The sequence below is a fragment of the Camellia sinensis genome, chromosome 5 (genome assembly GCF_055761805.1).
Source record: "Camellia sinensis isolate YWXY chromosome 5, ASM5576180v1, whole genome shotgun sequence".
Taxonomy (NCBI): Eukaryota; Viridiplantae; Streptophyta; class Magnoliopsida; order Ericales; family Theaceae; genus Camellia; species Camellia sinensis.
The window spans coordinates 31133795-31205883 of record NC_138965.1 but is presented as its reverse complement, the minus strand read 5'-3'; the positions used below and the strand labels follow the sequence as shown (position 1 = coordinate 31205883).

Genomic DNA, 72089 nt, shown 5'->3' with positions numbered 1-72089 from the left:
CCTCCTGGTTGCATCCTGGTATACGGTTGAACACCTCATAATACAGTTGAACACCTCATAATATCTTTTGGCATAGGCCCTAAGGCTTTCGTCCTCGCCAATTCTCAAAGCCATTAGGGCGTCCACCCTTAATGGCTGTAGTTTGTTTGTCACGAACATGGCCACAAACATCTCGGTCAGGCCTTCCCAACTTTTCACAGTTCCTTTCGGCAACTTGTGAAACCAGTCTGATGCAATCTCCCCAAAGGATGAGGGGAACACCTTGCAGAGCAACGGTTCATTCCTGGTGTATAATGCCATTAACTTCAGGTACAAACCGACGTGAAAGTTAGGGTCCGACTTACCGTCGTATATTTGTAACCTCAGCATATGGAACCTTTTTGGGGCCTCAAATTTTTCTAACTCAACCGAGAACGGCGTTCTAGGCTTGACCGGAGAGGTTACCTCGGTATCTTGTTGTTTCCTCTGGAGTAGGGGTGTGCATAATACCGCCGAAACCGCCGAAACCGCCAAAACCGCCAAAACCGCACCGAACCGCACCGCCAAGGCAAATTCGTTATTATTTGTCAATCGAACCGCCGGTTTTTGATAAGAAAAATGGCAAATTCTAGTGACACTTTTATCAATCCGCCGGTTTCTATTTTTCTTCCAAACCGCACCGACCCGCACCGCTATTAAATCATGTTTTATAAGATTCTAAAAATTCTTTTTTACTTAAGTTTGCTTATTGTTCTATACCTTAGAATATAGTATTACATTACTGCTCGAGGGAAATTTTATGTATTGTATTTGATCATTGTAGCTTCCACAGATGCTTGTAATGAACTGATGGCATAGTTGTTGATATTATCATGTTGTTGCTACACTTGCTGCATCAGAAGAAAGCTTCGCAAGATGCTTAACATCACGATATCTCTCGTCTTTTTTTTACTCTTTGATTTAAGTTTTGTAATTTGAATTATATTTTTTATAAACCGCCAATCCGCCCGAACCGCCAAGGCAAATCCACCATTATTTGCCAACCGAACCGCCGGTTTTTGATAAGAAAAATGGCAAATTCTAGTGACACTTTTATCAATCCGCCACCCGCCATACGGTTTCTATTTTTCTCTCAAACCGCACCGACCCGCACCGCGCACACCCCTACTCTGGAGGTAATCCCTCAAATCCTCCTCGGTCCGTCCAGGAGCTCGGCTATCAACGGATTTCAACCTTTTTGGTGTGCTACTCCCAATATCATTATGAATCTTCTTGGACCTTTCTCCATTAGTTACGTCGAAACACAGCTCCTTCCCCTGAACATGTCGATGTTCTTTGGGGTCAGCTTTCTTGGTGCGATGCGTCCTCCGTGAATCTCTCCTTCTTGATTCTCCTCCGGTGAGAGTGTTCCTTGGTCCTATCATGCTGAGGAGTCGTAGAAATTGTCCTCTGCCCCCCTGTCTGGGCATCTTTTTTGGCCGCTGGAATCGGCGTGTCTTGTAACGAAAACGGTGGTTGCATGATGTTGTTCTGTATCATGAAATTGACGATCGATTGAAGGTTCGCCAATTTGTTTGCCAGTTCCTTTATCTCGCCGTCCCTCCGTAGGCATCTATTTTTCCATACCTGGAGGTCGTCCTTGTTATAATACCCGCCTCAGTCTGATTTCTTTGTTGCGTCGCCTTCCTTGCCAACGTCTTTTTCTCCGTGATTCTTATCACGAGTCTCTTCATTACAGTTGTCTTCGTTGACGTCAAGGTCAATATGTTTCCCACTCCCAGTGGGAATGTCGTTTCCAACCTTCTCTTTCTGTCCGTCGTTAGCTATCTATTCTCCTGTCTTTCCCATAGATGGCACCAAATTGTGTTAGTCGATTTCTGACTACACTGCCAAACTAGTACTCAGCTGGAGAACACCAGCAGAATAGATTGAGCCCGAATGACCTGTCATAGGAAGAAGAGATTCCAGCGGTGGTTCGTCCACCCAGGGGCACTCCGACGATCAAGTCAGTTATCTCTCAAAGATAGCAAAAGTGCTTAGCTCACTATTCAGAATACAAAAAGCGTACCTTAAACCCATGGGGGTGCCTTTCTTTTATAACCAACACTGACCTAATCCCAATAGGAGTTTAAATCCAATGGATTATGTCTCATTGCCAATTATGGACTCCTAGTTAGATTGGGATAAACTCTCTAAGAGTCTTATCTTTATCCAAACTGAAGTCCTTTCTTATTCTAGGAATCTTGTCCCTTATCCACTTATCTCAGATTTCAGTATTCTCGCAGATAACCTCTGCCTAACCGTGATTACCTCGGCATCATGTCCAGGACACGTGGCACCTCGACTGACACTTCAGTGCTACCTCGGCCACGTGTTTGCCATTCAAAAATTATGTCCCCACAGTATCAAACATTACTTCACAACAAAATGGGATTGCAGAACGACAAAATTGTACTCTAATGGAAATGATAAGGTCTATGATGGCTCATGTTAACCTTCTCATTCATTTTTTGGGAGAAACTATGTCCACCGCTACGTACATATTAAATAAAGTTGAAACAAAAGTCAAACCTCTAACTCCTTATGGTACTAAACCTAATATTCTAAATCTAAAAGTTTGGGGATGCAAAGCACATGTACTTATTCCCAAACCTTTAAGGAATAAATTAAAAAGTAAAACTTGGGAATGCAAGTTTATTGGTTATGTCGACAATGGGAGTGATTATCGTTTTTACCATCCCGAACGTGGATAAATAGAAAGTAGAGGTGCTATTTTTCTTGAATCCACTGATCTTGTTACTTCAGTTGAGCAAATCGAACTGCTCTCTGAGATATCTTCGAATTCTTCTCTCTCTTATTTGTCATAAAACCCATCAGTTCTCACCGATTAACCTCATAGTGGAAGGAGGAAACGCAAAAAAAAAAAATGACGTTTTACCCGATTCGAATCCTAAGATAAGTGAGAGTAAGAGAGCAAGACACACATCTACGTTTTTGAAAGACCATTATGTTTTTCAAGTTGAAGAACTCAATAACTTGCTAGATAATCCTACTAGTTACAATGAAGCAATGAGTAGCAATGACGCTACACAATGGCTTAAGGCTATGAATGAAGAACTTGAATCAATCAAGAAAAATGATGTTTAGGAATTAACTGATCTCCCAAATGAAAAAAAAAGGCCATTAGTTGCAAGTGGGTTCTTCAGAAGAAATTCAAAGTAGATGAGAGTTTAGAGAAATACAAGGCTAGGTTAGTAGCCAAGGGATTCACTCAATAACCTAATAGACTTCGTAGATACGTATTCTCCTGTTGGAAAATTTGCCTCAATAAGGATTCTAATGGCAGTTGTAGCCAGGATGGATCTAAAATTGCATCAGTTAGATGTTAAAATAGCTTTTCTCAATGGAGAATTAAAAGAAGAAATTTATATGATGCAACCTGAAGGTTTTCAGATCCAAGGCACTGAGGATAAAGTCTATAAGATGAAGAAATCCCTGTATGGACTCAAACAATCTTCAAGACAATGGTACTTGAAATTCTACCAAGCCATTTTAAAAATAGGCTATGTTGCGAGTCCTTTAGATCATTGTGTTTATATCTGGAACAATGATGACAAGTTAGCAATATTGTCTTTATATGTGGATGACATATTGTTGGTAGGAAATTGTCCAGATATGATAATAAAAACTAAAACTTTCTTGGCATCTAGATTTGAAAGGAAAGACATGGGTCCTGCAACCTATGTTCTAGGAATTAGAATTTCAAGAGATAGAAGTTCAAAGTTATTATATCTAGATCAAGAAAAATATCTGGAAAATGTGCTCAAAAGATTTAATATGAATAATTACAATTCTTTAAGCACACCTATTTGTAAGGGACAAAGCCACAGTAAAGTATGAATCCTCAAAACAAGTCTGAAATTGAAGAAATGAAAGATGTCCTATATGCTTAGGTAGTAGGCAGCCTGATGCATGGTATGACAAGCACCATGCCTGATATTTGTCATGCAGTAGGATTGGTAAGTCGATTTCAATCCAATCCAGGCAAGGAACATTGTCAATTAGTGAAAAGAATATTCAGATATTTAAAAGGTACTAAGGGTTTAAAATTGTGTTTTGGTTTGTATGATCTAGAAATAAAAGGATACACCAATGCGGATTTTGTAAGAGATGTAGATGATAGAAAATTTACTAGTGGTCATGTGTTCCTGTTTGGTGGAACAACAATTTCTTGGTTAAGTAAGAAACATAGTTGTGTTGCAAAATCTACTATGGAAATTAAGTACATAGCTTGCAGCACAACAGTTAGTAATGCGGTCCGGATGAAGCGATTTGTTGACAGTTTACAATTAGGTACACTTGCCAGACCCGTCAATATGTTTTATGACAATCACTCCGTCATCTCATTAATAAAAAGTGGAGCAAATAGCTCTAAGGGAAAACATATTGATGTAAGTTATCACTGTATTCAGGATATAGTAGAGATAGGTGAAATTAAAGTCGACTATATACCCTCAAAAAAGATGGTGGCCGACTCTATGACCAAAGGGTTGTCTCTGGAAAAATTCAGAGAACATGTACCAAATATGTGATTGAAAAATGCCTAGCTAGGTGGTTTAGCTACTTATATAAAAGCATAGTCGAATGACTCTGGGGACGCCTGGATAACCGATGTTATGCGACTCTATCTTGCATAGAAACATGTGTTTGGTTAGGTAATAAGGTAGAGGAATTGACAAGGTACGGACATCATAGTTAGCATGAGATGTAAAGTCTATGATATGCAATATGCTAACTAGATGATGTTGTATGCTTGATCAGCAAAAAGTCGATGATAAGGAGTGTTAAGGAAAACCTTCAGGAATGGGCCTTAAAGGAAGCACTTAACAATAATTTTGGCACATGTCAACACATGAGAAATGTGTGCGACTGAAGTTGTCAATGGTGATTGGGTATGGACTATGAACCCAGCATTGAAAATTGATGTCGTTCACTTGAAATATAGTGAATTGAAGTCATTTGGAATGTGTTGTTAATGGAAGAACACATTCGTACGAATAGGGATAAATTGGTGGCAAAAACGTGTGCACACATGGCCAAGTCACAATTGAACGTCGGTCTATGAGGTAAAGTCATAGATAAAAGTTGGCATAAGGCAAACCATTGGTACCAAGGTAAACATACTCAACTTAGGTTTATCACCTAATAATGTTGTGATCAAGTGGGAGATGATGGAATAAAAGTGATTGCACTATAATTTGGTGTGACTCACTACACCTAAACATTTTTCATATATGGTGATATAACTTCCTGCAAGAAACACAGAGAATTTGGAAGTGGCTTTGAATTCAAAATCAAGAGACACAATGTTTTGTGAAGCATTGTGACTCTATACTCTTGTCTAATATGTCAAGGGTTATGACTTTCTGCAAAGTCCACATAATGCTTATAAATACTTGGCCAAAGCAATGCATTATTGATTGATTGGATTTCCTAACTAATATTGCATTCTTCGTTTTCGGATGCTCGCTTTTCTTGCGTGACAAATACCCTCATGGGAACTAAGATCTATTTACCATTGTTAAGTTTATCTTTCAGTTCTTACTCTTCATTAATTGACAAAAGATATGTAGAGCTATTGTCAGCAGGTGCAGTGAGAGCAAACAAAACTGGTTAACACTTTTTAGTCGTTGAGAGGGATATCTCCTTTCATCAAATGTACCATAATAGCTAGAACAACCTTGTTGGTAGCTGCTACCTTCTTGAATGCTAGTTGCATTGAGCAAATTTTGTGGCCCGTTACTAGAGCTTTTGAATGTCATGAATGGAAATGTTTAGGGTAAGTTTTGTAAAGTTATGTATGGAACATATTTAAAAATAAATAAAAAAGAATCACTCTGTTTGGTTATAATTTTAAAATATATTTTTAAAAAAATATAGAAACTAGTTTGATGAAAATAAACAACATATATATTTTTTAAATCCTAAAAAATTAATTTCATTCCAAAAAAAAGAGAAAATCATATGAAATTCATTACAATGTATACATGATTTTTTTTTTTTTATCAGCAAAAGTCAATTGTTAGCTATTAAATTAAGGAGTTAGCCACTCCATCCTTGCAAAACACCAATATACAAATTTGTTGTGTTTAAGAGATTTTTGGGTATGATTTTCTATCATTTTGATGTAGTTTGTGTCATTTGGAAAAAAAAAATGGAGTCGAAACTCTATTTGGCATTGTTTCACTAAACAAACTAAATTGCTTGGTCTTCAATAGCATAATGTCTTAAGATTGTTCAAACTTCAAAGGTTGAATATAGCTAATTTTATCAATTTTTGTTCGTTCAGCCTATTAGAGTCGGAAAAACTTGAACACAAAAAATAAGGGCAAATTTTACTTTACCTCCTTATGGCTTGGCCCATATGAACATCACTTCCTTATCATTTGGATATAATCACATAATCCTATGTGATTTTTAGACTACAGTTTACCATTACATTTTCCATTTAAAATAATTAGAAATGCAACTCACACACTATTGCTGGGGTGCTACTAAATGCACCATAATTTTTTAATTTTTGTTAATACCATTTTACTGACCAAAATGCCCAAAAACTTAACTCTGGCCAACCACTCAACTCCGGCGAGGCTACCAGCTCTGGCCATCTCCTTCTAGCTCCGGCAACTCCTTTTTAACCATTCCTGCTACACCTAACCCTTCTCTTGCCCTTTGACACCACCACCAGCCCTTCCCCATCCTCTGACGCCACCCATCAAGTCTTAACCCTTCCCATCGTTTGCCATCACTGTTACATCATCAGTAGCTCCTCCACCTCTGTAACTTGTGAAATACCCCTTCATATTTACCGTTGTTTGCTTGCCTAATCCAAATCTTCTTCCTCCATCGCAACCTTCCCCCTCGCTGTCACCACTTCTTTTATACACACATTTATCTAAATTCGTACGTGATGCTTTACAAAAATGTTCAATTGTTGTTTTGGAAATGAAATAAGTAATTAATTGAATTGTTAAAGTGTAAATGTTCTTTTTATTTCCATTTGCCTAATTTATCTTTCTGTTTTATATTTTTAATTGTAATTTGATTCTTGAGGTTTATTATGGGGAAGGAAAAGGTTCACATCGGCATTGTTGTCATTGGCCATGTTGACTCTGGCAAGTCGACCAGAACTAGACATCTTATTTGCAAGTTAGGAGGAATCAACAAGCGTGTGATTGAGAGATTTGAGAATGAGGATGTTGAAATGAACAAAAGACCATTCAAATATGCCTGGGTATTGGACAAACTCATTTTTGTTCGGAGGCGACGATGAACGAAATAGGTGATTTTGGTGACAAGTGGTTGAAGGGGTAAAAGTGGGATTAATGTGATGTTTTGGGATTCAAAATTATAATTGGGGTGATCAAAGTAATGAGGTGTTCAAATTTATTTTTGAGATGCATTTAGACCCACCCTCATTGCTGAGATTGGACATGAATAATATGACCTAACCATCCTCATCTTCTTTGTCTTTTACATTTTGCACTAAACCCATATATATAGTGAGATAGACAAATGCTATAATGCACTTCTAAAAGGTACACATTATAAAAAAAAGTAACGATTTTTGTGGTGAAAGTTATGAATAATGAAATTATGGTGTGCATCATAAAGTAAAAGTTTTTTGTGATGAACAAAAGATTACATATTTTGTAGTAAATATATATCACTCTGTTTGGTTTTCATTTTCAGAATTCACTTTTCAGAAGATTTTATTTTTTCGTTTTTCGTATTTTTTTTTGTTTTCACTGAATTTTTTTAATATTTTAAGTAATTTTTAAAATTTTTAGACACACATAACATAAGTACACTTAAAAAGTATAATATTTGTGCGAAAAAATCTTTAAAAAATTCACTAAATACCAAAAATACAAAAAAAAAGAGGGTAAATTATTGATAAATTCTATTTAGAAGTGTTTTAACCCAAGAAGTCCATGAAGGAATTTTTTAACCCATTTAGTTCCATGTATGTATAGTTTTATTCCATAAAGTCATTTTTCTTGATTTACACTATTTTCTTGGACACTTATGCCCTTATATTTAATTTTGATACCCTTATAAATATTTTTTGAACGATTAGCAATTTTATGATGTGAACATTCATATTTTAAAATTCACATTGGTAGGAATGTAAAATTGGCCCGTGGACGGCCTGAAACCCGCCCGCGAGCCGGGGCGGGACCGGCCCGTTGACAATGTGAATATTCACATTGACATGTTAACATTCACATTAATAGGAGTGTAAAATTGGCCCGCGTCCCGTGGCAGCGCGAAACCCGCCCGCGGCCCAGGACGGGCCCGGTCCGGCCCGTTGATAATGTGAATATTCACATTGACATGTTAACATTCACATCGATAAGAGTATAAAATTGGTCCGCGGCCCATGGACGACCAAAAGGCCGCCCGCAGCTCGGGGCGGGCCCGACCCGGCCCGTTAACAATGTGAATGTTCACATTGACATGTTAACATTCACATTGATAGGAGTGTAAAATTAGCCTGCGCCTCGTGGCTACTCGAAACCCGCCCACAGCCCATGGGCGGGCCGGGGTGGGCCCGGCCCGCCCTGTTGACAATGTGAATATTCACATTGATAAGAGTATAAAATTGGCCAACGGCCCAGGGCGGGCCCGACCCGGCCCGTTGACAATGTGAATATTCACATTGACATGTTAACATTCACATTGATAAGAGTATAAAATTGGCCAGCGGCCCAGGGCGGGTCTGACCCCGCCCGTTGACAATGTGAATATTCACATTGACATGTTAACATTCACATTGATAGGAGTATAAAATTGGCCAGCGGCCTAGAGCGAGCCTGACCTGGCCCGTTGACAATGTGAATATTCACATTGACATGTTAACATTTACATTGATAAGAGTATAAAATTGGCCAGCGGCCCAGGGCGGGCCTGACCCGGCCTGTTGACAATGTGAATATTCACATTGGCATGTTAACATTCACATTGATAAGAGTATAAAATTGGCTAGCGGCTGTAGACACCCTATTTTTGACCGTCCTCGGGACTTGGTTGTGCTTGCAGGTACACCCAACAACTAGTTCGATTGCTCACTGAGTACTCGACTGTCGCGGCGAAACGTCACCGGTTCGAGCTTCCCGGACCTTGTATCCTTTCTGCCCCTTTCTTGGACCTTGGCTAGGTCCTCTCTTAGTGACCTTCTTGGTGCACTGCCGGCCATGGCATGGAACTACCGGCCATTGCTTTGCTCCTGCCGGCCACTGGTGAAGCCCAGTCGACCATCAGTGAGCCACTGCCGGCCATTGATGATGGCCGGCACCCCCCTGTCTCAGCTGGTTTTCCTCCAGATCTTTTGAGCCAGCTGGTTTTTTGTTTGCTCCCCTCCATACACGTGTATGGAGGGATGAAGCCCTTGTAAAGCTTCTTGAAGAAGCTTTGGCTTTACATTCCTCTACATAAGTAAGAGGGCTCCCTCTTTGCCAGAGGTTCTGCAACTTTGAAGAGAAAAACTTCTCTTTCTCTCTATATTGTGTGTGTTTTCTGCTTTGAAGTTGGATTTCCTTACACTTTTACACTAAACACACATAGATATACACCACCACCATTGAACCAAGCTTCTTGGGAGGTCTTTTTGAGGTCTGAAAGCAAGTTTCCACCCCCTGAAGTTGCTGGTTTCGAAGAGGGTCTTCAAGGATGAGCATTTTTCCCATTTTTGCACTTTTTTGCACTTTGCTTTAGCCCTCTTTACATATTGATTTAGGCTTTGCTTATAACTGAAAAAATTCTTGTTTTTAAGTGCTTTTTAAGTTTGGTTAAGGTCATTTTGCTGTTTGGGGTGTGTAGCCCCCTTGCATGCTTTGTTTGGCTTTGTTTTAAGCCATATCTTGAGGCCTCCGAGCTAGCCTTGGTTTGGCCTTCCTACCACTGAAATCCAATGGGATTTTTGTGGTAGAGGTGTGGTTTTGAGGTCCTTAATCAGAGGGAGTAGTCCCCTCTCTTTATGTTCCTCTTTGCTTGCATTTTTGGCCTTCCAAAGGACCATCCCTCTATGCATTTTTGAGGCTTGGTTCAGGCCTATTTTTGTGACTTCTAGGACCTGCCTTGGCCCTGTCCATGGCTGGTTTGGTCATGTCTTGCTTGCATCTAGCATGTGTAATGTAACTCCATCCATAGCTCATCAAAGTAGCATGTGTGCTTAGCTTTTGTTGAGTCCATTTCAGTCCATTTTTGGTGATGTTTTACCATGCCATGAACCTGTTTTGGGTTGGTTTTGTTACCCCATGCTTGCATGATGCACTTGTAGTGTAAATCCCCTAAACTAGCTTCATATGCTCCATGCTTTGCCATGTCATTTTAGCTTGTTTGGTTTACATTTCAGCATGTATTTGGTCATCATTTGGCATGATATGACCCTATCCATAGTTGGTTTAATCATCCTTTACATGCTCCATATAGGTGTAGAACAAATCATGTTTACTAGCCCTTTGTGCATGATGTTTTGACTCATCATACTAGCATATTTTGGCTTTGCTCAAACTTGATTTTATGCTTATTTTGAAGTGTTCTAGGACTGTTTTAGGCTGCCATGTCCATACCACTCATGCTTTGTATAGCTATAGTGTAAATGCTTAGGCTAGTCTTGGGTTTTGAGGCCCCTACCATGCCATACATGTGATGTTTGCATGCTTTGCCCTCATTCCATATGCTATTTCAGTCCATGAAATGTTGTCATACACTTGCATTTGACATGCCTTGAATGCTTTGTATAGCTTGTGCTTTATGCCTCAAGAATAGACTTTTGGGCATGCCACTTAGCCTAAGTCTTTGGCTCATCATTTCAGTACATTTTGGGTCCTAATATACCATGATGTAACTCTATTTTTGGTTGTCCAAGTCATGCCATGATTGGTTCTCATAGGTGTAGTGCATTGCCTCTTTTGTAGCCTTGCATGTCCTATGTTTTAGCATTGTATGCTAGCTTGCTTTGGCTTACTTCCTTGCATATTTTAGTCTCATATTAACATGTACTAGGACTGTTTTAGGTTGCCCTTGCCATATCCTTCATGCTTTGTGTAGCTGTAGTGTAATTGGCCTTGCAAGCTTCGCATTTCGATGATTCACGCGCATGCTATCCTTGAGCTATTTAAATGATTTGGCATCATTTATCATCTCATTTTAGTGCATATAGTATTGTTACGCTTGCACATTTGTCACTTCTTAGGCACTTTTGAGAGTTGCCCTTTTAGGCCCCTTTGATGAACCTTTCGCATTTCGCATGCTTGAGTGTGTTGTATGGCTTAATTCATCGCTTTGGCTACTGATTTGGACCTATTTGAGAGCTGTCCATCTTTGGTGTAAGCCCATCTTACCATGTTGTCGCATGCTTGTTTCATTTTGTATGTTGTTGCATACTTGTTTAAGCTTTGCATACCTTGCATGCTCACATGTTCATGTTGCATTTTGTCATGTTGTCCAAGGTCATCACCTCACATCATGCTTATATGCTTGTTGCATGCTTGGTTTAGTTGCATGTTTGCACATTTAGGTCATGTTGCATGTTTGTCATGCATATGTGTTGCATTGCTTAGATTAAGTGTTAATCCGAGCACGAGGAACGAGTGGCGTTTTGTACTTCAAGTGATGGAATGTCTCTCAATTCTCGGTCGCCGAAGCTCTTGATGATTCATGATAGAGTTCTAGGCTTTACTTACTTTATTTGTGCATTCATTTTCATATTGATTTGCACAAGTTGGATCTTTGGCCACCATGCATCGGGATGCGTGATTGATGGTCGTGGATCCGACTAGGCCTCTCCCTTGATGTTTTGAGGTGATTTGGAGTGCCATGGTGCGTACATGTCCTTGGGAAACCCTCTATTTTCTCTATTTTGTGCTTCGTTGCAGTTTGGTGTCACAGCACACCAGTGGCCGGCAGCCTGCCGTTGATGGCCAGCAGTGTGCCACCCTTGGCCGGCAATGGACCATCTCTGGCCGGCAGATATCCTTTCCTGGTCGGCAGGCCACTGGTGACTTCCCCTGCAGTGTTTTGGTAAGGTCCAGCAACAAGCGCTGGAAGACACCCTGCAAATAGAGCCTCTAAAGAGCAGCCGGAAGGCATTTCGAGGCGAAGAACCGAAGCGAGCATGCATGCCTCCCTTCTTCAAACAAAGCTGGAATAGCACCGTTTACTGCTTTCCCTACCTGCTTGTTGCCATTCATTTGATAGTTAATTAATTTGTTAATTAATTAAGTTGTGTGATAATTAGTTGTAGCTAGTTATTCATTCGGTTCTGTAATAATTAATTAGCTTGTGAGTTAGTTAATTAGGTGGCTTGTATTATTTATTCGGTCCCTCCGAGCGAGGGTAAATTTGTAATAAGTGTGGGTGCGTGTGTGCATGTCTTCCAACCCCATTTCTTTCTCCCTTTTATTTAACCGCTTACAATGGTTAGATTTAAGGCATATTTCAATTAGCATACCTTATGCTTGCATGTTTGCATCATTCATCTGTATTGCATGCACCGGGCTCGGCGCATCATACTAACGGTATAGTATTTCAAATCTAACTTGAATACGTGTTATCTGTTGCATTTCACATGCCATCCATAGATTAGTCGAGCCTATTCTAGTTGCATTTTGCCTGCGATGCATTAGCCATTCTAACATGGACTTGGATCATACATTTGATTACTAACAAGTTCTTTGTTTTGGCTCGGAGTACACTGTAAGTATTTGTGCTTTAGCATCTCGCATGAATGTGAATGTTAACATGACAACATGCTTACCATGTGGCTATGTGCTTAGTTGATATAACTGCCTGAATGCCTGTGGGTGAAGGTTGGATTGTCTGAGTTGGAACAACTCGTTGAAATCCGTGTTTTAGCCTACTTGCGAGTAGTAAATTTCAAATTGTCTTTCAAATGAGCGGATATGCAATGCTTTGTTCCAAATTAGGCGATCTAGTCTATACTTGTATGCTGTGCGCATCACATAGTAATTCTAGCTAATTAATCGGAATAAGGACGCATAATGTTTTCAAAACTCGATATCATGGTTAATAGAGGCCGATCTTTGATCGGGCGAGCGGGGGTGCTCACGAAGTGACCTTCCCCAATCGTACCCAAGTTCCCGAGCCGAGGCAACTTTGGTGATGACGGACACGTGGCCTTAGGCAATGAGTCAAGGTTTCCTAAATTTCCCAAAATAAAATATTTAGGTGGCGACTCTGTATCTGGCAAAGCAGTCCATGTTTGGCACTTCTTTCTAAAAAAATCAGTTTTCCAAAACGATTTGCTGGATTTGGACTCTTTGATGATCCATCGGTCTTGCATTGCACTCTGCGAGATTAGATACAAGACCGTGACTTTGAATCCTGAATTGTAGTGAACCCCAATGAACAAAACAGGATGGGATTTCCCTCCCGAGACGTTCGGGGACGTTTACAGCGGCCCAGGGCGGGCCCGACTCGGCCCGTTGACAATGCGAATATTCACATTGATATGTTAACATTCACATTGATAGGAGTGTAAAATTAGCCCACACCTCATGGCTGCCCGAAACCCGCCCACGGCCCATGGGCAGCCCGGGGCGGGCCCGGTCTGGCCTATTGACAATGTGAATATTCATATTGACATGTTAACATTCACATTAATAAGAGTATAAAATTGGCCCGCGGCCTATGGGCTGCCAAAAGTTCGCCCGTCGCCCGGGGCGGGCTTAGCCAGGCCCATTGACAATGTCAATATTCACATTGACATGTTAACATTCACATTGATAGGAGTGCAAAATTAGCCCGCGCCTCGTGGTTGCCCGAAACTCGCCCACGGCCCATGGACGGTCCGGGGCGGGCCCAGCCTGGCCTGATGACAATGTGAATATTCACATTGACATGTTAACATTCACATTGATAAGAGTATAAAATTGGCCAGCGGCCCAAGGCGGGCCCGACCCGGCCCGTTGATAATGTGAATATTCACGTTGACATATTAACATTCACATTGATAAGAGTGTAAAATTGGCCCGCAGCCCGTGGGCGGCCTGAAGCCTGACCGCAGCCCGAGGCGGGCTTGGCTCGACCCGTGACAATGTGAATATTCGCATTGACATGTTAACATTAACATTGATAGGAGTGTAAAATTTACCCGCTGCCCGAAGCTTGCCCGCGGCCCGGGGTAGACCCGACCCGACCCGTTGACAATGTGAATATTCACATTGACATGTTAAAATGCACATTGATAGGAATGTAGAATTGGCCCGCGGCCCGTGGGCTGCCCGAAGCCCGCCCATGGCCCGGGGCAGGCTCGTTTCGGTCCGGGCCCGAGCATGTCCGAGACCCTAGGTTAGGGCCTAGGTCATCACTTTGAAGCCCGGCCCGGCCCATCGGCCCACTTAAGGCCCATTCAAGGCTCGGTCCGAGGTCCAACCCGCCTGAGGTGCAATGTATTTTTTTGTGAAAGATAATAAAATTTTGGTAGAAAAAATTAAAAAGAATTAAAAAAAAATAGCCAGGCCCGCCCAAGCCCGACCTAAGCTTGAGGCTAGGCCCAGGCCCACCGCCCCGACCCGAGGCTCGATCCATCAGCCCCTTCAAAGCCCAAATACCCTTGTGCTAGGGCTATGGCCTGAGCCTAATTTTTTGGCCCGTGGGCCGGCCCGACCTGGCTCGGGAAAGGCTCGTTTGGGCCCAAGCTCGAGCCTAGTCTGAGACCCTAGGCTAGGGCCTGGGCCATCACTTTGAAGCCCGGCCCAGCCCATCGGCCTCGTTAAGGTCCATTCAAGGCTCGGTTCGAGGTCCGGCCCGCGCCGAGACCTAGTGTCTTTTTTTGTGGAAAATAATAAAATTTTGGTAGAAAAAATTAAAAAGAATTAAAAAAAAATGGCCAGGCCCGCCCCGGGCCGCCCACGGGCCGTGAACGGGTTTCGAGCAGCCACGAGTAGGGGTGTGCATAATACCACCGAAATCGCACCGAACCGCACCGCCAAGGCAAATTCGTTATTATTTGCCAATCGAACCGCCGATTTTTGGTAAGAAAAATGGCAAATTCTAGTGACACTTTTATCAATCCCCCGGTTTCTATTTTTCTTCCAAACCGCACCGACCCGCACCACTATTAAATCATGTTTTATAAGATTCTAAAAATTCTTTTTTACTTAAGTTTGCTTGTTGTTCTATACCTTAGAATATAGTATTACATTACTGCTCGAGGGGAATTCAAGATGTCAGTAATCCAAAATAAAGTCGGATTCCAATTCACTTTTTAATCTTTTTTTTTTTTTTAGCCATGTTGCAAACTTACATCAGCTCACTTTTCAATCTAAATACTTTTCAACAGTAAACATTTTCAATATATTGTAAACCCTGAATGATATTAATTTTATGTATTGTATTTGATCATTGTAGCTTCCACAGATGCTTGTAATGAACTGATGGCATAGTCGTTGATATTATCATGTTGTTGTTACACTTGCTGCATCAGAAGAAAGTTTCGCAAGATGCTTAACATCACGGTATCTCTCGTTTTTTTTTTACTCTTTGATTTAAGTTTTGTAATTTGAATTATATTTTTATAAACCGCCAATCCGCCCGAACCGTCAAGGCAAATCCGCCATTATTTGCCAACCGAACCGCCGGTTTTTTATAAGGAAAATGAAAAATTCTAGTGACACTTTTATCAATCCGTCACCCGCCATACGGTTTCTATTTTTCTCTCAAACCGCATCGACCCGCACCGCGCACACCCTTAGCCAAGAGGCACGGGCTAATTTTACACTCCTATCAATGTGAATGTTAACATGTCAATGTGAATATTCACATTGTTAACGGGCGGGGCCGGGCCTGCCCTGGGCCGCTGGTCAATTTTATACTCTTATCAATGTGAATGTTAACATGTCAATATGAATATTCACATTGTCAACAGGTCGGGCCGGGCCCGCCCCGGGCCGCCCACGGGCCGTGGGCGGGTTTCGGGCAGCCACGAGGCGTGGGCTAATTTTACACTCCTATCAATGTGAATGTTAACATGTCAATATGAATATTCACATTGTCAACGGGTCGGGCCGGGCCCGCCCTCGGCCGTGGGCGAGCTTTTGGCCGCCCATGGACCGCGAGCCAATTTTATACTTTTATCAATGCGAATGTTAATATGTCAATGTGAATATTCACATTGTCAACAGGCCCGCCGTGGGCCGCCCATGGGCCGCGGGCGGGTTTTGCGCCGCCATGGGACGGGGGCCAATTTTACACTCCTATTTATGTGAATGTTAACATGTCAATGTGAATATTTACATTGTCAATGGGCCGGGCCCGCCCCGGTCCGACTCGATTTTTTCCGGGCACCCACGAGGATCGACATGGTCTGGGCCCCTACACATTGACGATATGAACATGCACATTGACGGTGTGAACATTCACATTAGGGGTATTTTGGCAATTATGTCACCCATAGGACTTATTGAAACATAAGAAAATAATGTGAACTAAATGGAACATAAGTAGATGAAAAATGGTATTTTGTCCTTCTTATCTCAAATAGGACCTAATGGAATAGTCAAAAAGAATATGGGTTGGATGGAATAAAGCTCTTAGAAAGTGGATTTATCAAAAAAGCTCAAAAAAAAAAAAATGAAAATTCAGTACATGTTTCATATTTTTGTGTATTTATTAATTTTTAAAAATATTTTTTCACAAATATTTACTATTTAGATACATCTAAGTAAGATACATCTAAAAAAGTAAAAAATTGCTTAAAATTTTAAAAATATTCACTAAAAACAAAAAGACACGAAAAACAAAAAAACTCAATTTCCATAAAATTGAATTCAGAAAATTAAAATCAAACACACTATATATTTTTTTGTAATGAAAATTATATTTTTGTGTAAAATGTACACCTTTATTTAAGTTATTTATGCCCAATAAACTATAAGTAAAAACTATACTAAACAATTTAACACAAACTCTCAAAATAAATAAATTATAATTAACTCATTTAAGCTTCGTTTGATTTGGCTAATGTAGTCAATTTTTTTGTATTGAGACTTTTTTAGTCTCGTTTGATTTGGATTTTTTGACTTTTTTGACTTTTGTGAGAGAAAAAGTGTAATGATTATGAATTGGATGTGATATTTTGTCTTATTAACTTATTTAACCTATTTTGTCATTTTGTACTTTTTTAATTCCAAAATGATAGCTAAACCAGCGCTTAAACTACAACAAACAATCCTATAATCTTTCTTTTCTCTTTATACTCTTAATTTTCTAAGCCCTAGTTCCACCAACATCTCATTCCTGCACTCACATACTCTCCCATCACAACACCACCTCTCTAAGAGCATCTCTAATGGAGCTACTATTCAAGCTGCCAAAGTTAAAAAATGACAAGAATGGCAAAAAGAGGTCTCCAATGGTCTGCTATTTCACTTGCCAAAGATAGTAGATGCCATATGTGTTCTCAAATTTGGCAAGTGAAATAGCAGCTCCCAAGCTTGCCAAATCAGCAAAAATCAATAGTAATTTGGTACCAAATTTAGTTGAAAACAACATAATTGAAACAGTAGGGAACCCATTTTTCAGAATCAAACTCAATTTTCAGAATCAAACAAATTTTAGAATGAAATTGACAAACCCAAAATCGGTTTCTCAAATATATATATTTTTAATTCATTTATCACCAAATCCGTCAATTCAAATCAGATGGTATGCATTCACAATAAACCAAACCAAATCAAATAATCCAGTATCACAATAAAATGATCGGATGAACAAAAATTTGCAGAATGAAGATTGAGAGGGAGATAGATATCAAAACATATATATATATATATATATATATATAGGGAGATACAAGATTTGATGGATGAACAAAAAAAATTAATGAAGACAAATATCAAAAATTGATAGATCAACAAAAATTGATCAAAAAAAATAATTAAGAAAATTTGAAAAAAAAAATACCAGATTTGAGTTCTTTGAAGATCCAGTTTGAATACTTTGCCAGATTTAAGTGTAAAAAATCACGATCACCTCAGATCCACATCAACAACCAGAAAAAATCAACACATAAAGACTAAGAGGGAGACAGATCAAAACATGTATATATATATATATATATATATATGAGTATATACATAGATGGACATCGTACCAGAGGCAGAGAGTACACAGATCGGAGGTGAAGATTGGGAGGGAGACAGATCGAAGCTTCATAGGTAGAGAGAGAGAGAGAAATAGAGAGAGAGAGAGAGGGGAGGGACGTTTTGATTATGGAAGAGGAGAATGGACTAGTTTGAGGAGAGGGATGGAAGACAGAGAGAGGGAGATAAATAGTGAAAACAGAGAGAAGGGGAAGACAGACTGAGAAAGTGAGAGGGAGACAGAGTGAGAGACTGAGAAAGAGACCGAGTGAGAGAGTCAGAGAGGGGTTTCGGTCATGGAGGAGAAGGGGGAGTGGTTTGAGAAGAGGGAGACAGAGTGAGAGAGTGAGAGTGAGACAGAGTGAGAGAGTGAGAGAGGGGTTTCGATCATGGAGAAGAAGGGAAAGTAGTTTGAGGAGAGAAAGACAGAGTGAGAGGGAGAGGAAGATGGTGGATCATTTTAGATGTATATACGTGGACGGTGATGCCTCAGTGTATAAAAGAGCCCAACGAGGATAGATACCATCAGCAAGATAATACCCCATGGTGTACGCGTGATTATTGATGGTGTAGTTGGCAGTAGGGGCACATCCTCTAGTTAATTCAGCAAATAAAGGCGACCTGTCAAGAACAGTAATATCATTTAGAGAGCCAAGCATGTCAAAGAAGACATGCCAAATCCACAAGTCATAGGAGGCAACTGCCTCGAGTACAACTGTTGGCTTGTGATAGTGTCCAGTGTAAGCACCGGCTTGGGCAGTTGAACATTTATCCCAACGCCAGTGCATACATTCCAAACTCCCTAATATTCCAGTAAACTTGCGTTGCTCTCCCTCTTGCAATAATCTGGCAACATCTGCTTCATTTGGAGATCTTAAGTAAACGGCTTCATAGGTAGCAACAATTGATCTAGTAAAAAAATTTAAGGTGGCAATTGCAGTATTTTCGTCGATTCTAATGTACTCGTCTACAGCATCAGCAGGCACGCCGTACTGTAGGATCCGAAGTGCTGTAGTCATCTTCTGTACACCGGATAATCCAGGAGCACCAGTGGCATCACAGGTTTGGATGAAGTACTCATTCACTTGTTGAATATCATGTAAGATACTAACAAACAATGACCGTCTTATTCGAAAATGTCTTCGGAAGTATTCTTTTGGATAGACAGGATTATTTGCAAAATAATCTCTATAAATTTGTTCGTCGCCTTTGACCCTCTCACGATTAATGTGTTGACAACCACTTGTGGAACCAACACGTCTGGTTTGTTGGTTTAGGCTTAACGTCTATAATCTTTGTTGTTGCGCTGTGAATAGTTGCATCATGATGATATCATCATTAGATGATGAAGATTCAGCAAAATCTCCATTCAATATGGCTTTAGTCAAATTGTTCATTGTAGGTGGATAGGTGAGTGAGTGAATATGAAAATTGTAAAAAATCTTTTGGGTGGGTACAGAGAGTTTAGAAGGTATAAAAATGATAGGTAGGTGAATATGAAAATGATGGGTAGGTGAATATGAAAATTGTAGAAAACCTTGTGTTATATTTATAGAGAAAATTATGGGTGGGTGAATGATGGATGGTTGTTGGTTGGGTGAATGATGGATGGTTGTTGGGTGGGTGGGTGAATAATGGGTGGCTGTTGGGTGGGCGGATGAATAATAGATGGTTGTTGGGTGGGTGGATGAATAATGAGTGGTTGTTGGTGGGTGGATGAATAATGGATGATTGTTGGGTGGATAGTTGTGAATGAATGAACGCTGGGTTAATAATGGAGGGTTGTTGGTGGTTGGTTGTTGGTGGGTAATTGGTGATTGTTTATTTTTTATGTGCAGTTAAAAAAATTTATTAAATATGTAGTTATATGTTTTTTGGTGGGGTGAATTAATCAAACAATTTTTTTTTTCCAATTTTTATTTATTTTTTTAATTTTTTTATATTTGTCTAGTTGAGAATAATATAAATATATAATTTTTTTAATAAACAGGTAAAAAAATGTCACAAAAGACAACAAATAAACAAAAATAAAATCACAAAAAACGTATATCCAAACAACACCTACAAACTTGGAGGAAAAGCTGGTTAAGATTTGCCAAAATAGCAAATGACCATTGGAGCATCATTGATATAATTTAGTAAAATAATATTATTTATTGCCAAATTATAGTAATAGCAATAACATTATAACAATAATGGTTGGAGATGCTCTAATAAAGTAAAAAATTAACATTTTAGAATTTTAATTTTTGGGCAAATTTCATTGATCCGTTGTGGTTTGGCCTATGTTAATTATGATCTTATCTGAAAGTTAGGGAATAAATACTTTTGATTAATTTATAATTATTAACTTTTAATCTATAATAAGTTGTATAGTATGTCAATAAGATTATTTTGAGAATTATAAAAGATTGTAAAGAGATGAAATAAAAAGATTTAATTTTTAAAAATACTAAGGCCTCGTTTGGGAACCCACCTTTTTAGCCAAAAAGTTAAAAAGTTACTAAATTAGTCAAAAAGTCAACAACCCATACAAAAAAGTCAAAGATTCTCTTTTCTCTCTATTTTTTGCACATCTTTTCGTAAAAAGCTAAAAAGTCATCCCAAACATACTAATTTTTTTTTGCTCATATTTTAGCCAAGGGAAGTGATTGAGACCCCCTCCAATCACCACCCCCACCACCCCCCACACACACATGGCGGGCGGTGACTGGAGGAGAAGGAAAAAAAGAACAAAAGAAAAATTGGCCAATAAGAAAGAGAGGGGGTCAAAGGAGTGCCTCCTTGAGGGAGTTCAACTCATTTTCCTTTAGCCAAATAGTCAAAAAGTTACTAAATTAGCCTGTTCCCAAACAAGGCCTAAGGATTCTAACAAATATTTGGTAGTTTATTTAAGATCTATAATATTACTTTTAATTTTTTGAAATGATTGTACAAAAAATTGTTGTTTCCAAAGATATATATATATATATACAATTCAAAAATTGATAGTAATAAAAAAAATCAGTGTGTTTAGTTTGAGTTTTCTGGATTAAGTTTTTGAAAATTGACTTTTTTGGTTTTTGTGTTTTTCGTGAATATTTTTTAAATTTTAAACATTTTTTTTACTTAGATGTATCTAAAAAGTAAAAAATTTGTGAAAAAATATTTAAAAAAATTAATAAATACATAAAAATACAAATAATGTACTGAATTCTTGTATTTTTTTTATATTTTTGGTATTTAGTGAATTTTTAAAAGATTTTTTTTACAATTTTTTTTTATTTTTTAGGTGTATTTATGTTAGGTGTGTCTAAAAAGTAAAAAAATTTGCTTAAAATATTAAAAAAATTCAGTAAAAACAAAAAAACACGAAAAATAAGAAAGTAGAATTTTCTGAAAAGTATTTTTTGAAAAGTGGAAACAAGCAAGGTGAATGTTGTTTCCAAAAAATTCAGTGCGTTTGGTTTGAGTTTTTTGAATTAAATTTTTTGAAAATTGAGTTTTTTGGTTTTCATGTTTTTTTTTTTGTTTTTAGTGAATATTTTTAAAATTTTAAATATTTTTTTTACTTTTTTAGATGCACCTTACTTAGATGTATATAAAAAGTAAAAAATTTGTAAAAAAATATTTTTAAAAATTAATAAATACATAAAAATACAAAAATATACTGAATTCTTGTATTTTTTTTGCATTTTTGGAATTTAGTAAATTTTTAAAAGGTTTTTTTTCAATTTTTTTTTTTTTACTTTTTAGGTATATTTATGTTAGGTATGTCTAAAAATTAAAAAAATTGCTCAAAATATTAAAAAAATTCAGTAAAAATAAAAAATACGAAAAAATAAGAAAGTAGAATTTTCTAAAAAGTGTTTTTGAAAAATGATAACCAAATATGCTGATATTTAAAAAATTTAAAAGTCATATTATATAATTAAATCAAAATTGAATATTAATTTTATTTTTTCCCTTTGAATCTTGTTCTCATAGACTTGGGAGTTGTTTGGAATAACCTAAATAAGTACATTTTTTGTCTTTTTACGAAAAGATGTGCAGAAAAATAGAGAGGTGATGTGATGAAAAAAAGATAAAAAGATGGATTATATCGGAGTTGCCAAACTTGGCCTTCGTTTGGGAAGTGAATTAATTTTTTTATTATTTTAATGAGAAATTAAAAAATTTGATTTAAGAAAGACTTTTGATGTTTTTATAAAAAAAATATAATAATTATAAATTAGATATAATATTTTATTTTACTAAAACTAAAAAACCTATTTTTTTAAAATTATTTTAGCTCCAAATTCACCAAACCCAATTCCCAAATGTAAAGAGGCGGGAACGGATTGGAACCCTACCTGAGAAATTGTAAAGCCTTTGACACACACACACTCTCTCTCTCTCCCTCTCTCTCTCTCTCTCTCTCTCTCTCTCTCTCATCTTTGTGATTTCACAGAACACTTCATCAATCGATCGATCGATCAATCAATCTCTCTCTCCCCATGGGTATAAAGGTAGCTCAGTTCATCATCAATTTCTGTTCTTGACATTCTCAAATTTTTTGAGTCATTTTATACCCCTCTCTCTCTCTCTTTCTCTCTCTCTATATCTCTCTCTATTTGTGTAGGGTTTAACGAAGCTTCTTGCGGACAATGCTCCAAAGTCCATGAAAGAGCAAAAATTCGAGAGCTATTTCGGTCGCAAAGTCGCCATTGATGCCAGCATGAGCATCTACCAGTTCCTGGTCCCTAGTCTCTCTCTCTCTCTCTCTCTTAATTCTCGTATGAGTGTGTTTTAGTTCAATTGGTGTTTTCTTTCATGTAGATTGTTGTCGGTCGAATTGGGACTGAAACGCTTACCAATGAGGCTGGTGAAGTAACTAGGTACTCACTTCTCAAATTTTTTTTTTTTTTAAAAAGCAAATCAGTTTTAGAAACTAATGGATTGAACATTTCTATGTCTTGTTTGTGAGAATTTTTGAATTAGTTTAATTCTTCCAATGGATAAAAACTTGAAGGTCAAATTACAACTGATAGTTTTACATGTTGTGGCTTGTATCACTTTAGTCCCTATAGTTTCAATTTGCTCAATTTTGACCCTTAATTTTATATTTTGCATCAATTTGGTACAATTGATAATGTCGGTATGTTTTTTGACAGAATTTTTTTATTAAATTAGTTGAGTTTAAGTCATTGAATCGATCAAGTTTACGATTTTGCTCCTAAAAGTAGGACACATGCCCCTCATTTGCACATTTGCCATGAAAAAATGCTAGCAATTGGACCAATTTGAGACAAAATAAAAAAATTATTTCAAAATGACACAAGGGCCAAAGTACAGGGACTAACAATGTAATTTGCCTGAAGTTCAATTACGACTTCATGTATCGATGGTTTTTTCAAATTGGGATTTGCCCTATGATTGTTTTTTTGTTTTTAATATGCTGAGTTTGTGTTGTTGGCCCATTGTAGTCATTTGCAAGGGATGTTCACTCGGACAATTCGGCTTCTTGAATCTGGATTGAAGCCAGTGTAATTTTTTTCATTACCTCTCTTCACTTTATCCTACATGTATTGTAGGCCCAATTTTGGGGTAAAGTTTGACATTTTCTTAATTACCGTGCCCTTGTGCCAGATATGTTTTCGATGGAAAGCCTCCGGATTTGAAAAAGCAAGAGCTTGCAAAACGGTACTTTTAATTTTTATTTTCATTTTTTTTAATCTCAGAGTTTTTATTTATTACTTCTTTTGGACATGGAGTATAAGGCCGCAAATGTCTGATTACTATAATTTTCACATGGAACCCTTTTATGCATTTGCAGTTATACAAAAAGAGCAGATGCTACTGAGGATTTGAATGTGGCCTTAGAGGTAAAATGAATATTCCATGTAAATTCCAGCATTAACTTCCTTATTTATTCTTTCCTATTTTCTGTTTCTCTTATCATTTTTCTTTTACTTGTTTTTCCATTTAATTTTACCATGGAATCTTTCATTCAAAGGTGCTTTCATTGTCATTGTAGACTGGCAATAAGGAAGAGATTGAGAAATTCAGCAAACGAACAGTGAAGGTGGGTTCTGGCACAATTTCTCTCATCTCCCATTTGTAAATTATTAAGGCTGCAATGATATAACAGTTGGTAAGCTGTCATTATTGTCAAGGCCATTTAATGAGATTGGGGGCATTGTAGAGTATGGCACCTTTGAGTGTTATTTGGTGGATGCTTTATAAAAGTATAGATAATCAAAGAAAAAAATTGAGCTTAATGAACCCGTTGATTTCTCCTTTCTGTTCTGAAGAAGCTTGTCAAGGATATATAGCTGCCCCCTTCTCTAGTGTGGGAACCTTTGACCATGGTCATGCATGACAGTTATTTGGCAGCGCTAATAACAACTTTCTTACTAAATGGTCCAAGTCTGTCTTTCTGATATCCATATTTGAATGTGAATTTTGATGGGTGAAGGTTGAGTGATGGCAAGGAAATCTTGTAAAGCTTCTCTCATGCTTAAATAGTTTTTATCATTTTTCTGTTCATTTATTATTCTTCTCCCAACCCCCCCCCCCCCCCCCCCCCAAGAGATATTCTCATTTACTTCCTTTTTGTTTTTTCCTGCTTCTCTTCAATGAATAGCTATTTGTCATAATAGGAAAATGTAGGAGTATTGACATTCATTTTGGAATTGTTAAGTTTAGCAGTTTGGAAAGAGAAAGGGTTGGACGCAATAGAATGTCTAGGAATTTTATCTACATGTTCCTCATATTTGGGTCCATTTAGGGGTTCCACTCGTTTAATGTAGAGTTACCATGATAATAGTAGATTATTACTTTGTATCTGTTGACAAACTTTTTTTTTTTCCTTTCTTTTGTTTTTGTTTTTAAATGAATGGGACTATTATTGAGATAAAGTGCATGAGCAAGGCACTGCCAACACACAAAGGAAAGAAAGCATTGATGAAACTAATAAAAATTCCTACCAAACGATTAAGGACAACTTGGACAAGATTATCTAATGATTATACCTGTGATTGGAGGCCCTTGAAAAGATCTGGCATAACGATCCATTGTTTCGTTGAACACTTTCCACGACTTCATGGATGATGGAGATTGTCCATTCAGAATTTCATATAATTTAATATTTTTTGTTTCGCAACCTCCAAGTCACAACAAAGAGTAGTTGATTTTGACGGGACAAGCCTTTTGAAACAAATATATTATGATACCAAGTTAAGAAAGAGTTACTGAAGGAAAATGTGATACCAGTTACTCCAAAGCCTAAATCACAAGCAGATTCAAATGATAAGTGACAAAAACTGTAAAATATAAAAACTAATTACTTAATGGGGTCCTCATAGTGAAATTTCCCCCCGCTATAATCATCTTATACCTTCTGTATATGCAATGTCTAGACCTCCATTCACTCCACCTTTGACAGCACCTTAAATCACTCTACTACCAAATGATAGTAATGACAATAAAACATTGAAACATGCCTTACTAATATTTATTTCTGTTATAAAAATCCTAAATATCAAACGAGTGGCAAAATGTAGCAGTAGGATCATAATGCAAATATTATCTCAAGTATCTATCTTCTGCAAGTAAGAAGATTGTCACTCTATTTCAATGTGGTAGTTACTCCCTTTTTTTCCCTTCCTCCACATCTTTTTTGGGGGGATGATTTTGGTGGTTGCTATCTTAATATCATTTTAAGGGTTCATTTTGATGAACTTTTTCTCTAATGATTATTAGGGAAGTTAGCATCATGTCCTTGTATATGTTTTTTAATCCTTTTACTATGTAGCATTACATAGCATGGCTGGAGTTTGAAAATATTTTAATATGTGGATGCTGTTGATGCTGTCTCCTCGTTGGTTTTGCAGGTGACAAAGCAACACAATGATGACTGTAAAAGACTTCTAAAGCTCATGGGAGTGCCTGTAATTGAGGTGATAATATGAAATAACTTATTGTTGGTGTGAGTTGGTGTTGGAAACTATTGAAATAGTTTCTGCAGAGTGGGATAGTTTGCTTCTTTTACTGTATTGGTATTTCTTTTTGAATTGTATTGATGAAGTGTATACTTTTTGTATACACAAAAAGGTCAAAGTTAATCTTCTTACATTATATGGTTTTATGTTCTATTTAGGCTCCCTCAGAGGCAGAGGCACAGTGTGCTGCACTTTGCAAATCTGGAAAGGCAAGGATCTTATTTTTCATTATAATTTGTTATTTTAAGGTGTTAAATATGTCCTGTAAAGATTAAATCATTTACTTTTTATATTATAATAGTAAGTTACTATCATCATCCATGATGAATTCATAGGCGGTGATGGATTTGTACTTTCATATCCTATTGAAAATGGAATGAAGCACGTTTGCCACAAGATACGCATAATGTGCGGTTGATAAATGAAATATAAGAAATTTATATTCAATTTTTTTTGGGGGTGTGAATTAGGTTTATGCTGTTGCGTCTGAAGACATGGATTCTCTAACATTTGGAGCTCCTAGATTTCTTCGCCATTTAATGGATCCAAGCTCAAAAAAAGTCCCAGTCATGGAATTTGAAGTTTCAAAGGTGTGTAAGAATATTGAACACAATTGTGGCTGCTTAATTTTTTCCACCATTTCTGATTTTGTTTTTCAGGTTTTGGAGGAGCTGAATCTTACCATGGATCAATTCATTGACTTGTGCATTCTTTGTGGGTGTGACTATTGTGATAGCATTCGGGGTAATGCAATTTCTTACCAGCATCATTATTGTGAAAGATGTTTGTCAATATGTTCAAAATGATGCATGTTTCTGTAGAAATTTAATGTATAAAGAGAAATAGAGAATTGTATTATTGATTGATTTATATTGATGTCTATTACAATGATTCATGATTCCTATATATAGAAGAGGGTGAGTGTGTAGTAGGTAAGGAGTAGGTGAAGTGGAGGTGGTAGTGGTGTAGTGGGTGGATTTTAACAGTTTCTTTTATTTGTTTTGTAAGGGGAACTCATTTTTAAAAGAAAAGAACACAAACAAACAAAAACATTGCCACATTTTGGGCTATTAGTAATTTGGTTGGGTTATTAAGAGAGCATGGAAATACTAAGTCGCACAAACAAAGACGAGGCATCAACATAGACTCAATACAAGACTTGACACAGCAAGTATACAGGCATGGTGAGGATCCAGCAATGTGTTATTAATGCATAGTTTTGTGTGCTATAAATATATTATAGAAGTTAATCTATGAATTTGATTAATTGCCTAATTTTCTATATTAACAATTGTAGAATCTAGAAGGTGTGAACTATATCCTTCTTGTATATTGAAGGTGTTGCATACTTTTGATAAAGGTTATATTGCATTAAACATAAAAGATGGTCATCAACAACTAACAGCATCTAACAAACACAAATACACCACAAAACTCAAGAAAACTAAGCAAACAAATGAAAACAAAAGCTCAGCAACTGCTCCTCAACCAGCAACCGCATGCAACATCAACACAATCCTGTAAAGATAGCAAGAACACAGCCAAATTTGAAAAGGTTATGAACTATTGGATCAAAAAGTTTGGCACCGAGGTGGTTGAAAGAGACTTGGATTTTTTAAGCTATCTTCAATCCAAGGCTCTCTCTTGCGTTTGCCAGGATTGGGAGTGTGTGACTGAAGGAATTCAGCAGCATTGTTCAATACATTTTGGCTGGAAAAGCATGGTCTTGGAGCTTTGATACGCTTGGAGCCTCCCACTCAAAAAATGTATAATTTGATTAGAGTTTGGTGCTAGTAACAGCTCTTCAGGGGAATTTGGTGCGTGCAACTGCTCGTCAGGTGCTCGAGAAACTGGGGATGGCAGTGGTGGTGGTGCAAGTTCACTAGGAACGGGTGTGGTAGGCTGAATTTCAATATTTGGAACATCCAACACATCAACTTGTATGTTTGTCTCGGAAGGCCCTTTTGGTTGAAGCTTGACAACGGACAAGCTTTGTCGGTGTATAAACTGAAATGAACCAGTAACTTTAAGATTTTGATGCAAATTACGATCAATGAGGAGATGCCAAACTTCTTTACAAATGTTAGCAGATGCCAAACTCTTTCCTTTCTTTCTTTCTTTCTTTCCTTTTTTTTTTTTTTTCTTTTTCTTTCTTTACTTTCTTTTTCTTTATAAATTAAAGAAAAGGTTGGACACTTCAAGGTATGCACATCCTTTCTCCAAGAATGTCTGAGAGTGCTCCTCCACGTATTGCTGAAGTGTAAACTGTCTATTATGGTGAAATTTATCCTAAATTTTTGAAATGTCGAAGATGTAGCGGATGTTACTAGGAGTGTCCACAAGGTTTGCACAAGAACACATCCTTTGTAGAAATGTTTCTACTACTTGGGGGATAAAGAATGCTTGCATGTTATATATTTGAGTGTATGGTTAGGCTATCACATTTTACAGACCCATACTGGATTCATGTATTCGATGATGTATCTGTTTCCTTTTTTCCTTCCTTCCGTTGGCTGGAAATTGTATAATAACTTATTTTATGTTTTTAGTTATTTTATCAGTAATAACAATTAGAGGAAAATGGTAAATTGTCTATGGATAACTTCAATTGTTGTATGGATTAGTTTTGCATTCTTTTTTATCAGTTCTTTTGGTTGCTTCTTTATCCTGATTAAAAACTGAAATGTATACATCAAAACATCACATGCACCAAAGTATGAGAAATTAATTGATACCTAACCTTGTATAGTATTGAACTTTTGCTGAAAGTTTTCTCTGAATAGCTGGGAAAGTTCGATCCAATAAAATCACTGATGATAAACTTCTAACTGGAAACAGGCGTAAGTGTTCTCTTGTCATTTACAGAATTAGCCACCATGACAATGGTAAAGCAATGAAAAGTATGAATTTTCCTTGCAGTCAATTTTGGTATGGGCACTTAATCTGTCCTAACCTTGCTTTGTCTCCCTGTGGAATTAACCATAAAAATTGTGTGGTCATTCCCTTGTAAAGCTTACCTTCTCCGATAGTTTCTTTAAGTTTTAATGTCTTTTACCTTTTACATGTTTTTGTCCGGTATAAGTTGTATAACACTGGTCATGTCCTTTTGAAGCTCACCACCTCCAATAGTTGCTTTAAGTTCAAACTCCTTTTACCATTATGTGTTTTTGTCGAGTATAAGTTGCGTGACTCTACGTAACATTTATTTTCATTTGGAAATGTAGCTTTTTCAAACTTTTGATGTTCTTTGTTTTATGTTTATTCATGAGAGTAGGAGAATGATGACTAGAAATACCCAGAGGATTTATCAAAAAAAAAAAAAAAAAAATAGAAATACTCAGGAGAGTTCATTTTTGTTATTTTTTTTTTCACTTGTTTAATTGTTCTAGACATTGTCTCACCTGAAGATTATTTTTTTACTGCTATTTTCAAAAATATGTTTTAAGTTTGTTTAGCGCTTCCCTTGAATGTTGTTCTGTGCTTTTAGGTATTGGGGGCCAGACTGCTTTAAAGCTCATCCGGCAACATGGCTCAATAGAGAATATACTGGAGAATATAAACAAAGAGAGGTACTTCTTATTTTTCAATTTCCTGTTTATCAATTCAATTGGTTGTGCAAACTGAGAATGTGCTGGGAAACCTACTGCAGATTTTTCTGTGGAAATTTTCAGCTTCAGTTATACTGCAAAAAATAAATGGATTTATTGAAATATATGCATGTATAAGAGAAAACAAAAGAATCTTGTCCTTGTGCTTTGAAAGTGGAACATATTCTAAATATGATGTGAAATATGAAGATTTTCAGGTGAACTAAACTGAAGTGGATATGTTTGATGCCAGTAAAGTCTCAACAATTTATTATTATTATTGTTTTTTTTTAAATTTTATTTTATATTTAAGTTTCCTTTTTTGGGAGGTGGACAACCTGAATTGCATAATTAGTGTACCCCAGTATTTTTTTCCTCCCCTAATAACCTTTATCTTTTTAATATGTATGCTTATCTTTTTGCATCTTTCTGTCTTTGGTTATGCAAATTTCAGGATTTTTATTTTATGTGAGGTTTTCATACTTCATTTTGTTCATTATATTTTTCTTTGCGCTTGGCGGTTTTTCGTGTTAGACTTCTCATCTCATATCATATTCTATTGGACATGACATTCATATGTATCCTCATTCCATTTTCCAATGCAATCTTTATACCTAAGAATAACTGGGTTTAGTAATATATATGTATGATTACCAAAGTTGTAATGCAAGTTCTTTTGTGTAAATCTTCTAAAATTCTTCATACTACATCATAATGCTAGTTAAACAGCATAACTTACATCACAACAAGGTTGTGGTTATGCAATTGCAAATGTCTATGATAAGGAAGAAATGATTTTGATTATTGTGCTGTTGTTATTGCGAGTTGTCCTTTTAAGTAGGGTCCATCACTTTTTAGGTTTTGAGAAATTGTGGCTAGAGAATCACTCATCTAAAAATAATTTTACAAGATGGTGGAATAGTAGTAGCCAAAGTTACATGGACTCGGGTATGAGTGTCGGGTGCGGGTGTATATCCAAGCGTCAGACCTTCATAAATTTAAATCTTAGGATCTTGGGATACATATCCAAAATTGGATATGGGTACGGAGACACGTCATATGTACATATGTATTGCATATTATATAATATTCTCAGATGAGATGTTTTAAATTATGTAGAAATATATTAGAAATTAAATATGATTAAAAAAAAATATGAAATTTCTATATCTAATTCATGTGAGAGCCTAAAAATGTTGCTTTACTAACAAAAATGAATTTCTTGTTCTTCATGTATTGTCACAAATTAAAGAATCTGAGTGTCTAAATTGAGTACGAGTGTCGGACACATATCCCACATCCTTACCAATGTCATATCCGGTGGACACGGGTATTGTGGGAGAAATAGAAGAGTCCGTGTAACACAGGTAGTAGATGCCAAGGATGGGAGGGTTTTAAGTTCATGAAGAAGTTGAAGGTGATTAAGGAGAGAGTGAAGGAATGGAATAGGGAGGTCTTTGGCGACTTGAATGAGTCAAAAAAAGAATTAATTCGCAGAATCGAGGAGGTGGATGCAATTGAAGCTAGCGAGGCTTGGATAGTGTTTTGAGAGTGGAGAAGGTTGAGTTAAAGACAAGGTTTGAGGGGTTAGTCTTCAGAGAGCAAGATTTTTGGGCTCAAAAGGCAAAATTAAAATGGGTAAATGGGGGCGATAATAATTCAAATTATTTTCTTGCTGATAGGAAGAGAAAAATAAGGCTTGGTTTGGCATCTTCAAAATAATCCAAAAAGTCAAAAAGTTACAAAAAAAAGTTAAAAAGTTATCACTATTCACAAAAAAAAAAAAATAATAAAAAAATTAATTTTACACAAAAAATAATAAAACTCAGTTTGACATCCACAGGCGAAGCTAATTTTTTTGAAAAAATTGCACAGCCATATTGCACAAAAAGCACGCTGCTGTTCGGCCCGTGGGGGGCCATCAGTGGTCCCATTTTGATAATCTGAACCGTTCAATGTGTAGAACTCGTCGAGTACTATATGGCTGTAAAAAATCACGTTGATCGGATATCGCTAACTATACGATCAAATTAGTTTTGTATGAAAAAATGGATGGTGTTATAGTTAACAGGTGAAAAAAAACTAATCCGATCAGATAGCTATCGATATCCGATCAACGTGATTTTTTACAAGTTTATAATACTCGACGAGTTCTACACATTGAATGATTTCGATTAGCAAGAAGGGACCCGTGGTGGGCCCCCACGGGCCGAACATCACACTCCAATCAATGCCCGCAAATGAGGCAACCATTTCTTGTGTCAAATGCCTCTGCCCAAGACGGTTGGCCGTACTGCTATTCTCCCTACCTTCTACACACTAATTTATACAATTTTTTAATACACTTTTTTTTCGTAAAAAGTCAAAAAGTTAACCCAAATAACCATATTTTTTTCCTCAACGTTTTAGTCCAAAAAGACAAAAAGTACACTTATTTAGGACATTCCAAACAATCCCCAGTCTATTAAAAGATTAGAGGTTGGTCAAGTTGTGTTTGTGAACAAAGAGGATCATATTACCGGTGAATTTTTTTTTAAATTTTTTAATCAAATCTGTATTTGGATGAGGCCAATGTAGTTAGGCCAATGGAGTTGAAGGCATTGAGTGGATGCCTATTGATGAGGCCAATATTTATGAGTTATATGCCATTTCAATCACAATTCTAATCATATAGACTTATGTATGCAGGTACCAAATTCCTGATGACTGGCCGTATCAAGAGGCTCGACACCTTTTTAAAGAACCATTAGTCTTTGTGGATGATGAGCAACTTGATATTAAATGGAGTGCTCCAGATGAAGAAGTAATTAATTGTAATTCAAAACTTTTGATTGTTCTTGTTTTTCTTTTGGCATGTTAACAGTGCTTTCCATTGTTTACTCTTTAGGGGTTGATAAATTTTCTTGTAACCGAAAATGGGTTCAACAGTGACAGAATTACAAAGGTATTCTAGCAAACTATTTTCATAAATTGATTCTTGTGCTGGACATGTGGTTTCATTGATATTGAGACTCGATATGTATATTGAACTAATTTTGTATTCTGATTATCTTAGGCAATAGAAAAAATCAAAGCAGCCAAGAACAAGTCAACTCAGGGCCGGTATGAAATGCTTAAAAAGTGAAAATGAGTTCAGATATGCTTTTCCACTATGCTTCTTTAATGTCTGTTGTTTTCTTAATTTTTTATTTTTATTTTCTCCCCAAACAGATTAGAATCATTCTTTAAACCTGTTGTTAGCACATCGGCACCCATTAAGCGAAAGGTATGTTTTCATTTAGTATTTAAAGCATCCAGTTGCCCATTGGTTCTAAGAATGCAAGGTCTTTTGAGGATTTAATTTGGTAGCACGTTTATATGGATGTCTCATGTTATGATAAAATGGTTTTTCTTTTTTGGTTGGTAAAATAATGCTATTGAAAATCTTGTAAAAAATAAGATGTTTGTGGGCTTGGCATTCCTACTCATAGTTTAGACATTGCACACTGACCTTCCTTGGCTGCACGTTTGTCCTCATTGTTGGGAAAACTGTTACTGTTTTGTTTCAAGTTGAACCCTTGTGTTGAACCCTTAACTAGAAGACAGCGAATAATTATGTGATGTAAATTCTCATAATGTCCTAATTGATTTCTTTCTGATCCTTGTACATTCACTATTGATAGTTTCAAAATTAGTTTTAGAGGTTGTTTGGGGTGTCCTAAATAAGTGCACTTTTTGTCTTTTTGGACTAAAAAATTGAGGAAGAAAATATGGATGTTTGGGTTAACTTTTTGACGTTTTATGAAAAAATGTATAATAAAAAATTGTAAAAATTGATTTGTAGGGAAAAATTAGAATTGGGAGTTGTGCAGTCGTAATTGTTGACTTTTGGTGAATAGTGTTACATTTTTGAGTAACTTTTTAACTTTTTGGCTTTTTTGCAATATGCCAAACTTGGCCTTAACCGATACTCCCTTTACTCTTAATGAACATCAATTTACTCCCCTCAATTATGAACCTGTATATTTTGAACCCCTCAACTACAAAAATGCGTCACTTCCACCCCTCCAAGATGGACCTATTTGTATGGTTTTTATAGTCAAAATCTATGTTACATGGACTTAGGTATGGGTGTGTGGGTATGTATCTAGAGGTTGGACTCATCAAACTATAAATTTAAGGGTACGTGGACTCACTAAAAAAATGTCATATTTTTATATTTTTAATAATGTATGTAAGATAAAATGATGCTATATGTAACTTATAGTATTAAAAAGACATTTATAGCAATTATACAATAATATGTACATATAATAATGTGTTATATACAATTATATAAGAAGTATCCATTGAAAAGTATCCAACATATATTCCATATTCTTGTCCAAGTATTGGGTGTTCGATACGGGTATTTGATTTATTTTGAAGAGTCCGTGTAACATAGGTCAAAATGTATGGGTTCATATTTGAAGTGGGTAAGGTGTTATTCGCTAATAGTTGGGGGTGTTTTGGTTTAGTTTTTAGTGTTTGTACTATCATGCCCTAGTGCTTTTAATATTCTATTCTCTTGCCAATGTTAATGACCTTCTTTAAGTCATGAATTTTCTTTTAACTATAGCAAGGAGTCTTCAAGAGTCTAAACCTACGAAGCATAAGTACGGAGGGTCAAGACTTGGGTATGGCATGGGTACAGCTCGGGGTTGGGTTTAGGATGGATACATTTTGCGTACTTTGGAACATTAATATAATTTTTTAATAAGGGTATTGGAACAATTATATTGTGTTGCTTTTAAAAAAAAAATATAGGGTATTTTTGCAATATTAAAAAATATAAAATTACATGAGATTTTTTTGACCATTACCAAAATACTTTAATTATTTTTGCATTTGATTGTTTTTATTGTTATATGTCATATACTACTATTAACCTAACCAAACCAAACCAAGGCTTAAGTCCCATCAAATGGGGTCGGCTACATGAATCCTTCTTTTTCATGCGGCTCTATCAAAGGCTATTTCGTCAGTCAAATTAAATAGATTCATATCTCTATTTACTATGCTAGTCAACGTCAATCTAAGTCTACCTCGTCCCCTAACACTTTCATTTACTGTCACTGCATTGCATCTATTTACTACTGTCTCTGTTGGTCTCCGTTGAATATGACCAAACCATTTCAATCTATTCTCTCTTAACTTATCTTCTATGGGTGCTACTCCTTCCCATTCCCGAATATACTCATTATTAATTCTGTCTTTTCTAGTCTTGCCACACATCCAATTTAGTATCCTCATCTTAACAACACTTATCTTATCTACATGTTGTTTCTTAGTTGCCCAACACTCCGTTCAATACAACATCACTGGTCTAATAGCCGTTTTATGGAACTTTCTTTTTAGTCTAGTGGGTACTTGTTTATTGCACAGTACCCCAGACGCATTTCTCCACTTAAACCACCCCGCCTTAATTCTATGGACCATATCTGTATTAATCTCCCCCGCTGTTGTGATAATTGACCTTAAATAACAAAATTGTTCACTCTTAAGTACTTGGTTCTCAATCTTCACTTCTCCTCTACTTTCATTGTTACTGTTACTAAATTTATACTCTATGTATTCTGTCTTAGTTCTGTTTATCTGAATTCTTTTAGGTTTAAGTGCTTCTCTCAAAATCTTCAATTTTGTGTTAACTCCTATAGTTTCATCCACTAACACGATATCATCTGCAAAAAGCATACATCATGGCACATCATCCTGAATATTTCTAAACTCATCTATAATTAAAGTAAAAAAATAAGGACTTAGGTAGATTCTTGCTGTAACCCTATAGTAATTGGAAATCCATTTGTTTCTCCAACAGGCTATCTAATAGTGGTCATTACCCCTTCTTATATGTCTTTAATCACATCAATGTAACCTTTTGTCACCCCTTTATTCTCTAACACCCACCAGATTAAATCCCGAGGTACTCTATCATATGTTTTCTCAAGATCGATAAACACAATATGAATGTCTCTTTTCTTTTTTCTATACTTTTCTATTATTCTCCTCAAAAGATAGTTCACTTTCATTGTTGACCTACCAAGTATAAACCCAAATTGATTCTCTGACACCTCTGTTATATCTCACATTCAACGTTCCATCACCCTCTCCCACACTTTCATTGTATGACATATTAGCTTGATGCCTCTGTATTTGTTGCAATTCTGGACATCTCTTTTATTTTTATAGATTGGCACTAAAATACTCTTCCTTTACTCATCTAATATGTTCCTAGTCAACAAAATCTTACTAAACAGCTTAGTCAACCAAGCAACCCCTTTTTTATACAAACATTTCCAAGCTTCAATAGAGATATTATCGGGTTCTAAAACCTTATTCGATTTCATTTTCTCAAGTGTAATCTTCCCTTCAAAGTTTCTAATCTTGCGATAGAACCTATAGTCTTGGTTTTCCTTATAATTGGCTATTTCCTCCCCTATTAATGTACTTCCATGTTCCTTTTTAATAGTTTCTCAAAATATTTCTTTCACATCTCCTTAATCTTTTCATCCTTCACCAATACCTTAGAATCCTCACTCTTGATGCACTTAACTTGATTAAAATTTCTTGTTTTCCTCTCCCTTATCTTGGCAAATTTGTATGCTCTCCTCTCCCTTTTTACTATCTAGTCTTGTGTATAGGTTATCATAAGCTTTCAATTTAGCCTCACTACTTTCTTGCCTCCTTATCAGCCAATCTATAGCTTTTAAGATTTTCCTTAGTTTTATCCTTCTATCACTTTTTAAAGCACTATTTTTTCGCCTTAACTACCGCTTGAACCTCTTCCCTCCATCACCAAGTTTCCCTTTCGTTGGGTCCCTTTTCTTTCGACTCTCCAATAACTTCCTTTAAGATTCTCCTTGTACAATTGGCCATCGAGTTCTATATAGTGTTAGCATCATCTTCTAAGTCTCAACTACCTTCATTATTCATTCATTCTTAAATATTTATAGTTTATTTGTTTTAGGTCCCATCATCTCGTCCTATGACGCCTACTATCCTTGCTAGCTTGGTATTACTCTTTAAAGCATAAATCTAGTACCAAAATCTTATGTTGAGATGTCAGGCTCTCTCCAGGAATCACCTTACAGTCATTGCATTTTAGACTGTCCACTTTCCTCACTAAAAAGCAATCTATTTAGCTTTTAACTGACCCACTCTTAAAGGTTATCAAATGCTTTTCCCTCTTCTTATACATAGAATTGGCCACCACTAGGTCAGAAGCCAATGCAAAATCTAAAATACTCTCTCCAGCCTCATTTTTATCACCAATACCATATCCACCATGCATCATCTCATAGCCTAGTTTATCTATTCCTACAAGGTTGTTGAAATCTCTATCTATAACAAGGTTCTTTCCTACGGGTATCTCCTGTAAGATATCATCCATTTGCTCCCAAAAATTGTTCTTAGTCTGATCATCTAATCCTACTTGGGGGGCGTATGCACTAATAACGGTCACTATATTCCCTCCAATAACTAGTTTAACTAACATAATCCTATCACATTTCTTAATGACCGCCACTACATTTTTCACTAGACCCTTGGCAACTATTATTCCTATCACATTCCTGTGTTTATCCTTGCCATTATAATACAGTTTAAACCCGGTATCTTCAATTTCCTTAGCTTTCTCACCCGTCTACTTAGTTTCTTGTACGTGTGCTACAATAACTCTCTTCCTAATCATAGCATCTACCAATTCCATAGTTTTATCAGTTGAAGTTCTTATATTCCATGTGGCTACCCTAAACCTATAGTCTTGGACTAGCTTCTTTACTCGCGCTCGCATAGAAAAATGCAGAAATCTTTGCCTATTTTTCACTGCACCCATGCGTTGATGCGGCGCCCCTTGCCCATTTTTTATGGACATAGTTGAAATGTAAAATGAAAAAATTTAGGGTTATGATTTAAGAGGAAGAAGAAGAGATAAGAGGAGAGAGAAATTTTATGAGGGTGTTTGGTTTGTGTTTGTAGAGTAGTTTTTGAGATAAAAAGTACGAAAACTTGTTTGGTTTGTCTTTTTTCAGAAATGGTTTTGAAAAATTGTTTTGAGGAGAGAGTTTTAAAAAAGTGATTGATTTGATGTGTATGAGAGAGTGATTTTGGAAAGTAGGTAACCAAACAAAATTTTGAGATTTTTTTTGAAAAAATTTGTTTGGTTTGATTACTTTTGAAAATTTGTTTGTAGAGAATTTTTCTCAAAAATTTTTTTGAAAAACAAACCAAACAAGGCCTATATATTTGGAAAAATTGTCTATTCAATTCTACATCAGCATAATATATAATAAATCCTAACATTGCAATATGACCATCGTACTTTCAACTCGAGTAAATATTAGCGGAAGAACAAGAGAATAGAGCAAACCTTGACCAGGGGCACTCTTCAAGTACTGCAAGATGCGACACACAGCAGCAAAATGGGGTTGGTGGGCTGTATGCAAAGACTGACTGACCACACACACGACATACGTAATATCTGGATGAGTGACAGTGAGATAGATTAACTTCCCAACCAGCTAGCGATAACAACTAATATCAGGAAACAAGTCCCCGGTTTCACCATTAAGTTTAACACTAGAATCCATGGGAGTATCACTAGGGCGAGTGCCTAAGAGGCCAGTCTTAGTGAGAAGATTAAGAACATACTTCTGTTGTGAGAGAAAGAAGCCCTAAGAAGAGCGAGCAATTCCAATCCCAAGAAAATACTAAAGATGACCTAAGTCTTTGGTGTGAAATTGTTAGCCCAAATACCGCTTCAAATTAGCAATACCAGTGGAGTCACTCGCAAAAATGATTATGTCATCCACATAGACAATAAGAACAATATTCCTATTAGACGAGTGTTGAACAATGACAGAGTGATCAAAAGTGGAACGGCAAAATCCATAGGCAAGCACAATAGCACTGAAGCAATCAAACTAGGCACGAGGGGACTCATTGAGACCACACAAGGCCTTCTGCAATCGACAAACAAGATGCTCATGATTGGAAATAACATAGTCAAGGGTTTGATCCATATAGACTTCTTGGAGATCCCCTTGAAGAAAGGCATTCTTGATATCAAGTTGATATAAAAGCTAAGATTTACTAACTGTAATAGAGAGAAGGATTCAAATAGAGTTAAGACAAGCCATATGAGAGAGGGTCACCAAGTAATCAACACTATAGGTTTGTGCGTAGCCTTTGTCTACCAGGCAAGCCTTTAACCGCTTAACAGTCCCATCAAGAAGATACTTAACAGTATAAATCCAACGACATTCCACAATGGATTTGCCAGAAGCTAGAGGGGTAAGTTCCCATGTCTAATTCTTATGAAGGGCATGCATTTCCTCATCTGTTACATGCTTTCAACCAGAGATGGACATAACCTGTTGATATGAGCGGGGAATGATAATACTAGACAAGCTACAAGCAAAGGAGTGAAAACTAGGAGACAGGCGATCATAAGAAACAAAATTAGAAATAGGTGTGCAAGTACGTGTACCTTTGCGGAGAGCAATAGGAAGGTCATTAGAGGGCACATTGGTATATGGAATAGGGGAGAAAGGAACCTCAGACGAAAGAGATGAACTGGTCGGGCCATAGGACACAATGTGACGAGCTTGAGATTGCTGATAAACCTACAAAGGAGGGGTTGAGGTGAGGGGGACGGAGATGACATAAAAGAGGAAGAAGGAACACAAGATGGAAGAGTAGGGGTGAGAGGCTAGCTCCCCCTCCCGACAAGAGAGAAGATCAGTAGATAATTGTTGCCTAGCGGAGGAGAAAAACGGAGTGGACTCAAAAAAAGGCAACATTAGCACTGACAAAGTATCGACGTGACTCAAGATGATAACACCGATATCCTTTTTGAGTATGAGAATAGCCTAAGAACAAGCACTTGCGAGCACGGAGAGATAACTTATCCAAACCGGGGTCAAGTGGACAAAGGCCACCCAACCAAAAACATGAGGCGACAGGGGAAATGGAGACGATGTGGGATATGACTGAGAATAGGGGGACGTGTGTACTACACTAGAGGGCATGCGGTTAATAAGAAAATAAGCAGTGAGAACATCGCCCCAAAACTGTTAGGGGACATGCACATTAAGATTAAGTTTGGCATACACAAAATAATCCATCTTTTTATCTTTTTTTCATCGCATCACCTCTCTACTTTTCTGTACATCTTTTCTTAAAAAGACAAAAAGTGCACTTATTTAGGTCATTCCAAACAACCCCTGTGCAAGCAATATCTAACAAATAGCGGTGTTTTCGCTCCGCAACATTATTTTGAGATGTATGAGAACAACTAGTTTGATGAATAATACCACGAGCATCACAAAAGGTAGTCATAGTATACTGCACATATTCTAAGGCATTATCAGACTAAAATATCTTAATACTTTTCCTAAATTGAGTAAAGATTTCATTATAAAACTTAGAGATGGTAGAAGGCAAATCAAATCTTTGTTTCATTAAAAACAACCAAGTCATCCGAGAGTAATCATCCACAAAAATAACAAAAAAAAAAAAAAAAAAAACCATTAAGTGTGTTTGGTTTGAGTTTTCTGGATTAAGTTTTTTGATTTTCGTAATTTTTTGTTTTTAGTGAATATTTTTAAAATTTTAAACATTTTTTTTTACTTTTTTAGGTGCACCTTACTTAGATGTATCTAAAAAGTAAAAAATTTGTAAAAAAATACTTTAAAAAATTAATAAATACATAAAAATACAAAAAATGTACTGAATTCTTGTATTTTTTTTGTATTTTTGGTATTTAGTGAATTTTTTAAAAACAATTTTACAATTTTTTTACTTTTTAGTTGTATTTATGTTGGGTGTGTTTAAAAAATAAAAAAATTACTTAAAATATGAAAAAAATTCAGTAAAAACAAAAAAATACGGAAAATAAGAAAGTATAATTTTCTGAAAAGTGTTTTTGGAAAAATGGAACCAAGCAAGCTGTGGTAGTGAGAGTTCTAGAAGGATCCTAGATATCTGTATGGACAAGAACAAACGACTTAGACACACGACTACCACCACGACTAGGAAAAAAACTATGGTGATGCTTCCCAAATTGACAGTATTCGCACTCAATCTGAGAAACATGACTTAAACTAGGAACAAGTAACTTAAGCTTGGCCAAGGAGGGATGACCCAAGTGAAAATGCTACTGAAGAGGAGATACAGTAGCACTCAACACAATAGATAGAGGATGAAAAGGGGTCTCAATGTCCAAAAAGTATAAGCCATCCTTCTCATGTCCCGAACCAATCATCTTCTTGGTCTGGAGGTCCTACAAAACACATGAAGTGGGAGAAAAAGTTATCGAACAGTGGAGAGCTTGAGTCCATTGGCTAACATAAAGCAAATTAAATGGAAATTTAGGAACATATAGACCATAAGGTAAGGAAATGGATGGAGTGGAGTGAAGAGGACCTTGACCACTGATAGGGCGAAGATCCATCAAGTATAATAGTATGATCAAATGCCTAAGAGTATCAAAAAGAGAGGAATTACCAAAGATATGGGAACTAGCAAAAGAGTCTAGGAGCCAAGGTTTGAGTAGACTTAGCCATACATGCAATATCACTTGAATTAGCCATAGTAGCAGTAGTGGATGAAGGTAGACTAGGCCAGAGAGATTAGATAAGAGCAGTAAGCTCACTAATCTAAGTAGTGTCTCATGAGAATCAATCGGAAAAGCAACAAAACCAGTGGAAAACAAGGATGACTGTGAGGATGGAGCATCTATAACATGATGTACATGGTCAGGTTTGCCATACTTCTGCAAACACCAAGGTTCAGTATGGCCTTGGAAACCACAATGAGTACACTTGCGATCACCACATGTGTGAGAACCAGGTCCACTACTACCTCCACCACAGAAACCACCAGGAGAGCCACCACCACGGGAACCACCTCCACGAGAACCCCGCGAACCGGAATAAGAGCCCCGTTGACCAAACGGGCCATGAAAACCCCCGCGAATAGGCCCACGATCACCACTACTAGAGACCAATGTAGAAGATGACAAAGTAGAGGACCCAGAGGTGGGTTGTGCCTGTCCCAATGAAGAATGTAACAATCGAGAATAGACATTAGCAACAGATGATAAAGTCTCAATGGCAAGAATCTGATCATTGAACCCTTGCAATTCATGATCTAAGCTGAAGAATAAAGAAGCTATCATAAACTCTTCCCAATATTGCTTCTGTTCACATCAGTAGTGAAGGGTCGATGCTGCAATAACTGATCCCACAAAGTCTTAAAATAATCGGGAAGGGACCAGTCAAATTGGTGCATAGCAAAAATATGCTCATATAACTCATAGATTCGAGAGACATTATTCTGATTCGAAAAATATTCAGTAAGGGAGTCCCAAATTTCCTTAGAGGTATCACAAAATTCCATGGTAGTAGCAACATGTGGTTCCAGACTAGGCCAAATCCAACCCATAACATAGGAATTCTCAATACACCAATCATCATAAGCTTTATCATCAATAGTAGGAGGGAGTTCGCTAAGGAAGCATGACTCCTTGCCACGTTAGAAAATTTTGACAGTATGTGCCCAAGCCAAATAATTGTCATCATTCAATTTTTTGGTAGTGATAAATTTAGACATGTCATCATCCTTACCCATAGCTATAACCTTAGCCTCAATCTCAGCCATGTTGATCAATCACACAAAATACTCCACACAAGTGCACGGAAGTAGCAAAATACTTGCAAATAGTTAATCCCCACAACAACCAACAACCAACACCCACAACAACCAATATAGACAACAAAACTAGCTCAAAAAACAAGAATCCATGGCAAAATAGACATGAGTGAGGAGAACATAGGTCTGCCAAATAAATTCGGACCCATATTAAACCAAAACAACCCACCAACATGAATCAACAACCTAAGAGCAAATATCCTTTGCTAGAAGGATTTTGGACCCTATATAGTAAATTTCAATAGGTAGAAATAAAAAAACAGGTCTGCTGAACTAGTTCTGAACCAGAGTGAGGAAAAAAATGAACCAAACATCAACCCAATAGCAGCAAAACAACAAATTAATAGCAAATATCACTAGAGGAGGAGTTTCGGCTCCTATAGGTTCTATTTTAGCAAGAACTAGCACAAACAAGGCCCAAATCCAGATTCAAAGAGAGGCACCAAAAATCACGAAAAACATTCAAAAATAGAAAACTCACTTCGGGGATGATCGAAAAATTTCACAAAAATCACCATAAATCTCGAGAGAATTTCAAGCCTAAGGTTGAAGGTCCCGTCTGTACAATGCTTACATCATGCTGATGTCATCGTATAGATGATGACATCAGCACGTCTCGGTCATCTCTGTTAAATCTTCAGAATCTATAGAACACTTTCTAATGAAGAATAGATAGCTTTGATACCATGTTAGAATGTAAAATGAAGATATATAGGGTTAGGATTTAAGAGGAAAAAGAATAGATAGGAGAACAGGGAGAAATTTTATATATTTGGAAAAATTGTCTATTCAACTCTAAATCAGCAAAATATATATACAAACCCTAATATTGCAATATGATCATCGTACTCTCAACTCAAGTAAATATTAACAGAAGAACAAGAGAACATAAAATAACTATTGTAACAGACATGCTGAACTGTACCCGTACCTTCTTTTTTTTTTATAGGTTTTGTTGTATCAACACCCATACTTCCTAGGTCTAAACAATTCCCAGTTCTGCTACACTGCCAATTAACTTTGAAGCATTTGATGCTTGTTCCAATGCACTCTATGCCCAAGGTCATTGGTAACTTGAGCCTTCCAACTCCAACTTTGGGTTGTTTGTGCTCCACACCATCTTCAAGAGGGGTCTGCTTTGGCACACGATACTGAAAATCCTGGAGAACCTTCCGAGTGGATTAGTTTTTATTATTTTTATTTTTTATTTTTTTAAAACGTAATTCATGTCACAACACTAGATTTGTGACACAATCTCAATATTTTCATGAAAAGTTAAAATGAACTTGTTCTTAGTATAGTAGCCATCATTATCTCAGCACTACTATAGGAGTGGGGTTCGGGGTTTTTGCATTTTTTATGCTTTGTTTGGTATGATGGATAATGGAAGGACTGGTAGAAGGGATAGAAAAGGTATCCCAAGAGAAAGGAAGTTGCCTATTCTTTTATTTTTGATAATAATTTGGGGGAAAAATTCATTTTGGTGGAACAATTTAAAATAATTGCTATTTTATAGAGGTGTAAGTTGGTCGGTGCCCGATGCAAGTGAATGCTGTGGCATGTGACGCCTTTCCACTTGCACCTCCATGAAAGTGCAACTATTTTGAGTTGTTCCCACTAAAATGCAATTTTCCCTATTTGTATTCCACCATTATACCTATTTAAGGAAGATTTATTTTTTATTTTTTATTTTTTTCGTGGGGAAAAAGTTAAAAAAGGAGGGAGCTCTTTCCTCTCTACCCATTTTCAGAGGGAGCATAGTATGCAGAGCGAAAAAGCCAATTCTCCTTGTTCTTTTGTTTTTCTTCCTAACAAAGAAAAGGAAAAAAAAGTCCCCAGCTTATGTCCCAATTACGTTTCATTTCATTATCTCTCATTACAATTTCTTTAGAATTATGCAGCTTTTTTCTTCCCCTTGTTTGCGTCACTTGTATTCATTATATTCTTGCAAAATTTGTTTTGAAAACGTGGAATCAGTTTGTGCTTTTATTGCTGCACTATAGCTCATTGACAATTTTCATCTTTTTGCTCACACAAATGACAGGAAACAACTGAGAAGGCTGAGAAGGAATCTAGTAACAAAAAGCCTAAGGCTGGTGGTGGTAGGAAGAAAAAGTAGTTGAGTCGGTGTTAAAGCATTTTTACGACACTGATGTATCTAATTGTACTCTTGCCAGGTGAACGTTTTCCTTGAAGAATGAATATTCTTCTGTATTGTTTATTTACTTGTTCTTCTTTGATAAGACATTAATTTTTAAATCCAGTGCCACCACCCAGCTGCAGCATATTAACTCAAAATTTTCAGAATGGTGTTATTTCACAAAATTAATGTATTATCAATTAACATGTCAGCTACGTCTAGGTGTGAATTTTTCCCAAAGGAGTAACTTATTTTGAAATGATTTCCAAGAAAAAGCAGTGGGTCTTTACATATGGTTAACTAGTTGGTGAGATTATAAAAGCTTTTTACATGTTACGTATTCTTCAATTTAATGTGTACTAATTGATCGTTGTTTTTAATTATGAGCACTACATTGGGAAAGAAAATTTCATGTATTCACTGTGTTGGTGTGCCGTTCATTTTGTAGGAGTTGCATCATTTTATTGAATCTTGTGACATGCTATCAAGGGAATAGAGCAGGCTTTTCCACTGCCAGTTTATTTATGTTTATTGGGTTCCAATAATCAGTGGTTTTTGTAACAGTGTGCTTAGTGCATGTATTAACTGCAGTTGAAAATCTCATTCTAATTATTTAATTCATATTTTGTTCAAGCAGGTGATGCAAGTCTTATGTAGTTTGATAGTAAATAGCATCTTTTTCCCATGATGCTGGGAGTGAAAAATTGAAAAAGAAAAATCAGTATTCAGGTTTATTGTGTGAATATTGTTGTTTATGCTGGCTGTGGCTGTCAATGTACTCCAAGTCCTATTGCCGGGCTTGAGACTGTCTGAAAGATAAGATTCGATGTTAAACACATATACTGGGACCAAAAATGAATAAAAAATAATGATAATGAAACAAAAGCAGACTTTTTAGTTGGGAAGAAAATTTTGTATGTAAAATATTGGCTTTTGCTGCAGTGACCAGGGGTCTTTCTTTTTCTCAGTTTTTTTGGGTGCCGTGTGAGAGACTGGAATGATATTTTCAAGGCTTTGATGTAATTTACTCATTTTGGCTGGGCCATGCTCATGATTACACAACCCTAGCAATACTGCTTTATTATGTGTGAGGTTTACTCATTAGTTGATGATGACATTCTTTGAACTTGTACTGGGGTTGTATGAGAAATAGTGGTGCCTTTCGCTATTTTGGAGGATGGTTCGGAGAGGGAGTGGTATGGAGATATCTGTCGAATTTGATTGTTTCATCTAATCCGTATCAAATTCTTGACCGTGCTTGTACTGTTCACTGGACCTTTTTCATTCTTCATGTCTTGCAGGCTTAATGTTATAGTTTGACCTTGTTATTAACTATGGTTGTGCTCTATTTATGGGATGTTCTGTAGGAGTTGATCTTTGTTTCTTAAATCAGACTGAATAGTTACTTTTGATTAATGTGTTAATTTTTGTGAATTGAAGAAATCAGCAATATGTTTTTCAGGTATGCGAGTTAAGGAGAGCATTATGGTCATGTATACAGAGTCAGGAGGAAGCAGACTACTATGGATGTGAATTAAACCTCTGTATTCCGTTTTCTTTAAATAAATTTCTTGCATGTAATCTGGGTACTTCTGTTCTAGGACTTAAGGAGAGCATTATGGTCATGTATACAGAGTCACTGCCTTGCTATATGTTTGGGCTTAAATTTAACCTCGTGTTTTAATATTGTAGCATGTCAAGTTTTAATTTAGGAAATTGGTGAAAAGCTTCTCAGCACAATTTTATAATGAGAGATAACTAGGGCTGAGCAAGGGAACTGACAAATCTGTAAATCGAACTGGTCAAGTCAAAAACGGTAAGTTTGGTTTGATTTTTTTGAATGTGGTTTGGTTCTGGTTTGGAAAATTAGAGAGCTGGTCTTTGCAAATTGGTTCTGGATTTAAGTTCACAGTTTTGGATTAGAACCAAATTGGACCATATGTAACTTAAACCACACATATGCCATACATTACAATCTTACCCTCTTATATATAAAACTAGCTCATTATTCATAACGTTTTAGATTAATGTCATAATAAAAATCATAAATTAATGTTGAACAATGTTTGTTTAATGTTATGTTTTTAGTTTGGTGGGCATATTATTATTATTAAAATTGATGATAGATTGAATTTTTTTGATAATGTTATATAATATTTTTTTTTGTGAACATATTATGTGAAACTGTGGTTGCAAATTGAGTCTAACCATGTTTAAATAGTTTGATTCAGATTGGTTTTATAATTTAAATGAATTGGTTTGGTTTCAATTTTTATGAAGCTGGCAATAGATTGGTCTTAGTTTTATCCTGAATCGAGTTAATTTGGACCACGTTCACCGTAGAGATAATAACTAACAAATTTTAATAGATATTATATTTCATGTATTTTTGAAGTTTACAGTTTTTTTTTTTTTTTTTTTTTTTTTTTTTTTTTTTTCTCTTTTTTATTTGGGAAAATCACCAATAAATTCTAAATTTGGGAATGTTAACCCATTTAGTCCCGAAGATTTTTTGTTGGACTAATAGGTCCTATTTCTCAAGAAGCTTACTATAGGTCTTTTTATGATTTCTCTTCTTTTCAAACATCAAACATTATTCATCCAACATCAAACATGCAACGTCAGGATTATTCATCAAACATCAACCACTAAACATTAAGATTATTCATCAAACATCAAACACAAATTCTGAACCATTAAACATTAGGATTATTCATCAGACATCATCCATTAAACATTAAATTTATAAGTAACATCATCGAAATAACATCAAATATCATCATCAAAACATCACACCATCATCATCAAAACAACATCACAATAACGATTAAATAATTTTTTAAATAACGATTAAACATCAAAATAAAACATTATTCTCCAACATTAAACATTATTCTTCAACATCAAACATTATTCATCAACCATTATTATTCATCAAACATTATCAATTCTCTTTAATTCTTTGAATCTTCGTTATTGAAAATCCATAACCAGAGCTTGAAACCAACAACAAAATGAAAATGCAAAAGTGGTTTTCAGTCGGCGGTGGCGAGGAATATCGGCAACAATTGCATCCATTGACGTCTTCATTGTTGTCGTCTTCATCATCGTCTCTTTTGGCCGATTGGAACTCATACGCATCGTCAAAACCTTCGGAACAGAGCACCGCCTTGGGGGTTTTTGATCTCGATCTCGAATCTGCTGTTAGGTCTGCCAATTCGATTTCTTATCGTGTTCTTTGTCCTGCTATTAATAATCAAACTCATATTCATACTTTTGTAGCATTGTGCACGAGTGCTTTGGTTTTGACGATTAATCTGCTCGAAACCCTAGTTTTGTTGATATTCATGACTATTGACTCCAAAGCTTCGTGCTTTTGAATCTGATCGATGTTTTTTTGGAACATAGTTCTATACTGTTTTGAATTCTAGGGTTTATTTATGTAAATTTGTTGTGTTTAATTTGCATCGATTGTTCTTTGTTGATGATTAATGTTGTGATGTTTGATGTTGTTTTGATGATGATGTTCTGATGTAAAAAGAGGATTAAATGGTTTATAAAAAAACACTCAGGACTAGATGGAGTAACATTTTTCAATATGGGACCTATGAGTAATTTTTCCTTTTTATTTTGCATTTGGGATGATAATGTATTCTTCATATGTTTAATTTTTAGTTGTCAAGTAACGGAAGCTAGGTATTCAACTGTCGCAAATGTTATCTTGGTTCATAAAACACTAATAAAATGGACTACTTAAAAATGAGAAATGTTATGAAATACTGTGTGTTTTAGTGATGTATTATGTATTTTTGTCGTCAATATTACTTATTTTTCTTGTAGGAGTTCCAACAATTTGTGGTGGAAAAATGAAATTATGCATTTTTGTAATACTGTTACATGTTTTGTGATATTGTTACATGTTTTATGGTTGGAAATGCTTGGATGAAAAAAAGGTATAATTCTATCACAAAAATACGTAACATTATTACAATATATGTGATTTTATTTTTCAATCACAAATTGTCATAACTTCTATCAGGAAAATATGTAACATTTATCACAAAAATACATAATATTTAACACAACATAATGTAACAGGTGCATCATAAGAATCAAACTATAGAGATTATCAGTATAATTTGCCCAACAAAATATAAGCAAGCCACTTTCACCACTTGGAAAACCATTTGATCACTTATATAGAATTAATTAAAAATTAATTTCTATAAAATTGTTATAATACATTGTTAGGTTTTTATAATTGACATTTTCGTTTGACAATTTTTTTAGTTGTAATTTTATTTGCTATTTTGTTTTAGTAAGGCTATGAGTGTTTAAATGTAAATTCAATCCAAATTGTGCCTATGTAAAGGAGTTTGTATTGATATTTCGTATTTTGAGTATTCCTTATTTGCCATTTTGCTGACTATGTCTGAGGATCGTGTTGCCTGGTTAGCTCGTATGAATTCAGGAGGCAGCGCCCCTTAGTGAGTCCGGGGTAGCACCCAGGAAGGTCGAGGGGCAATGTCCTAGAAGCCAAAAAAAAGTCAAAGTGGTTTGACTGCTTGAGCAGTTAAATGGATCGTCTAATATCTCTGCCTACAAATTGAATTTTTGGGAAATATGTTTCACTGCTCAAGTGGTGAATGTTGCACTTGAGCGATTGGCCTATATGTTTGCACTGTCTTTTACTTACACTGTTCGAGTGGTCTTTGCGGTTTTGTTTAGTATAAAGTGCGCTATTTGCTATGTTTAAGGTTTAACCCATCCAAATTCTCAAAAAGGAGAACTACCAAGATTTATTTGTATTGGAGGGTGTTTATATATTGGTTTTCTTGATGATTTAAGAGTGATCGATATATTTACGAGTTTTATATTGACATCATCAAGGGATTTGTTTTTATTATTTTATTCACAAAAAGAGAGGTGTTCTTCGATGGATTTCAGAATGGCTCATCATCGTGGATTCGACATCGGCGTTGTGGATTCAACGTTAGACGAAACAATTTCAAGATGAAGATAGTGTTGGAAGAGACACATTAGGTCTGGTTCAATTCGGGCATAGATTCGTTAGGTAATTGAGGGTACTCATATGTAATTCCTTTTTGTCTTTTTAGTAGATTGTTTTGTGGTTTTGATTCGTGGTTTTTTATCACAATTGAAGGTGCTCAAATTTTAATTTTTTTCACCTGAAATTATAGTGCCAATTTGTTGTTGATTATTTGATTGTGATTGATATTCACTGTTTAAAATTGAAATATAATTATGAATCAATATCTCGAGAGTTTTTAGATTTTTCACACAAATATCTATCTAACAAAATGGAAAATGCACTAGGAATCCAACAGCTTAAACTCTATTAAACAATTATAGCGTGCTTTTTTTTTTGGGTCATATGATAAAATATTAGTAGGTTAGTAAATTAGATTATCACGAAAGAGTCGTAGTCACTCCATCAACTTGAATCCATTGTCCTAAAAAACAACTGTATGGACTATTTTTCTTTTTTTTTTTTTTGATTGGCAAAAAACAACTATATAGACTATTGAGTCAACTGAAGTGTCTGTAATTAGCCTCAATACATACAATTAACTCATGCAAAGGTTAAATAAACCATTTAAATCCTATATCCATATAATAAGAAAAGGGTTATGGATGATATCACAAAATATTAATAACAATACTTTGCATAACCTTGTATTTTTGAAATAAATTTTATTTAAAAATTCCAACAATCCCTTAATTTCATTAAGTTGATGAATTGAGCATCTTCAAGGTCAATTACACTTTCATATCCAAGTGATAAACATGAATAAGAAGACATAATTAGAAGAAAGCAATATCTTTTTACACAGATGAATTTTTGACAGTCAATTAATGGAGAGGTTATCCTTCTCTCTTTCTCTCTCGTTTTATTTATTTATTTTTATAATAATAATAATAAATAAATAAATAAATAAGGAAATAACAACACTTCTTATTGACACCAAACCAACATCATTAGTAGCTACAGAGATAGAAACACTTCTTCTTTGAATCAAATGAATCCAACACGACGAGCTCCAAAGCAAACCATGAACATAAAACATATCAATGCCACAATTGCCACCAAAGATCGATTGTTAATGAGGCCAAAACACTTCTTATATAGTGTACGACGTCTCCTTTCATGGTACAGTCTTTTAGCAAAACTGCAATGAGTTACGAAGACTTTGTAAGCTAATGAACAAAAATAAAAATAAAAAATTACAAGTACAAAAATTGGAAAAGTTACTAGGAAAAAGAAGTGTGTGGTGTAAATTTAAATTTAGTCCACGTATTTCAATTTTTTTTGGATAACTCTTTAAGACTATGTAGCATTACTAATAGTTTATAGGGTAAATTACACTGACTCGCTTGAGATTTTTGTTTAATACAAATCTCTCATCATATTTGAAAAATTTTCCTTCCCGAGGTTCATAATCTCATTATAAATTGCCCTTTGGATTGTGATGTCATATCTTAAAATTTTCTAAATAACCATCTTATCCTTTTTTCTATCATTTCTTCCTATCATTATGACTACATTCTACAACTTTTTATTATTAAATTCTACCTGAATATATTTTTATTGAGTGATGATATACAAACATAAATTTTATATACAATTTTCAAACACAATAATATAACTTAACGGTGACTTTTCACTTTAAAACAAAACACCTATAAACATAATTTATATTTACAACAATATCACTGTCATAACAGTTTTATGATATATATATATATATATTTTTTATAAATTTTTATATATGAATATAATTTTTCATTTTTATTTTCACCATTATACCTAGATTAGATCAATTTAATCTAGATATATTTAAAAAGTATAAAATTTGTACAAAAAATTCTAAAAAAATCTATTGAATACAACAAAAAATCCATTTAATATTTTAAGCGATTTAAAAAAAAATCATAAAATATTATACTTCTTAAGTATATCTAGATTAGGTATATCTAAAAAATAAAAAAATTGCTTAAAATATTTAAAAAAATTTAGTAAAAATAAAAAAAAACACAATTTTTTTTAAAAAAAATACTCAAATTTTTGTGTGAGTTAAACTAAAGAAGATAATTGTTATTTTCTTTGAAATGATATGAGCAAAATATTTACATTATTTTATTATTTTATATGTATAAAGGTTAAGAGGCAAATATGTGATTTTAATCTGATAAGAGGGTAAGATAATTTTTCAAATGGGAGTATCAGTATAATTTACCCTAGTTTATATATCTATGGTGATCTCATTGGCAAACCAAGGTAATTAATTCAAGATTAACATTATATATTAATTAGAAATATATATTCATGATCATGATCATCATATAATGTTTTGTATAGTAGTAGTTGATGAATGACGATGAGTCTTACCGTTTGAGCTCATCTTGGTTTTTTGGTGGAAGTAAGTTGGGGGAAATTTTCTCTTCAACTTCTTCAAATATTACACTAGGCAAACCAGTTTCCGAGTTAGGGATTGCAACATATCTCGAAATAAGGTCATTGCCAATCTTTTTTAGGTTTTCAAGGTTCTCCTTTTGCGCGTTGTCCATCTCTGCATGCTCTTCCTTCATTTCGTAATCCTGTTAAGTCCATTTATTTCATAGTTAGTATCTATGCATGCATGAATTAATATTATTGATAATCCAACTATATATATAGGTCTTACCATATATTTCATCTTTATAATTATTTCTGTTTTCTAATTCTGTATTCATAGAGTTTTTCTATGGTTTTTTTTAGCAGAAAGGGTTGGCTCACTCACTGAAAAATGCTAGTGATATAAAATTAAAACATAAAACCAATTTTTCGTTGAGTCCATAAAATCCTGTTAAAACATAAAGCCAATGAAAACATAAAATCCTGTTAAGTCTATTTATTTATTGTCTCATTTTAATCTAATTGATTATAATTGTTAACATTTTTTTAATAAAAAATACATATATAAGTGGCATATGTCGTACTTTTAAGAGAAAAAAAACAAACTACTAAACTCAATAAGTTAACCTTAATCAATTTCGTAATTATTTTTCTTAAAAAATTGTAACGTTATCAACTAGATCAAATTGATACAAAATCTAAAATTAAAAATTAAATTTGATCTAATTAAAAGTGTAGGAACTAAAATGATATAAAAAACAAAATGAAAAAAAATTAATGGTGTAATTTGCCATATGCCCTATTTTGTATTGACGAATAATACGGCGATTTGACAATGATCCTACAGTGGTCTGGTGGCGGTCCAACAATGGTTCCGCAGTCGGCTAGCGGCAATGGGGTGAAATTTAAAAAAAAAAAAAATTCCATCAAAATAATAATTTGTTAAATAATTTCACTAAATATGTACTTATCAATAAAAAAAATAATTATTAATATATGCCCATAAGTGTGAACATTTATTTTAGAGTTAATTATCTAAAAGTCCTATTTACAAATATTGTAGTAACTCAGATCTTATTTAAGATTTTTTGAACTAATAAGTCTTATTTAGTAAAATTGAAAATATTGTTAGTTTTTCCCAATTTTAAAAAACTAATAACATTATCAATTTTGCATAGTAATGTTCGAGATAATCGTTTCACTAATTGATAAAAAAAAAAGAGAGTATGAGATTAAATTTTTTTGCCATTCTACTTATCGGTATGATTCATCTATTCAACAAAGCCGAGAACACTAGTTTTTCCAGTTTTAAAACTGAGAACATTATCATTTTTTTCATTTTTAAAGTTTGTTTTTGTTTTTGTTTTTTCTTTTTCTAGTTTGCACATCAATGTTCTATCATCATCCTTATTTATAGGTACAAAATTTTCAGTTTTGCACAAAAAATAATTCATTTTTTTTCAATTTTTTTTAAAAAATATAGTTTTTTTTTTTTTTTTTTGCGCACACACACACACACACACATATATATATATATATATATATTTAAAGTTTTTGCCAATTTGAAAGTAGATATTTTAAAGTTTTAAAAATTAAAATAAATGTTAAATCATCATGTTCTATTATATATAATCATAAATAATGAACAATCATTATTTGAAAGACAATTCCGACTATTAAAAATTTAATGAGACTTAAAAGATCTAAAATTTTTTAGTTAGAACTTAATGGAATATAAATTCATAAATTAAGACTTGTGTATAAATATCCCTTTATTTTATTTTATTTTATTATGAATTATCCCTATTCAATATTGATGAACTAGGAGGGGTCGATCGCCCCCCTCCTACGATTTCAAAAAGCTTTTACGATAGTAGTTTTAGTTAATAATTATCTCCAAATTGTATGGGCTCACCCCTATGTTTTTGTAAAACTTTTAAGTGGTTATTCCTCTTAGGTTTTGAAAAAATTTAAGTGGCCACTCCACTATATTTATGGAACATGAGTTGGTTTTGAACAATTTAACACACTAAAAAAAGTTTCTCATATTCAGTATCAACTATAAGTGTTAACTTGCAATAAAAGAAGATGGTGGAGAAAGATTCGACAAGTGACTTGATAAAATTTATTGAGAAACACATAATTTGTGTTTTTAATTCAATCCTATCATAGATGTCATAAATAACATGAAAGATCGTTGAGCATACTTTACTTTAATAAATAGATTATTTCACAGTTATTATCTTTTATAACTCAATATGAATACAAGAAAACATAGTTATTTATATATATTTTCATGTTATTTTTCACCTTTTATATAAGTAAAAATTATTATTTTAGTTCATATTAATTAGTATATATGTTCGTTCCGTCTATGTCAAAAGCCCGAGTCCGTCCTATATGTATTATATAGGATGTTGTAATAGTTGCATTCAATATTTATTGGAGAGAGAGAGAGAGAGAGAGAGAGGGGTAGGCGTACCTGGATTCGGAGGTAATTGCGACGGAGATTACGTTCGCCAAGGGTGTGAGAAGTCATGATATCTGCAACATCCTCTGAGACTCTAAAAAAGACATCCACTAACGGCGGCGTTTTGATCTTGAGAGCAACAATGGCTTCTAAACCAATGAGCCAATCAACGATTCCACCAGTTAGAATAGTCCTATCACCCGAAAGCTTTTCCTTTCCAGTTCCAAGTGATAGTATTAGATAATTACTGTAGTCCCCTGCTTCTGGAAACAACTTGCTTGCTTCTCTTATGGCTAACATTGTCTACACCCACCCACATCCACATATAGTGAGCCATTACACCAAAAATTAGATAAAATAATAAAATTAATTACATAAATGGTCTCCAAAGTATACTACAAGACAAAATCATTTTTCTCAACGTATAAAATTGTCACCAAGTTAAAATTTTGTTGTTAAATTTTTTTTTGCAATAATCATAAAAATGTCGCCAAGTTGTGGCCAAAGGGTTGTTTTGCGGAAAAATCATTAGATAGTTCTAGAGTAGGACAAGGTGATATTGTTGTGTCTTAAAGGCATAGTAGGTTGCTATGCCCCTTTTGGGAGTTGATACCGATCGTGGAAGATTTAAATTGTTCATGTTGTCTAATTCATCAAGTAGATTATTCAAAAAAAAAAAAAAATCAAATCAATTATATATTTGTAACCATATAATGATATCACATTTGTTTTCAAAAAATAAGAAGTAATAAATTATTTATTTTTAAGGCTATGATCATGTGGTTATGAATGTTTGATTAACTTGATTTTTGCCATGAATGCTCTATTTGATGGATCTTACAATATGAAGGTTCGGATCACTAAAATAGACCCTATACCAACTCCCATAAGGGGGCATAGCTGCCTGTTGTGCTTTTAAGGACAACAATATCTCCATTATCTCTAGATTATCATGTACCGTTGTCTACATGATTATTCCTGACCAATGAAAAACTACAACTTACACTAAGTGATATTCTAACTTCCTAACAAAGGTAAGTCATTATGTCCCACCTTTAAGATTTTTTTACTACGTTATTAGTTTGAACCCCCACTTGAACAATGTCACATGATGTGTTTCGGGAGTATCCAATAATTACTCCTCCGAATTATATTTTAGTCTCCAATCATTTAATTGTTCCACTTTTTATTTAACTTCAGTCCATAGCATCAACATTTTTCAAAATCAATAATAGGAAGATGCATATATATGTTATAATTTTTCAGGAAAAAAAATGTAACAAAATTGAAAGATTAGGAAAAAAAATTATAAGAAAATGCATATTTTAGAGATTAAAATGAAACAACATGCATGTTTTAAGAATCACTACAAACTACATACGTATAAACTATGGGGTAAATTACCAATAAGTTTTAATAGTTAGACTTAATTTCTATCAAGTCCTATTGAAAATAAGTTTAACTAAGATCGTCGCTAAAAATAATTTTTTGTAGCTAGTTTTTGCATATGTCGTTAAAAATTGACAATTAGTGACTTTCTTTTGTCACGGTTTATAAATTGTGGCTAAAACTTACAATTAGTGATGTGTTTTTCTATGACAAAATTTTCAAATTGTCACTAAAAGTTGAAAATTAGTTGCTTTTTTTTTTGTAATAATTTTTGTAATCTATTGCTAAAACTTATAATTACTAACATTTTTTGTGACAAAATTTTAAAACTATAGTTGAAAATTAACAATTAGTAATATTTTTTAATATTGTTTGATAAAAATGCCATTAATTATTATAGAACCTATTGAATAATAAGTCTACCTATTAGGACTTACACGTAAGTCTCCTAAATTATGTGTGTATTTTGTCAATTTAATTTTGTTTATGCTTCTTATAAAATTTCAAAAACATTACTCCTCTTATTTATTGATTTTAAACGATGTTTATATTAAGAACTAGGGTAAATTACACACCCTCTGAGATTCTGTTTAATACATATCATTCCACCATGTTTGAAAAATTATACTTATCCCCATGTCAAACTAAAATGACATATTTGTCCCTTACTATTTATACATATAAAATAATAAAATAATGTTGATATTTTGTTCATGTCATTTCAAGAAAAATAATAATCATCTTATTTGGTTTAACTCACATACAAAATTGAATTTTTTAAAAATATTTTTATGGCTTTTTATTTTTTTATTTTTGCAGAATTTTTTTTATATTTTAAGCAGTTTTTTAAATTTTTTAGATACACCTAATCTAGATATACTTAAAAAGTATAATATTTTGTGTTTTTTTTTTTTGTGTGTGTGTGTGTGTTTTTTTTTTTCTTTTAAATTCACCAAATACAAGAAAACTATAAATATATAAAATTATATAATACTATAATAAATGTGAATGGCAATGTTTGGTAATACTGTAATAAATGTGGGTGGATAGATGAGAAAGAAAAATGATGGTGGAAATAAAAATAAAAAATTCTATTCATGTATAAAAATTTATATAAAAATATCATAAAAATGTTGTGATAGTGATATTGTAAATATAAATTATGTTTATGTGTGTTTCGTTTTAAAGTAAAAAGTTCATCATTAAACTATATCATTATGTTTTATATAAAATTTATATTTGTATATCATTACACAATAATAATATGTTTAGGTAGAATTTAATGATGAAAATTTGTAGAACGTAGTCATGATGATAGGAAGAAGAAATGGTAGGAAAAAGAGCAAAATAATTATTTAGAAAATTTTAAGGTATGACATCAGCAATTTAGAAAACAATTTATAATGAGATTACAAACTTCAGGGAGGGGAATGTAATTTTTCAAACATGAAAGGAGAATCTGTATTAAACAAAAATCTCAGGGGGTGTCAGTGTAATTACCCTAAGAACTAAAGTGTAGCATATTGTAAATTTTAGAGATGAAAATGGAATAATTTTAGAGTTTTGGGAGTAATGTGTAATAAAACCTATACTTTGTCGACCATTAATGAAATTAACCACATAAAAAAAATAGGGTATATTGCTCTTTGCCGCCTTTTTGTTTTGGAAATTTTTTCATTAATTGACCCTTAAAATTTAGTTTTTTAAAGTTATTCCAAAAGTTAACTTATATCCAAAATTAGACAAAAAATACCATATTGATAGTCATGTAACATGAAAATATTTTATTATATATAACTCACATTTGACACAAACCGAAATCCTAATTTAAAGTAATATATTTTTATATTATGTGACAGTTAACATTTTATATATAATTTTGAACATAATTTAGTTTTTAAAGTAAATTAGAAAAAAACTTTAATATGAAGGGTTAAAGTGAAAAAAAGAAAAAAAACTATAAAAGGCAAAGTAAAAAAATTACAAAACATAAAAGGGCACACTATAATTAACCAAAAGGAAAAAAAGAAGAAGAGAGAGAGTGAAGGATGTTACAGGATTGTTAGCGAAGAGGCCACCATCAACGAGATTGTACTGTTCTCCATCGGCTTCAAATTTTTTGGGAGGGAAAAAATATGGAGCAGAAGCTGAGCTCACAACTATATCCCTCAATGTTATCTTTGAATTTTGTTCCTTAGCCTGTATTTTTTAAATATATAATTAGTCAATTTCCCATAACTAAACACAGTTGCATTGTTAATGAATGGTGAATAAAATGTCAAAATAACAAAATCACAATTAGGAGGCTCGACTTCAATTTTGCTGAGAGTAGCTCCCGATCCACCTAGATATGGCCTCCAACCCAAATTGCCATAATAAATTAAACTCGAGCTAGGTTCAATTACCAAAAAAATTGAGTTTTTTTTTTCTTCTTCTTCAACTAGGCTAATTAATTTGTTAAAATTAAAATTTTTATTTTGGTAAAATCATTAATAAATCAAAATAAATACTTTATAGAGAGTTTAGATTTGAGAAACCGATAGTGATATTTGTCATTTCTAGTAAGAAACGAAAATAGCCGTTTTTGTGTTGTATTATTATTATAATATATTGTAATATGTATAGTAAATATCATCCAAAGGTCCATATTATAATTTGTCATTAAACTCAATTAAAAAAATATATTTTTTGGATATTTTTTGGTATAGCTAAATTGAATATAATGGCTAAAATGTCACGTTTTTGTTAGTTTTACTTAACAAAAATATGTAAATGATTTAAATTAAAAAAGAAATCAAAAGATTAAGCTTAAAACTATCAAAATTAAAAATTTACAAAATCTTTTATTAAAAGACTCAAACTTTGAGAATTTTTTTTTTAAAATTTTATCAACAATTATATGTTGGTAAATAAGTAGAGAGAGCGGAACTTGATTGACTGTTGTGCTTTACGTAGAGAGATAGAGAGACATACTAGTCGGGTAGTGAAGACAACTGGACGAAGTTTATTGACGTCATAAGTTGGGATGACAATATTGGTTGATAGGTCCTTTAACAGAGTATCTTTTCCCAACAGTTCCCCAGCAACCTCATTAAGATGTTCCCCAGTGTAAACTGTGTCAACCGCTGCCTTTATTGCAGCTTCTACTTTCTTCTCGGCACTTTGCAAGATGTCGTAGCACTTTTTTTTAAATCGGTCGACGAAATCCAGAGCCGCCTTGTTGGTTTGATTACTTAAAAAAAAAAAACACAAATTTTTTAGAATAGATTGTCTCCGGTCCATTCTTGTGGATTGGATAAAGTAATTTAAGTTCTTGGATGAATTGGTTTGTTCCTTTTATAGGTCTTGGCGTGTGGATCAGTTATATATATATAAAAATTAAATAAAAAAAAAATTATATTTTGTCTCTAAAGTAATGGACGAATTTTTTTAAAGAAAAATATGATGAAATTAAGTGGTTGAAATTATAAGATCAATATGATTTTTTTAATAAATGATTTAGACTCAAAAATTTAACTTGAATTGTAGAAGTGAAATATGTGATGAACCCACGAACCAAAACTACGCAATTCCATCCACAAAAAATGTGGACTAGAAACTATCCCTCCCAACACTTTGATTTTTACCTGGTTGTTGTGCCGTCGACTTGTTTGGAAGTTTCCTTTTCGAAGATTATAGGGCCTTTGTCACAGAGCAATTCAGTAATTTCTTCTGCAGTGCGAGGTCGTGGTAATTGGCCAACAATTTGTTTTGAAGCATCAATTTCAATTGATTCAGGTAAAGCAAGCAAAGATGTGATAAGTGCCCCTGCACTTGTTCCTGCGATTACATCAAAGTAGTCTGCAAGCCTCACCTTCTTGCTACTTGCCTCCCCCTCTTGTTTTTGTTTATTGCCATTTTCCAGGATCTATGCATGGTTCACATCACAGACATTAGGACTAGCATTTTGAGTTACATGTTCAATTTGGTCTTCAAAATTTACACAAAATAAGGTAGACTAGCTTCTGTGCTTCCTATCATTTAAAACTATTAACTTTATTGATATGATTTAATTATATATTTTTAAGAAGGGAATAACTTCATGCCAATAAAGTGGGGGAATTTTTAACACGATTCAAATCATATACGAAATTAGTGGGTTATGGTTTATCATTTCTTGACACAAACACGTATATGACATGATCTCTTTTGTTTTTTTGTTTTTTATTCGACATGACATGATTTAATAATATAAATATTAAATAAGTCGGGTTGATGTTGAATCTGCATAACAAAAAGTTAATACGGATAAATCGTATAATGAATAATAATTAGTTATATATTTTGATATTATTTTCAATCAAGGTGCCATGACATTTCTAATTTTTTCTTTTTCTTTTAATGTAATTCCATCTAACGTATTAAAAAAAAAATATGTAAAAGAATTTTAAGGCAAATATAAGGTTTGTTTTTGCTTTTAATTGAAGATAATGCATTTTTTTCCCCTACTATTTGAGTTAATCTAGTAAGAAAATATTATAACATGATATAGTTTTTGTAAATTAAGAAAATAAAATTGAGTTGAAATCAAATATTTTTTATAAATAATTTATTCAATAGTGATTAGTTGAATTAAATTAGGTTGTAAAGATTGATATTTTTAGCTAATTGTGAAATTTTTTGATATGCCATGTTCACACACACAAATTAGATATAGATCGAAAATGATATGACACGATAATACAAAATAATAAATAGGCTCAAAATGATACAACATGAATATTACCCAATATGACACTACAACCAACCCTATTGCCAGTGCTGGAATGGACTGGAAAGAAAAGTTTGGCCTCTAGATTTTGCCACATCGGCACCTTTTGTAAATAAACGGACAAAATCTAAACTATAAATATAAAAAAAATTAGTGTCAATAAGGCAAAGATCAAGACGCCCAGTTCAGAGTTCAATCCTTTTGAGAAAGTTAGTATTACATCATTTTCATGTAAAATTATGTATAAATTTTCTATTTATGAATTGTTTTTCTTAAATTATGCATTCAACGTACTTGCATGTTGAAATTACACACATAATACTATATTGGATTGGGTTTCTCGAGTAATTGAACTATCCAATCTGGAAAAAAATCAAATTCTAATAGTATAATACTATACATAATTTCATTTCTTACTTCTCTTTTCACTTTAGATACAAAGCAATGTGACTCACGTCCATAAATATATGTGACTTATTTACTTATGTTTTGGAGTGAGAAAATGAGGTATTATATGTAAATATTTTTCATAAAACAATATATTAGGTGAATTGGATCTAAATGACAAAACGAAATTATAAGCAAGAAAATAAATTTAAGAATATAATTAGCTAACCATACCTCAAGTTCATCTTCGAGGAATTGGAGGACTTTTAGAGGGATGACACCCCTAATACCACCTCCATCAATGCTTAGTATGGTGACTTGCCTCTTGCTAAATAGGTTACCCATTATTTAACTGTTATTGATAAATACTATGCAGTGCAAATAATTGGGGGATGGGCACTTTGTGTTTTGATCGGAGGAACACACCGTACATGGATTATTTATACTGTCGGATTTGCATCAAGTACAACTCAAGCAACGAATTTGGGCTTTTTTCCCAAAAAAGGAAAGCATATAGTTGCAATAACTTTACTTAATAATATTGTTTATTCCAATTCTAGTCTTCCTCATCACATTTACACTATGCTTGGATTATGAGAAAAGAAATGAAATGATTAGAATTTCTCACGTGTGTGAGAAAAGAAAAATATAATTGTGATTTCTCACATTCTTATTTGGATGGACAATGATTAAAAAATGGGCAAGACTTCTCCCCAGTCCAAATCAGACTGAAGGATGTTATTGGGCCTCCATGGACCCTCCACAGAGTCCGCATCGATAATTTAAACCATTTAATGCAGAGGGCTCATCAAGTACTTCATCCTTGAAAAAATATCACATTAATTAAATATCGATAGCTACTTGATCCAATCACATTTTTTTCAACGGTAAATATGATTTTTAAAATAAATTATTTTTACAATTGCAATCTGCTCAAGTGACTATCAATATCCGATCAACGCAATTTTTTACAGAGATGAGGTACTCAACGAGCTCTATATATTGAACGGTTTGGATCATCAATGTGGATGTTGTGATGGGTCCATGGAGGCCCAACTCCAATTGGGATACCTAACTGGAGAGAAGCCGCTCCCTTAAAAAATATTACATCTGTTTTTTTATTTTTTATTTTTTTATTTGCTGTGTAATTAAAGAGGTAACTTAGGTATTATAAATTTTTTGTAAAGAGTAATTTTGGTTTCTTATCAAACTCATCACTTTTGGTGAGAAACAAAATTTGAGATTGAAGTGATTTCTCTTTTATACCATTACTCACCTCATTAATTATCCAAACAAATGATGAAAAACCTCTTTCTCTTCATTTCTTTACTTTTTCCTATCAAACCCCTCCGTCCAATCATAGTGTTAAGAAAGGCACCTAACATGATATACACACAAAATAGTACTAAATTATGAATTGGGCCTCCCTAGAAAACACAAATAACCTCATGGGTTCATCAGGTAGTACAGATTAGAGGACAAGATTCAATATTTCAAGTTCGGGTCTTTTAAGGGACTATTAGAGATATTTTAAACTTCTAATTTCAGAGCCTCCAAAAAATAGTTCTTTGCTGTCCAGAGACATGGTAACTCTCAGGCCCAATTGGGCTGAATTGGACACAAGGTACCTTGGATTATCCAAAAGAAAAGAGAGAACATAAATTAAACATAAATTGGGACACAACCCATGCATTGTAAGAGTCGTTATTATTTGTTTGGGTAAAAGTCATAAATATTTGTAGTGTGTTATGTCATTTTATGGTAAAAGTTATCAATGGAAAATCTATCATATGTACCCATAAAGTGAAACTTATCAATTATTATAATTATGTTATGAATCTTGTCTCTTAAGAATTAGTTTGATAAAAAATAATGGCTTTATTTGATTTCATTTTTAGAAATTGTTTTCTAATTTAAAAAAAATAGAAAACAGTTCAACAAAAACAAATATTTAAAAGATATTTTTGAATTTAAAAATTATTTCTATCCTCCAAAAAGATAAAAACTATATGAAATGATGAATGTTTTTTAATTTTAATTTTTTCACTAAATTAGTTTTTAGTTTTTTAGGGAAAAAAAAAATTAAAAAACAAATTCTAACAACCAAACCAAATAAAGTGATTATAATTTGTTGGGGTGTTTGTTATAAAATATTATGATTATGTTGCATATGTTGTGGTAGGGTGTATAATGTATGCCCTTTTTAATAGTACACACGGTAACAATTCTCCAAATTTTATGATTTATTTATGTGTTTCTTAGTAACTTTGAAAACATCAATCTCACAAGAAAAAGAAATTTCTCTATGCTTGCAATTATCCAGAAAAGATGGCCAAGACAACTGGTGCTTTAATTTCAGAAGATCCCTTTATGCTTGGGAAGAAGAAGATGTGGCAAGGCTCCAAAGCATGTTGGGTGCAGGGCCAAGCTTAATCATGGATTCTATGGATTCTTTTAGATGGATAGCAGATCCATCAGGGGTATTTAAGGTCAGTAATGCTTACAACTGGTGTGAACTTGTCAATGGCCCTGCCTTGTGCACTCCTGGCTTGATTTGGATCACCTCCTCTCCTCCTAAGGCTAAATTCATCACTTAGCTTGGAAAGGTAGGCTAAAAACAACTGATTTTTTTTTTTTTTTTTTTTTTTTTTTTTTTTTTTTTTTTGGTGCGCGCGCGCACACACATAGAATTGGAGTTCTGAGGGATTTTGGCATTGTTTGGTGAAATTGTGGAAAAGTGATTATAGATTATGACTTAATAAATTATAGATTATAATTTTAAATATAAGCTGTTAACATGTTTGATGCAGTTGTGGGATTATTGATTTAATCAACAGAATAGTGTTTGGTTGAATAAGCTGTAAAATAACTTTTTGCTGTGTAATGTCTTTTTTGCCCTTATAAGATATGAAAATTATTATTTTTTCATTTTCTTCAGTTTTAATTTAAAAAAAAAAAATTGTTTCATTAATGAAAGTTAATATAATTAGTATCAATTAATATAAAAATTGATACATTTCATTACAATAATTGTTATTTCATTTTTTTTTTAAATTTCATTTAATAAAAGTTATTTCATTTTTTTTCATTAATCTCAATTAGAAAAAAATTGTTATTTATTTTTTTATTACAATACCAAAGAGTTTTATATCAATTCATAATTCTTTTAATAGAAGTTATTTAATTGAAATAAATTTATATCAATATTAATTGAAATAAATTGTGCAATTTATTTCTTTATTTAAATTGTGCAATTGTGCAATTTATATCAATATTAATTGTGAAATAAATTGTGCAATTTATTTAATGGACATAAATTGCAAAACCGTAGCCACCGCCGGTGTTCTGCAAGATCGTCACACTGTCGATCGTCACGCCGTCGATTGTCATCATCATCACCATTTTAGATCGTGACGTGGTTTCAAATCAAGAGAGAGAGAGAGAGAGAGAGAGACAAGCTTAGCGATGGCGACAAAGCAACAATGGGTTACTACGACGCGGCGGGCGATGGTTTGCAATAGTGGGGTGGTCTCTTGAGACGCAACCGGAAACAACAGTCGGTGAGAGCAACGGGAAGGGGAGATCTAGGTCTGTGTTGCATTCTCGCCTGGTGGAGAATGTGGGAAAGAGGCGACAGAGGTGTGGTGGTGACAGAGGCGACAATCGCAGTGCAGGCGAGGTAGAGGAATGGGTTGCGGTTCAAATTGTGAACAGAGAGAGAGAGAGAGAGAGAGAGTGAGAGAGAGGGTTAGGGTTTGGTTCTAGAATGAGGCATATATATATATATATATATATATTCGACGGGCAGTTTGAGAGAGAGAGAGAGAGAGAGATCGTGATGTGGTCTCATGCCACCAGAAATCGCCTCTCACTCTATCTTTCCCTGAGGAAGTGAACAGTGTATGGTTGTGGATTTATATATTAGTTTTTTGGTAATATTTGAAGTATATAAGGGGCATTTAAGTCATTATGCCCCTCAAAACTTAGCTGTCCGCTTAAGCTGTTTCTGTAAGCACCTCTTAGCCAGCCTAGAGATTTAAGTTGAAAATCACTTAAAATAAGCTATAATCCATCTCTTAAAAGTTATATCAAACACCCCAAAATCACTTATTTTAAGCTATAAGTGGATTTAAGATGAAAATAAGCTCTACTAAACAGGCAATATATGGGCTTATCTTGTGTGCTTTGCAAATTTGTGGAGGAAACTCCAAATCATGTCCTATTTGTTTGCTCTTTCGTGTGGAAAGTTTGATCCATGATAATTATACGAGCACGAAATAATTGTTCTCGTATAATCCTATTGATCAAGTTTGCACTCCCCCAAACATCATCGTTTTATCACATGAAAACACAAATGTGAGCTAGCCGGCGGGTGTGTGTCGGAAACTTCTCCGATGCCTAAGTCAGCAAATAGACTAAAGAGGAAAAAGCTTTGTGAATTCAGCAAATAGACTAAAGTTAGCTCGACCTTTTTCATACGACCATCTTCTATCAGCTATTTAGGGAAATCCACTCCTGGCACGCGTCAATACTGTTTGGCAGTTCCACACATACTGTTTGGAGGTTTTGGCCTTTACGCGTGTAAGGTAGTGAGAAGCGAGCACTGCCACCTGTCCAGGGAAGGATAGCAGAGGTAGTGCGCGTACAATCCCTGAGGCTGCATGGCCAGCCTAGAAAAAGGAGGAATGGGGGACGTTGGAGGTAAGCAATCTAAATAAGTCTTTCTCTTCCTAAAAAGTGCTCTCTTCTTCTTCAAGTGGTCTAACTTGATCGTCGGAGGGACTATCCGGCAACACACCGCCGGGCAACTCACCGTCTTTCTGTTTTCAGGCCAAGCAACGTTACATGGAGCTTGAGTTCGAGGAGTACGGAAAGAAAATGATATTTCGCCCCCGTACAGTGTTAATTTCTTGTGTAAATAATACATATTCAATATAATATAACGATCTAAATTACTTTAATATCATCTAATGACTAATAATTTATATGTATATTCAATAATTACATATATATAATTCGGACTTCGAGTTACTCGGGTTGTTTGATATTTTTGCCCAAGTCTGTCCAAATTTAATTCAAACTTCTAAATTTTTACCTAAGGTCATACCGAATTTAAAAATATTTTGTCCAAATCCTGAAAAATTTCAGGCTAGGCTAGGCTAAAGTTGAGCCCGCCTAAGTTGCACCCTTAATCCAAACAACGTTTTTAAATTCTGCATACTTAACCAATTAGATATGAGCTATTAATTTATTTATTTATTTTTTGGTCTTCAAGTTATAATTCTTTTAATTTTGAACATTAATAAAATTTAATTGTAAAATAAATATGACCTTATAATAAGTTTTTAATTTGTGCTCTAGAAAGAAGTGTGTATATATATGTGTGTTACTTTTCTTTCTAGGTTATTTTGTAATTAAAATAATATAAAAATCAATATTAATATTTCATTATTGTATTTACTTTCTATCAATTGCAAAATAAAATAAAAGATAATAATAATAATAATAATAAAAGTTTGGGTAAATTACAAGTGCACTCTTTGAGATTTGTTTAAAATACAGATTGCCTCTTGTGGTTAGAAAAACTACAAATACCCCCTTATTATAATTTTTTATTTAATAGAATTAACTAAAAAAAATAAAATTCATAATTGCTATCCTATATAATACTAAAATTACCTAAATTATTAATTGGAACATGTTTTTAACATCATTAAATTGTTAATTAACTTGATGATTTATTAATAAAATGAGCGATTTGTTATGAAATTAGCAACTTGAAGAGGTGGAATGTAATTTTTAAAACCACAGAAAGATATTTGTATTTTAATCAAATCTCAGAGAGTGCAATTGTAATTTACCCTAAAAGTTTGAGAATCCTAGGCTTGGTGTGGATCAACAATATCTTATGGACTCAAGGTTGTAAGAGGCTCTTTTCATAGTTGATGATATGCTCCATGTCAAGGAAGCATAGGGCTGCAAATGAACAGAGCTGTTCATGAACAAGTTCGACAAGTTCGAGCTCGGTTCGATAAGAGCTTGTTCAAACTCGGTTCGTTAATTTTTTTTGCCGTTCGAGCTCGAGCTCAAGCTCATTAAATTTTTAATAAACAAACCCAAACATTCTAAAGCTCGGCTAGTAAGCTCGGCTCGTTAGCTGGCTCGTTCAATATTTATTATTTATATATTAAATAATATAAAATTATGTATAAAAAATAAGAGAAATATGCTATTTATATATTTAAAAAATATAAATGTAAATAATACTTAACTATAGATAGTATATTTATATAATAGTGGTAGTAGATATTATTATTTTTGTAAAATATGGACTTTTTTTTAGTATGTTTATATATATTGTATATATAATTGTATAATCAAAGTTTTAATTGTAACTTTAGTCTCACATGCAAGTCTAAATTTATAAATTTTTTGGCTCGTTAAGGTTCGTGAATAGGTTCGAGCTTGAGTTGAGCCTAAGCCAACTCGGCTCGAGCTCGGTTCGTTAAATTTTTATTCAGCTCAAGCTCGAGCTCGAACTCGTTAAAATCTTAATAAACAAACACACCAAAACTTGGCTCGACTCGACTCGTTTACGGCCCTAAGGAAACATAATGAAAACTTATTGCGGAATGGAATTACACTAAAGATATTTATCCTTTTTTTTTTTTTTCCCCCTTTCAAACAATGGTGGAGAAACTTTAAACATGGAGATTTTATTTTTTTTTTGGACACAAAAGGTGTACGAAAAGTGAAGTATGGTCTACATTCATATGCCGTCACATAATCATATTTTGTACACTTTTTGAATACAAAAAAAAATTGTGTTCCTAACACATTATATTACCAATTACTCAAAATGAGATGTAAGGCCTACTCTCCATTGTAAATAACAGGTAATTAAGTTTGTAAATTATTAAGAATCCTTACTCTGTATTTATCAGTCTAGATAGAATCATTGTTGAGAGATACATTTTGGAAGCAGATCCTCTGTCATGGTGGCCTACCTTAGATCTTGATTTAGTTAAAATCATAACATGATTTACACACTCAAATTTGATTTGTGTTTGTAGAGTAGTTTTTGAAATAAAAAATATAAAAACTTGTTTAGTTAGACTTTTTTCAGAAATGGTTTTGGAAAATTGTTTTGAAGAGAGAGTTTCAAAAAAAAGTGATTAATTTGATGTGTGTAAGAGAGAGAGTGATTTTGGAAAGTAGGTAACCAAACAAAATTTTGAGATTTTTTAAAAAAAAAAATTGTTTAATTTGATTAATCTTAAAAATTTATTTGTAGAGAATTTTTCTCAAAAATTTTTCTGAAAAACAAACCAAGCCCTACATGTTTTGAGTGTGAAAACTGAAAAAAAAAAAAAAAATTTCAAAAACATATGTCCATTTTTGTCTATCAAATATTGACCCTCCTTCTATGAAAAGCCCAATATTTATCTTGGGCCCTTAACACAACCAGGACTTTTTAGAGGTATGTTGAAATCAGCAGGTTTCGGATTCAGCTGCCTTTATGTTAATGGGCCTATTTGATTTTTTAAATTTTTTATTGAAGGCCCAAGAAGACCATGCTTGCATTGTATTCACAAAGGGTGTGTTTGTTTGGACGGACTAGATAAAGGGAATTAAAATCTACCGGACTGTTAGTCCTAGGATACATTGTCCCGGGACTATTTGGTTAGACTGAATTTGTATCTCATGTTAGTTTAGTTATGGGATTAAATATCAGGAAAAGACTATTTGGTTAGATAGGATATGAATCTTATATTTGTTTGGGATATTATGAAGAATGATAAATGTTCAAATGGTTATTTTACCCTTTTCAATTATTTACGAAGTAATAGCAATATTAAACATATCTTTAATATTTTAATTATTTTTAACTAGATTAAATAAAAATTTATTTTATTTTATTTTTTACACAATTAAATAAATTTATTTTTAAAAAATTAAATAAATAAAATATCAATAAAAATATATGTTATTTTTTTAATTAAAATTTTAAATAAATTTATTTTAAAAAATAATAAATAAATAATGAAATTAAATAAACATCTATTAAAATTTAAATAATGAAATTAAATAAAATATAAACAAAATTTTAAAATAAAACATCAATAAAATATTTATAAAAATTATTTTTAATAAATAAATAAATAAAATATCAATAAAAATTAAATAAAATTATTTTATTTTTAAATCAAGACATTTAAATTTTATTGAATTTTACTAAATATAATACATAATTAAATAATAGAATGTCAAAATGATCATTTCACCACCTAATCTCATATCCCCGTTATCCCTCTATTTGTGTCCCACCCCCCATAGGACACAATAGTTCAATGGATTTGGGACTAATAGTCTGGTGCAAAAATTTTTCATTAAACAACGGACTAATAGTCCGGATGGACTAATAGTATAATCCCACTCCTCAATCCCTCAAAACAAACACTACCTAAGGGTATGTTTGGACGGACTGAATAAAAAGAATTGTATTTTATCGGACTATTAATTATGTGATATATAATTCTTGAATTATTTAGTTGAAAATAATTTGCTTTCCAAATTTGTTTTCTCATGGGATTAAATGTTTAGAAATGACTATTTTACTGAATCCAATGTTTTATTGGAATATTATGAAAAATGAAAAAAGATAAATGTTCAACAAACTATTTTACTTCTTTTCAATTGTTTACAAGTAACAATAGTTTGGGATAAGTGCACTTTTTGACTCTTTATAAATAAAAAAAATATGTAAAAAAAATAGAGAAAGTGCGTAGAAAAGTAGAGAAGAGATGTTGATAGTTGTTGATTCATGTGACCCAAATAAATATATGTATACAAAAAAGTGTACTTTTTTAGTGCATGCCAAACAAGTACTATATAAGTCTTTAATATTTTAATTTTTTTTTTTTGGCTAGATTAAGTAAATATTTATTTTATTATATTTTTTTGAAAATGACTATAAATTTATTTTTTTAATTAAATAAATAAAACATCAATAAAAATTTATGTTATTTTTAAAATAACATTTCAAATAAATTTGTTTTTTAAAAATAATAAATATTAAATAATGAAATTAAATAAAATATCAATTAAATAAAATATTAACAAAATTTTAAAATAAAAAATCTATCAAAATTTATTTAAAAATTAAATAAATAAACATCAATAAAAATAAATAATGTTTTTTTAATTGAGATTTTTATATTCTATTTTATTTTACTAAATACAATATATAATGAAATAAAATATTTGGAAGTGTAGACACCACATTTTTGACCGTCCTCAAGACTTGGACGTCACCACTTAAACACTTGGTGATCATCCATGTCCGTGTTTGTTTTGAGTTCCCGGAGGTCTTGGCTACACGCCTTGCTCAGGATCTCTCGACTTGCTTGTTCTGTGCTTGGTTTTACACCAAGGACTTGTTTTGTTTTTGCATCTGAGGGTAGAGAGTAGCTTGTTAGCTACCCCTAACACCCACCGGCCGTGTCTTCTTGCTACCGGCCATTGGTGAAATATATCAATGGCCGGTCGGCATTTGGTGTGGTCGGCCAATCATCTGTTTGGCCGATGGCCTCCTTTTCTAGCCGGTACCACCTTTTTACCTTTTTCAGGCATGGTGCATGCCAGTTGTGCCAGCTAGAATGCACAAACCCTGCCCCCGTGTACATTGGTGGCTGTTTTGCTCCTTTTGTACCCTTCTGGTCTAGCTTCTTGATGAAGCTTGGACCTTTGTCTTAGCTTCCTCAAGAAGCTTGAATCCTGTCCCAGCTTCCTCAGGAAGCCTTGGCCCCTTTGCCTTGGCTTCTTGAAGAAGCCTTGATCCTTTTAATTAGCTTCTCTTGGAAGCTTAGCACCTTTGATGGTCTATATAAGAGCCCCAACCCTCTCCTTTGTTTTGGTTCAACAAAATCAGACCTAACACATACATATATCTGATATACACCTTCTCTCTCTATATCTCCCTCTCTCTCTTCATTTTGTGTGTGTTTGAGGGCCTAAAGGTGAGTTTTGTTCTTGGTTTTGCACTAAGACACACACCATCACACCATACTTCGACTTGGGAGGTCTTGAGGGTTTGTTCTTGAAGTTTTGAGATGGTTTTGATCATAAGGAAGAGGCTGAGCTTGCTGTTCTTGAAGTGTTCTTCAAGGGTAACACTTTTTGCTTTATTTTTCCCAATCTTGCACTAGTCTTTAACCTATCTTGCTTACTGATTTAGACTTTGTGTATAACTAAAAAAAGTCTTGTATTTTCATGCTTAAGATACTTCATTAAGGTTGTTTTAGTGTTGGGGGTCGACCTCCCCCTCTAAGGCCTTGTTTGGCCCTTTTTGTGCTTCCATTGTTAAGCTTTGGTTACTTTGGTGTATTGGCCTTCTCACCACTGAAATCCAGTGGATTTTCAGTGGTGAAGAAGGGGGTTTGAAGTCTTGCATAGGGGAGGGACACCCCTCTCCCCTTTGTGTCTCATTTGTCCATGTTTTTGGTCCATAAGGGTAGCATATGTGCTTGGTTGTTTTTGGCCCCATTTCAGAGGTTCTTGGATATTATTTGGTCATATGTTGCCTCTTCTTTGGTCGGATTTATGGCCCTTTACATGCATATTGTACTTGCCTTGCATTCCCCCATTTTGCCTAGAAATGTGCCTTGCATTTGGGCCATGATGCTTGCATGTTCCAGCTAACTTCATGAAGGTTTTAGCATTATTTTGCCATGCTCAAGGACTGTTGGGTGCTGATTTGACCATGTTTGCCATGTTTGGTATAGTTTCTATGTGTTTCGGCTTATGAGCCTTGAGTGTGCAAGCCATAAGCATGCCTCATTTGGTCTATTTTCAGTGATTTGGAATCATTTGCCATGCCATTTCAGTCCATGTTTGATGCTTGCATACTTGGATTTGCTCTCCTTTCGATGCCTTAAAGAGGTGTAGTCTTATGCTCCATGTTTTGGCTTTGGTGTATGCCTCTTTGCTTGAGTCATTTGGGATGCCATTTATGTGGGTTTTGGGGTTTATTCTACCATACCATATCTCTGATTTTGTAGGTCTTGATATCCATGCTTACCCTTTTTTTGGGTGCTCTTGAAAATTGCCT

General features: G+C 34.2%; 3 protein-coding genes across 5 annotated transcripts; 1 reads left to right on the top strand and 2 right to left on the bottom strand.

Moving 5' to 3' along the window:
* Window positions 1-18604: 18604 nt before the first annotated feature.
* On the bottom strand, window positions 18605-19168 carry LOC114322788 (uncharacterized). The gene has a single exon (XM_028270204.2). It carries the CDS (start codon window positions 19166-19168, stop codon window positions 18605-18607), a length of 564 nt encoding a protein of 187 aa, XP_028126005.2.
* A 3246-nt stretch (window positions 19169-22414) lies between these two features.
* On the top strand, window positions 22415-46407 carry LOC114322777 (flap endonuclease 1). Of its 3 annotated transcripts, none has more exons than XM_028270187.2 (18): window positions 22415-22636; window positions 22750-22866; window positions 22947-23005; window positions 23594-23653; window positions 23757-23810; window positions 23944-23992; window positions 24145-24192; window positions 26003-26068; window positions 26269-26319; window positions 26581-26700; window positions 26770-26854; window positions 29598-29679; window positions 32386-32500; window positions 32585-32641; window positions 32753-32799; window positions 32908-32962; window positions 44471-44603; window positions 46029-46407. In XM_028270187.2, exons 1-17 carry the CDS (start codon window positions 22625-22627, stop codon window positions 44543-44545), a joined length of 1152 nt encoding a protein of 383 aa, XP_028125988.1. In that variant the 5' UTR covers window positions 22415-22624; the 3' UTR covers window positions 44546-44603; window positions 46029-46407. The 3 variants fall into 3 exon arrangements, with proteins under 3 accessions (XP_028125988.1, XP_082724637.1, XP_028125989.1); XM_082868511.1 differs by lacking the exon at window positions 46029-46407 and adding an exon at window positions 45204-45309; XM_028270188.2 differs by lacking the exon at window positions 46029-46407 and adding an exon at window positions 45015-45309.
* Window positions 46408-50392: 3985 nt separating this feature from the next.
* On the bottom strand, window positions 50393-61393 carry LOC114322786 (patatin-like protein 2). The gene is made up of 7 exons (XM_082868510.1): window positions 61214-61393; window positions 59469-59749; window positions 58816-59074; window positions 57898-58041; window positions 54466-54756; window positions 51978-52186; window positions 50393-50757 (listed from the first exon to the last, which is right to left on the bottom strand). The coding sequence occupies exons 1-7, from the start codon at window positions 61322-61324 to the stop codon at window positions 50604-50606; spliced, it is 1449 nt and encodes a 482-aa protein (XP_082724636.1). The 5' UTR covers window positions 61325-61393; the 3' UTR covers window positions 50393-50603.
* Between the last annotated feature and the right edge of the window lie 10696 nt (window positions 61394-72089).

Bases quoted from the DNA above. Each gene is read 5' to 3' on its own strand.
- LOC114322788 (XM_028270204.2), bottom strand. From the start codon at position 19,168: ATGACTACAGCACTTCGGATCCTACAGTACGGCGTGCCTGCTGATGCT.
- LOC114322786 (XM_082868510.1), bottom strand. From the start codon at position 61,324: ATGGGTAACCTATTTAGCAAGAGGCAAGTCACCATACTAAGCATTGAT. The intron at 59,750-61,213 runs GTATGGTTAGCT...AACCATGCATAG, and splicing joins TCCTCGAAGATGAACTTGAG to ATCCTGGAAAATGGCAATAA. The intron at 54,757-57,897 runs GTAACATCCTTC...GGGTGGGTGTAG, and splicing joins GCCTCTTCGCTAACAATCCT to ACAATGTTAGCCATAAGAGA.
- LOC114322777 (XM_028270187.2), top strand. The intron at 23,006-23,593 runs GTACTCACTTCT...GGCCCATTGTAG, and splicing joins GAGGCTGGTGAAGTAACTAG to TCATTTGCAAGGGATGTTCA. The intron at 32,963-44,470 runs GTATGTTTTCAT...CACAAATGACAG, and splicing joins CGGCACCCATTAAGCGAAAG to GAAACAACTGAGAAGGCTGA.